Below are 72089 nucleotides of genomic sequence, written 5' to 3'. Positions count from 1 at the left end.
ATTTTAGCGGGAGCATGAAGCCTTGGCTTGATATTGCAATGAATCAATACAAGGAGTTATGGAGCAAGTATGTGGATAATGACATGGAGTTTGTGCAGATGTGCAATTTTGGCCTGTAGATGTTTACAATCCTTCTCTTTCAGAAATAAGGTAACTGGAAAGTGTTATATAGTCAAAGATTCATCTGAGTTACTCGTACATGTCAGTTCTGCTTGCAAGCCCCTCCGATAAGTTTAGTTATGCTAACTCCATTCTTTTTTTCACTCCATATTGGTCTTATATTTTATTTTCTTGATCCCATTCCATCTTCCTTCAGCCACGAAGGTGCTACTGTTGGATGTACTAAAACACCCAGCTTGGGTGGTTTATATACAGATTTACAGAATGTATTTTTTAGAGACACTTTATGTGACTGGATTTATCAATATGTAGACAACATTTTTGATAATTGATCAAGATTACACGCTGTTAGCTCTACTTAGTTTGTATGTATGGTTGACTTGATGTATTGAAGGTGGTTTACAATGGTATTATTTTGGTTGCATTCATCTGTGGCAAAGGAAGTAGTTTACTGTTTGAGTAGCCCATAATTTCCACCTCTTCTGTCCATTGGCTGAGCTAGGAAATCTGCTTGCTTTGACTTCTTTGTAGATAGATCCTAGGTATCTTCCTCTTTCATGTCGGTGCCACAAGCATATTCCATCTTTCTATTTCGTTTTTTTGTTGGTAAAAAAACTCCAAATGCCTGCATGTGTCAGGAGTCCTTCTAGCCTCTGCTCTTGTTTGATTCTGAATCTTATACATTAGCTTAGAAGATTACTTCGTATTAAAAAGCTTAGAAACTTAGATAGCCAAATTGAGGATGAGAGTAGTATGAGGCTTTGGATAACCTGGATAGTCAGTATAGTTCACTGCACTCTATAGTCCAATCTCACTATATTTCACTGACTCTTGGATTGAGTAGCTTTTTTTCTTACTATTGATGTCTTTACAAGTCATTAATTAGCATGATTCCGCTAATGAAAGTTCCTCTGGAGAAAGGATGCATATACTCATATAGGACCCTGCTGTTTGGTTGATTTACTGGGATTTGATTAAACTGAAGGAAAGTGTCAAAAGTAGGGCACCTTGTTTGTAGCTGGAGTAATGATGCTCTGGAGGAGTATAAATCCTAGTGTTTTCTGGGATTTCTTCCTCCTTTTCTCCCATTAAGAGAAGTGATGCGTTCTCCCTTATTGTCTACTTTGGTTATTTTATTTTCCTCGGAGTGTGTTTGGTTTTAAGGATTTAAGAGAAAGGCAGGGAAGAGAATGTGAGGCAGAAAGGAGGGAACACATGTGGGGGCTCATTAACTTGTGTTGAGTAGGCAATATATTATTGGCAATGCAAAGTTTGTCAGCTTATTGCCCCCACATGCATAGTCTTAAGATGGGTTTTCATCTGCCAAACCGCATGCAAGACTCATGATAGTCTTTGATGACATTATTGCCAAAGTCTTGTATGAGACTCTTCTTGAGACTCCGCTTCAGACTTGCGATAAAGACTCCCTAAGCAGTTGCAGTTATATATACGGAGTATTTAGCATTAGTTAATTCATGGGGCTCAAAGTTATATCTTCTCTTCTGCATTCGTATTAACATCTTCTTCATTCATTCTTACCTCAGAATTAGTTAACTCATTCTGAGTCCTTGATATAATTTGGGACATAAGAAGGGTGTTTTGCTAATCATATTATGTTGTACTTGCGTCTTTATCTAAAAGTTCAGTTCAGACTTCAGAATGCTTTTCAACTGATAAATATTTTCAAAAATGACATATAACTCCATAATATAAAAAGGTATTCTATTGAAACAGTTTTGGCACTGGCTGATTACATACGAGTTTTTGCTTCATTAAGCTCATTAATGAGATATTGGGTTAATGAGCTCATTAAGCTTATTAACACAAACTACCCGAGGTGAAGGAGATGTTAAGCTTATTAACCCATATCTCATTGAGAGTGAGGGATAGCTCAGTTGGTTAGAGCTTTCCTCCCGGTTCCAGGGGATCCTAGGATCGATATTCATCATCCGCCCTAGTGGCTCTCTAAACACCAAAAAAAAAAAATTATTCATTAAGCTTATTAACCCGATCTCTAGGTTGCTGAGATGAAGGAGATAAGAGTTAGGGGAAAAACACAAACCCATATCTCCTTCATCCCCGCACCCTCTATCTGCCTCCATTGGTGCTATACAAACACTCCATTAAAGGCAACTACCAGTCTACCACCACCACCACCAGCCGACAACCACCTGGTGTTAAATTAGCCTGCTAAGGCTGGGTTGAGGAAGATTACATAAGCTTAGTAGAGACTCTGTGTTTATTATCTTTTCTAGAGTTCTCTCTGTTATGCTAGTCTGTCATTGTATTTTTCCAGATATATCACCTAAAGAAGATTCCGAAGTTTCTATCTTCTCTAAACTAGTCTCGTTTCGTTCATCGTTCAAGGTTATGCACATCTGATAACAACTTGTCCTCAAACAAAACATCAGAATGGATCTGATTCTTCATTCCTGCATAAGTTCCATGTTGTTGCTGAACCTTCCTTATCAAATGGCATTTAGTTAGTTCTCCATCCTACAAAGTGACTTGCATGTGATTGTTTAAACTAAAGAGGATTGTCATGTTAACTGTACAGAAGAATATGAGAATATACTTGAGGCATTTAAATCATCCTTTTGCTTTATATAAATCTCCGACTATGATTAGTTGTTTGGCATGCAATATAAAAAGTGCACTAAAGGAGCTTGGTGTAAGGCTTCAGAATTAGGGGTTTGAATTGCTAGCATTTTATTTATACTGTTATCATAGTCTAGTGACTACTGACTAGTGAGTAGTGACTTTTTTCAACCTCATTTTCCAAGCGAATTGTATTTGCGTAGGCAGTGAAGTTGCTCATGACTAATAACTTAATAAGAAAATAAAAGACAAGTGACATTCAGTCGAGAAGAACACCAGGGCACCTGCTATTAGAACTGGGTACATGTTAATACATGTATAACTTGGCATGTGTAGGAGTAAGACGTGTGCGCCACAAATACAACTTTTTGTACTTGTGTTTATGTATACTGTTTGATACATAGACGTCATATTATTTATTTTTGAGGGGTATCATCAAATTAAAATACGTAAATAATATAAAAAGTCAAAAAAAAAAAAAAAAAATCAAGGAAGTGCTATGTTTAAGCAACTTGGGTAGTTGGTGGCTTGGTGCATGCTAATTTTGGCTTTTATTCTGCCGCTTCTAACATCCAATACCTTTTCTACTGCAATTTCTGATGCAACTATTTTGGTCATCAAATTGTTTTTTACTGCTATATGAATTTTATATGATTCACAAGTTTAAATTATGCATTAATGCCTAAACTACTTATTTTATTATATATGGAGTGTTTGTGATGTGATAAATCATAAATGTAATGCTAATTAAGTTACTTTATTTATAATACTTGAGATAAGAGAATATCCGTAGCATAATATAAACCTGTGGGAGCCCAATGAATTTTTCCCTGCTTATAAACATTACCACCCACAGATGTCTCCTTTCTTCAACAGTACTCTATTTGTTTCTTCCACCTTTTCCGATTTTCATTTTCGAGTTGCTGCATCCCACTAACATTTAAATTCAATATTTTGGCGATATAAGTCAAAATTACAATAATTTACGAACAGAGTATTAATTGTAACTTATTGTGATCTTTGAGCTATTAAATGCTATTCTCAAATAAATTATGCCACACAAAAATATTCATAAAATGAATAAAAAATTACTCTAATCTTATTAAAATAAGTTATTGTAAATCCGATACATGGCCAACATAAAACTTTGGAGATAATATAAGTTATTAGTAATTGTGCTACTTTTGATAGTTTTTATTTTATTTTTGTCCTTAATTATATTTTACAATAATTGTATGTATGTATATATAATTCAAGGGCTGGCGTTTAGTTTATCATAAGAACCTTTGTCAAAAAAGGAATGACCAGGAATTTCAGTCTAAAGTTACTTAACATGCTCATTGTTTAATATTGCTTTTCAAAATTTCTCTAGAATGATGACACAATGTCGAAGAATTCCACTTAAATTAAATACTTCGTAGCTTTTTTAGTTAAGAGACCATATGTATTATCAGAAAAATAACATGTACGTTGTACAATTTATCACGTCATTTATGATCCTGACTAAATAAGTAATTAAGCAAGTCGGAAATTGACAGATTAATTAAGCAAGGCGGAAATTGACAGATTAATAATAGTTTTTAATAGTATAATCATCTTCCTAAAATAATTCAGGTGTTTTGCTAATCATATTACGTTGTACTTGCGTCTTTATCTAAAAGTTCAGAGTTCATACCGCCTTTTCTTTTTATCTCCCAACAAATATATTTTTTATTCCTTAGATTATTCGTCATTTAGAGCATTTTCTGGATTAGATAAATTGTGTATTCTTGAAAATAGTACGGACAACTTTGTATTGAACAAGTAACGTAACAACTAATTTAGATGACGCGAGTAATTACGTAAGTGTAAAAGTTATGAGCCATATCATTCTAAATCAAGTAGCAAGTAATTTAGTAATGGTTCATAAAAAAACCAAAACTACTATTACATAAATGGATGTTTCACCTAAAAATAATAAAAATTCTAATCTAAAACAACATGAATGTAATTTACTTCTAAGAGCTTAGACCGGAGAATCACATCTACAAATGTGGTTCGAAGAAACAGCTTGTGTTTGTGTTTGTGTTGGTGCAGCTAAAAAGGTAGGCTTCTCATCTCCAGCCATGATCACAACAAATTTCGACTTCATATCGAGTTCGGTGCTTGATTGATTCCCGGCCGTTCCCCATCCAACCGGCTCCCCATCGAACAAGGTCGAGGGGGAGACCGGCCGCTTTCGGTACGAACAAGCAAGCATAAGCAATGCAGTTGCTATTAGGCCCATGAGTAGAACCACGGCACAAAAGAGGTAGGGTGTTGGAGAGTTCCATCTCCACACAGAAGTACTTGTGTTTGTTTCTCTCATTTTATTTGTGTTTGTGTTGTTTTTGTTTGGTGTGTTTTGAGAAGGTTACAAAAGGGTGTGTGTATTTATAGCTGTCAAATATGTTTCAAAAAAATATTTGGTATGGTATTGTGTAATTACTAAAATGACCTTATTGAAGGAAGATACTTTGTTAAGCTTTCTAGATACTTGGTGTATTCTATGGTTTTGGCCTTTTGAGAAAAAGGGGCACTAGAAAAGTGGCCTGTGTTCATTAAATAATGTCAATAGTTAACAACCTATGATTATATAACTAATATAATCACAAATTAATTAAAACTTGAATAGTTTAGCGTAGTATTCCATACACAATGATTCATATCGGAGTATATAGAACAGTAAAATTTGTTCGAATTAATCATCAACTCATTAAATTTGAACAAAAAGAGCATATAAAATGTAGTTACGTCTTTCTAAAATGTTCGTCAAGGTGTGTCTGAAATAGAGTGTGAATATAGATATTAGTATTTATCATGAAAAAGATGTTACTTATCGTTATAAAACTACATGATTTATCATCAGAAAACATGAGCATATATGAAATAAGTACTTCATTTGGGAGCTCAATTTGATGGGGACAATTCAATGTTGCATGATACGTATGGTAATACTAGGTTAGTACTACGCACATTGAAATAGACCTCCCTCCACTTTCTTGCCACATAAAGTTCTTCCTTTGAGAACAAACTATGTTTCAGGTGGAAATTTTATTCCTTCTTAATACTTTGTTATAAAACAACATAAATGGCTAATAGAAAATGATAATAATATCTTACACTTTTGGATTGATTTAATATTAGTGGAAGAGCACAAACCGATTTTTTTTTTTTTTTTATTTTTTTACTTTTATAATTCTATATTATTTTGTATGTGTTTGTGAATTGTGACAAACTTGTATAATTATGGGGAAAGAGGTGATGAGAGGTTTAAGGACAAAAATATGCAGGCTTTGATTTTATGTAATTGTTTAATGAAAGTTGATTAATATTATTCCCTACAACCAAGCTATAAATAGATTTGCCTATTTTAATAGTTTAACAAAGCTTTATTAGTTTCTAAATTTAAAAAAAAAAAAAAAAAAAATAAATAAATAAATAAAAAATTATAAATAATTCGCAGAACAAGTAACCTTATTTGTACAAGTTACCTAAGATGATTATGCCTTACACATTAAGATGTCAAGTGGATATCAAGGGCAAACAATAATTAATTAGCAACGTACATCATCGTCATAAGCTAAGAGATGAATTATCATCCTTATTATGCGTATGAGGTCTAGATCAGATTAAGATGATTTAATGTCTAAAACTTGTCTTCTCCTCTATTCAACTGAATGTGTTCGTCCTAACAATTATTTTTATTCATACAAAATACACACTAATAACTCGACCACAATGATTGTGTGTAAAAATAGGTTGTCCGTACATTTTATTTGTGACACCACAAATTCTCATGCATTAATTTATGGAAAAATTATCGGGAACTACCCACCTAATAGGTCATTTTGTCAACAACTACTCGTTTAAAATTTTATCAAAAATCTACCCAATATTTAATTTTTTTTTACTAGCACTACCATTTTGATCGTCCGACAACAAAATCCGGCAAGTGGGGCTCGCTTTTGTTTTCCCTTCCAAAACTTAAGCACAAAATGATGAATCATACAATTAAAAAGCCAAATAAGTGAATTGAACATCAATTTAGAAACATTACATATCTATTAATTAAAAACCACAATTACTTTCCCCTTCTTCAATTAGCGAAATTTTAAAATTTTTGTGTTTTTAGGTTGTGTAGTTATAAAGAGGATGAGTTTAGATAGGTTTAGGCTTAATTTTGAAGGAAAAATAAAATTCGGCCACTCTTGACGGATTTTGTTGCCGAAAAATCAAAATGGGTAGTGCCACTCAAAATTTTTAAATTTAAGGGGTTGTTTTTTTTATAAAAATTTTAAGCGAGTAGATGTTGATAAAATGACCTATTAGATGGGTAGTTCCTGACAATTTTTCCTTAATTTATCACATTTTTGTCTATACAAATATATGGGGGAAAACTTACAAGGACTATGATTTACCCATATTTGCTCAATACCAAACGAAATAAATTTTGCGAGATGGTGAGCAACAACCCCAACAAGATTGCCCTCCCACTTTACATGGGACTAGAAAATAAAATTAAAATACGGCACATTACACATAACATCCTGTAGAATAGAGTCTAAATCAGTCAAAAATAAATTAAATGTATTTTTATTATTGTCTCCACTAGAAAACAACATCCGTAGTATAGTGGTGTAAAATAAGTGTTTCAAAGGCTACAAAAATATAAGAATAATGTGTCTGTTTGATCAAAGGAAAAATGGTACGGTGTGTCGCTGAATTTGAAAACGAATTCCGGCGATGAATCAAACATGATCTCACATGACTCTTTTACTTTTGTGAGTAAATTTGAAGATTATCTAATACTCCCTCTATCTCAGAATACATGACACAGTCAACATTGCACACATGTCAATGCACTACTTTGACTTTATTTGTATATAATTAAATATTAATGAAAATTATTTTAAAAATTATATTTTGAAACTTTATATATATACCTATTTAACAACATATTTTATGATAAAATATGTTTTTATTATGTTAGTAAAAAATTATGATCAAAACTAATACATGAATAGTGAAAAAAGTCCAACATCTCATATATTTTGGGACGAAGGTAGTATTATGAATAATGTTTAAAATCTAAACATAACCAATAGAAAGAAACGGATGAAGTATTATGAATAGTATTTAAAATCTGATAACAACCAATAAAAAGAAACAGAGGGGTACCCTACAAAATTAATCATCCAAAAGTTTTTGTAAAAAAAAAAAAATCATCCTAAAGTAATTGAAACACTTTAATATACATTTTTGTTGATACATAAAATTATTTTACCTTTAATAATTTTGATTGTATATTTATTATAATTAGTTGATACTATGAAATTTTATACAATGTATCAATTTTTTTGTGCATATTATTTATAGAATTCAAGTCAATCTCCTAAAAAATTATGCCATTAAAGTGATGCGCACTTTAAAAAAATGGAGGGATTACTTTTTTTTTTGCATTAAATGTCTGAATTTATTATAAAATGATTTATTATAATTGTAGTTAAATAAAAATATCTTAATGAATGTTACTTTTTTATAGTACTAATTTATATCAAAGTTATCAAAATCGAGATTCCACTTTGAATTGGAAGGGATTTAGATGTGTATGTGTTACTGATGATAGTAATCGTTTCAGAAGTTTTCCTACAAGTTTTTATTTCTCACATGAGAAGGTTTTTTCTTGTTTTAGGCTTAGAATATTTTAAAATTTTGACAATAATTATTCTTACTAGGAGAATTCGAGTGAGATGATTTTTAGTGGTTGTGACTATTCACCATAATTTTATTTGGTATGTATGCATGTATGAATTTTTTCATACTCGCATAGTATCATATTAGGTATTTTATATACTTTGAAAATTGAAGTGACATCATTATAAGAAGATTATGATTTTTGGATTGTTTGATAAATTCTATTTAATGACTTGTTTACAAATATGATAAGAATTGACAATTTAATTATGACATGATACAAAAAAATTAATGTATGCTTAATTCAATTTTATAAGAAATAACTACATTTATTATTTATGAAACATGATTATTATTTATTACTCACTCATATTTATAGATTGGGACAAGTAAATTTAATACTCTTTCATAGAATGAGTTGAGTCAAAGAAGGATTCCAACGTAGAAGTGTAATTATGCACATTTTGTGTGTGTCATAACAATGTAATAAATTGATTAATCACGAAATTAAGGGGCGAATGCAATAAATTATACATATAAATATTTAAAAATATGATATTTAAAAATATAACATTCTAACGGATAAATCACAAAAGAAATTCGAAAGAGGTGTATGAATATTTAAATGTTTACGTACTTTGAAATGTTAGATTTTGCACTTATTTCTTGTTTTTAGTACAGTACATTGGTTTCTTAATATATGGTTAATGTTAATTTTGTAAATCATCTAAAATGGTTTTGATCATTAAACTGCAGAACTAGCAAAAGTTCACCCGCTGCAAGTGAACGAAATTCGAGGACCCAAAGGAGGTTATCACATGAAGAAGCTGAAAAATGGATATCTACGAATAGACATGTCTGGCGTTAAGTCGGATGATTTTGTAGTCGATACAGACGAAGAACAGGCAGAGATTAGGTTGAGGTGTCATTAAAAGGGTTTTTACTAGAGAATTTTCAAAGAAAGACTCCGAGAGGTCTTATGCTGTTACTGTCAAATTTCATGACGATTGTCATAATTTCAGTAAAATTATGATCGATCATCAATTTAAGGATGGTGTTGGAAGCATAGCCGTTTATAATATTTTGGTGGCCCAGGGCTAAATGATAATACTTTTGTTGAATAAATCATTTGTTTTTATAATTATAAATATTTATGTAATTTGTTATTCATAAATACTTTTATGTAATTTGTTAATTACTTCATCCGTTATTTTAATTGCATTATTTACACTTTTCCAAAGAAATTACAAATACTACTTACCATTAATGTTCAAGATTAATAATAAACTATTTATTGTAGTATTCTTTAGCAATTTACTTTTGCGCCAATTCAATTCTTCAGTTGAAGTAAATATTTACTTCAATTGTATTAACAAGATATAAAGCAATAAATTAATATATAAAACTTACAAGGACTATGATTTACCCATATTTGCTCAACACCAAACGAAATAAATTTTGCGAGATGGTGAGCAACAAGATTGCCCTCCCACTTTACATGGGACAAGAAAATAAAATTTGATATCTACTACCTACAATGATTTAAACAAGTTTCTACATGACTAAGTTATAAAATAAAATAAAATAAAATAAAATCTTTATCCCATACTTCATAGTCAAAGTAATTAAAATAAAAATGGTCCAATTATTGTCTAGAAACGAAGGGAGTTATATTTATGGTAGTTTATTTATTTTAGGAAACTATCCTTAAAAAAAAAATAAAAAAAATAAAAAAAGGAAACTAGTTATATGATTTACCCCGTAATATACTAGTCATAGGTTTGGTTTCCTAATACTCGTACAAGTAGTATTTATCTTGTTATTACAAAATTATATTGGTTTCCTGATGTTTTCGCTATTTAATCAAGTTCAATTGACATAAATTCCAAGTAATTTTCAAAAGTACATAAGATTAAAACTAAAATACAGGGGTTTCCATCAGATTTGAAGTCGAGGAATTTCTTTTTGATTTCAGCATTAATTTAATTGGTCCGGATCGAAGTTTGTATAAAATCGAAAGGCATGGCCGACTCAAGTGTTCTGGGTCATCCTCTATTTCGTAATTTAAAGGTCAGTTTAGCTTTTATTGGTATATTTTAACAACAAAATTGATAGTTTTATGGTTACAATTTTGTGCTTTGAATCTAATTTATCGTATTATGGTTTTATTTTTGTGCTTTGTTAGAAACAAAATCGAGGGTTGCCCCAAAAAAAATCGAGGGTTATGGTTAATTTTGATGCTTTGCAATGTATTCCAATTTAGGGTAACAGTTGTGTGCTTTGCAAATTGCAATACGATTGATGGTGTTATGGTTATAGTTTAATACTTTGCAACAAACAAATGATAGTATTATGATTAAAGTTTTGTTCTTTGCAACAAACAAAACTGATAGTATTATGATTAAATTTTTGTGTTTTGCGACATGATTTATGTTTTTTTTTTCAATTGTGTTTGGAAAATTCAGCGATTCAAAAAAATTGAAGAGAAAGACCGGATTAGTGATTTGCCAGATGAACTCCTGTCAAATATTGTGGCAAGATTAACATTGAAGGAAGCAATAACTACTAGCATCCTTTCAAAGAGATGGGCTGATGTATGGGTATCATACCCTATTCTTGACTTTGGATTTCTTAAGAAAACCTATTATACTGAAATACTTGTGCATAGAGTCAACAAAGTTTTGGAGAAATTTAATGGTGGAAAGTTGCATAAATTCAGGATTGTGCACCCAATGTCTGAGAGATTTAAGTCTCATATCGATGAATGGATTTCCTTTGCAACTCGAAATCGTGTTTCTGAGCTTGAACTCGACTTCGGAGGTTGGCCTAGACATGAAGGTTTTGACGATTATCATGTTCCTCTCCATGTGTTTGCTCGAGAAGAGATGATGATATTAAATCGTTCCTCTCCCAATGTTAGAAGCTTTGTGTCTTTAAGAGATCTCCGACTTAGGTCTGTAAACCTTTCTGACCAAGTATTTGACATAATTTTATACAATTGTTCCTCTCTAGAAAATTTTCATTTGAGATTTAATCGTGGGCTAGTTAATGCTAAGAATACAGCTCCTCACCTAAAGCTGAAATCACTGAAGCTGCACGATTGTTTTGACTTAAATAAATTGGAACTTTTGGCCCCAAATCTTGTGTCATTCATGTATGAAGGAGGTTATAAGGTAAGATTATGTATTAAGGATGCTCCACAGCTTGCATCCCTGTGCCTATCAGTTGAAACTGGTTTAAAATCAGATATGCACCCGATATTTCCTAGAGGAAAAAACTTTATTTTCAACCAGTTCTCCTCTTATCTCCCTAAGCTGGAATCTATGGTTGTCTCAGTTGCTCTTTTTGAGGTAAGCAGAAGCAAATTCATTGAGCGTACTGATTTTTCTTATCTTTTGGCTACTTTTGCTTACATGATGGATGGGTCTGTCATCTGTGCAGGATATGAGTAATTTTATGGAACTTTGTGTGTTTAGCAATCTAAAAACTCTGGCGTTGGATGCAAATTCATCTTCAATACGACTATGTTGCCAAGTAGCGGCTTTTATAATCAGTGCAGCCCCATACTTGGAGCTACTTGAGCTACATGTAAGTATTTCTTTCACATGTCAATCTGAATTCCCCTATTCCTGGTCCTAATTGATTTTATTTTTTCTTTGCGTGGCTTGTAGCTTTCACCAACAAGAGCTTCTCTCAAGGAAATGGAAGCACTAGAATTGCCGTCTATGTCTCCACATAAGAACCTTAAAGAGGTCAAGTTGTCTGGCTTTAGAGCCGATGTATATACCATAGACTTTCTTGCCTATCTTGTTGAATGCACCGATTCTCTCCAGAAGATTAATCTCAGTGCATATGCTACTGATAGGTCTGGAGATGAGTTGTTTGTGCAAAACCGTTTAAAATGGAGGGCAGATGAGGCTGAAAATTGCAAGATATGTGTGCAGGAACTCAGGAAAATATTGTATACAAATGTCCAGCTGATATTTCATGATTAGTAGTGGCTGAATTGTACACTTATTTTTTTATTATTTAACTAAAATATAAAGATACTGTAAATTTAGGCAGTTATTTGTGTTTTCTGCTTATAGAATTATGTAATCAGCCAGTGCCAAAATTGTTTCAATAATTACCTTTTTATATTATGGAGTTATATGCCATTTTCAAAATTATTTATCAGTCGAAAAGCATTCTGAAGTTTGAACTGAAGTTTTAGATAAAGACACAAGGACAACATAATATAATTAGCAAAACACCCTTCTTATGTCCGAAATTATATCAAGGATGCAGAATGAGTTAACTAATTCTATCAGTTAAAACTTGTTTAGAATCAGATATGCATGCAATATTTCCTAGAGGAGAAAACATTTTTTTGAACCAGTTCTCTCCTCTTATCTCCTTAAGTTGGGAGTCTGTACTTGTCACGGTTACTCTCTTTAAGGTAAGCAGAAGCAAATTGATTTTGGCTTCTGAATTTTCTCATCTCTTTATCACATATCTTATGGATGGGTCTGTCATTTTTGCAGGATATGAGTAATCTTATTACTCAACTGTGTATTCAGAAATCTAAAGAAATCTGGTGTTGGATGGATTTCTTGCATCTTCAATGCGACGACTGTGCTGCCAAGTAGCTGCTTTTATAATCACTACTTGGAGGTACTTGAGCTATATGCAAGTATTTATTTCACATTTCAATCTGACCCCTAATCCTGCATTCGGTTTGCATGTGAATGCTGAATGGTATTCTCTTGACTTGATTAGTAGTAAGTGTAGTGGTTTAACAATGAACTTTGCGCTGGAATTGCCTTCCATGTCTATGCTGAAATTTCCAGGTATTGTGTGCTGCAATTCAAGACAGTTTTGCACCATCAATTCTGTGCTAACATAAAAGGCTGTGACCAATTACCTCAATTTTCCAACTTGAAACATTCATTTTAGACGTTATTATTCTTATTATGCTATATTATATTCGTATTTGCTACCTTTAAACATTAACTTCCACTAGTTTCATGTGATTTTTTTTTTTTTTTTTTTTCACATATAGTAAAACGATTATATATTCGTTATAATGAGTTTTGACGATAAATAATAATTTTTTTTTTGATATTATGTCATGAATATAGGCCAAATCAATTCAAGCATTATTGGGGTAAACTTGAAAACATAGATAATACATATACGGCCTAAGTAGGGGATGCTAATCGAGTGAGTCGATTACGAGTTGAGGGGTGCTCGACTCAACTCGATTTTTTTTGGGATTTGTTAAACATCGCCCGCAAATTACTATATAAAGCCCACAAATATGACTTGGTGTGACTTTATTGCCCTTATCATTTTAAAAAAAAAAACTCTCTACTTCTCTCTAAAAAAAAAAAGAAAATCTACCACTCCTAAATACGACAATGTCTAGGCGGCAAGGGAAGGAGGTGGCGGCGGCGACGGGGGAGGAAAGGCGGCGACCTGGTGGCAAGGTAATTATTTAATATTTTTTATTAAAAAAAAATAATAAGAAAACGGTGGCGCGTGGTGGGGCGTCCGGTGTGGCAGCCAACGCCGGTGGCGTGGCGTCTGGCTTGGAAGCCCAGCCACCAGGCCAGGCGTCCAAACCAGAAGCCGGGCCAGTGGCTGTGGCGTCCAGATCTGGCGCCTGGGCCATTGGGTGGGCGTCCATTTCAGGAGCCTGCCCACTGGCTACGGCTGCCAGAACTGGCGCCACCGCCAGTGGGTGGGCGACTTGGCCAGGCGCCCCACCTCCCTTTTTTTTTTTTATTTTTTTTTTGTTTTTATTTGTTTTTGTTATTTTGTTTTTCTTTTTTTTGGTTTTATTTTTTTTTTGATTTTGTTTTGGTTTTTTAATTTTTTTTTTTATTTCGCAAAATCAGAAATTTATTTTTATTTAAAATAATTTTGTGTTATGTCTAATTTTTTTTCGTTAATGTGTTTTATTTTTTTTTTAAATATTTATCAACTTTATGTGTTTTTTTTATAAGTCGTGTATATTTTATTTTTATAAAATCAGTTTTTTTTTTTTTTGTTTATGTTTTTTTTGTTTTATGTTTCATGTTTAAACATTTTTTATGCCTTAATTGATGTAGTATGTGGAAATTGTTTGTGTTAATGTGTAATTGTTTTTTTTTATTTATTTTTTTGTGTGTATTTATGTTTAATTATTTGAAATAATTTTTATTCTTTTTGGAAATCCTAAATTTTGTAATATATTAGGGTATTATGTGTGTATTTGTGTATGCCGTATAATATTTATATATGTTTAATTAGTTGAAATAATTTGAAATTTTTGTAACATTTTTGATTAACAACATGCACTTTATTATGTTAATTTGTTAGTATGTTTTTAGTTTATTTGATTTGGGTAGTGGTAGCTATTTTTCGTATAATTTTTTGTATGTTTATATATTTTACATTTTTGGTGTAGAGTTCACTGGGTCGTCATGGTGCGGGGAAGAATGTAGAGCTTCTTAGTAGAAGCTATTCAGTGGAGAGGTCGGGGCATAGACATGTTAGATCCCGTGGTATTTCGGCCTCAGCTCGTAGAGAACGGATCCACCGTCGGGATGAGGATGACGATGACGATGATGATGCTGAGGAGGGTGACCAGGAGGAGGAGCAGGAGGAGGGCGCAGATGAGGATGAGGATGTGGACGATGGCAGTGGACCGTATGATGATTACGGTCCATTCAGTCACAGGGTTGATGACATGTACGAGACACATATGGTGGAGGTGCGTAAGGGTAGGGGTGGTAGGTTTGTTAGTAGATCTGGCACATCATCTGCGTCCACTGTATCTGGGGCAAGCAGGAAACGGTCGAGGGCCGGTAATGATTCTTGGGTTGTTAGGAGTGAGGTGCCCGGTGGGCCTGTTGACGGGAGTGTGATTCCTAGCTTTCTAGGACACATAGCTGCCCGTATTTGGGAAGACCAGGAGAGGCCTTCAGTTACGGGGTTGTTAAAATGTCATACCCGGGAAAAGACTTGTAGCTTTTTGCGTACATGGGCTGAGGCTTGGCCGGCGGAGAGCGAGATGTTCGTGCGACTGGAGGGCACTGGGGTGAATCACGTTCCTGCCACCATGCACGATAAGATTGACAGTACGCTGATCACGGCTTTCGTTGAGCGATGGCAGCCGGATACAAACTCTTTCCACCTTCCGTTCGGTGAGATGACGATCATGTTACATGACGTCGAGGCCATTCTGGGGATTCGTGTTGAGGGTAAACGACTTTGTGCTGTGGCTGATGCGGATCAGGCAGATTTGCTGGCGGAGTTGTTGGCGGTGGACAGGGCTGCACTGTACACCGAGGCGCTAGGTGTTTGGGAGCACGGAGGTGTGAAGATCGCATCCGTGTTGCAGCGGTGTTTGTACCCCAGTGCACGTAGGACGCACGACGCACAGCTGAGTGCTTATGTTTTTCTACTCCTCGGATGTACCTTGTTTCCGGATAAGAGCGGCGGAAACAAGCTCAGGCCACGCGACATAGTAGAGGCGTGTGACCCCAACAGTGTAGGCCAGTTTTCCTGGGGATCGTCTACGTTGGCGTATTTGTATTGCCAACTAGGATTTGCGAGTCGGGCTGACGCGGCAGGTATCACTGGGTGTCTGACTCTATTGCAGACCTGGATATACGAGTACTTTCCTGCATTGCGACCACATCGTGACCCGGTTCCTATTGATGAGGGGATGCCGCGTGCTTGTGCGTGGAGTCCGCGCTCGGAGAAGAAGTTCGTTGACCGCCTCCGATCGATACGGTTATTGCTGGACAGGCTGTCCCCCTTAGAGGTAACGTTTATAAATTGTTTCTACATTTTATTATTTGCACATATTATATTCATGTTATTAAATTTTAAAACTATGTGCAGGTGAACTGGATGCCTTTCGGCCCGAACCCTAGTGTTAGGGTACCCAGGACCCTGTACACGGGACTCATTCAGTATCGTGAGATCGTCGAGGCGTACATGCCCCAGCATTGTCTTCGCCAGCTTGGATTTGTCCAAGTTGTCCCTCCTCCCCCGGCATGCCCGATGAAGGCGGTCCGACCTGCATCGTCGAGGGACTACGTCGTGCAATGGCCGGATATCATGACCGGGACGTGGGACCAGTTTCCGATGGTGGCCCGCTTATGGACTGCGGAGTTGCAGCGGCCGCCCTCTGGGGTTCCTCCCATGTGTGACCATTACTACATGGAATGGTTCAACCGGTATTCGCACCCGAGGTTGATCGCAGATCTCGACCACAGCGATGATGATTATGTGCCACCGCCTACTGCCATGGAAGCGGTATGTCTCATATTATATTTATCGTTGTCTTTTAATTAAGTTTTATATGTTGTTATTGTATTTCATCTTTTGTTTTTTGTTGTATGCAGTGGATGGGAAAGATAATGCAGGACGTACAGAAACTCTCTCTTGAGAAGGACAACATGAGTGCAACAGGGAGAACTGTTGTTGATAGTCTGGAACAGACCCTTGCGCAGTGGGAGTCGTCGTCGAGGAGGGATTACTGATGTTTTTGTCATTTTATTTATAGAGCACTTTAAATATTATCGTTTTAATTTATTAAATTGGACATTATGTTGTAAGTTTGTAACATTTTAGATTGTTCTTTTAGCTTCCAACTTAAACATATTATCATTGCTGATTTTAAATTTTGATATAACCGTTCGTGGATCCGCGCAACTTACCCATGCAACATATAGAATGCAGTAAGCAATACAATATAAAAGATTAATGTTCTCATTAAAAGAGCAACGTACAAATAAGATTACATAAGAAGAATGTAAACATGAAAAACTAAAATGCAGCTAGGGTGTTCCATTCGTGGATCCAGTCATGATATAGCGCATCCCAACCCTCTACGCTCGCTGTGCGAATGTTGTACCACCGAGGTATTATCGGTGGCACTGGAAAATCGGATGACATGTCTAGTCGGATGAAATGTCTGTATGGCGACCCAAGAAACGCAATAGCTAGCTCTCTGACCGGTGTGGTGACAGTCTCACGCGACCGCCAAGGGAGAACCGTGGTACAAGAATAATAAGCTTGACTATGCACTCCCAGGCCGAAATGCATGACTGCGCATTTGTAAATGTTTGCAACGGCAAACAGATCTAGGGGCGCGTCAAAATAATGATTTTGGCCGCAAGGTCCACCTCCCCACCGGATACGTCGCAGAGCGCCATCCAAGTCATCCTGGTACACATGACGATAAACATTTCGGTTAGAGGCAATTTCGCTGTACATCAACTCACGCACCAAACCGTAGTTCTCTTCGCCCATTTGAAAAACATCAGCCACGACCCGGAATCCGCAGTTACCATCTCCGACTACATCATTCCACCCTTCCAAGTACGGCATGATGATCGCAGGTATCCTTTCCTTGTACGGAAACTGATCAACATCGTTTCTTCCTATTCACCATATAAAAATAGACAGTTAAGAAGGCAGGAGTAACACTTTAAAACTATGTGCAATGTAAACAACCAAAACGTACCAGTTCTCAGGGGCATATTCACAGACGATGAAGATTGACTACGACTAGATGAGGATGTCCGACCACGAGCACGACCACGACCAAGACCACGGATATACTCAAACGCACTCCTGTTCCGCCGTTGTCGACCTCGAGGACGGTCAACTCCTTCGGGTTCTTCATAATCTAAGGTAGACGTGTGGAACATGTCATGAAGTACATGAGTAGCGTCACGAATAATAGAAGGATGGCTGGAGGACACTCGGTCGTACATCGAACGAAACTGCTCCAACTCCTCCTGTTCACGGTCGGCCGTTTGAGTGTCTGCATGCTCACCAATAACAAGCGTCCTCCAGAATGAATGGACCTGATCAACATGTAACGACGCCCTTTCTTCTGTAATAACGCGGTGAATGGTGCATGCGCAAGGTAATCCATGGGTTACTGAAATAGCACACCCACACCGAGCATACACTTCGTCAGCCAAGTCCCTCATCCTGTTCAGCTCAGTGAGAATCAACCCCAAGCAGTAGTGCGACACACGACCATGGAGAATCTTAAATATAAAATGGCTATACATCGTACCATGTCGTCGTCTGGAGTCCTCTAGAGAGTTCCTGATGCCGTTCTTCTGAGTTTCAATTGACTTGTTAAGTCTATCGAACAGTGTATCCAAAACAGCGGTCGATGAATCAATCCAGTCCTTGGTAGCTCTATGAGCGCTCTCAACTCTACATGTTGTAGTGTTCCCGAAATGAAGTACCTGGTTTGTCCAATATTTGACAAACTTTTCCCTGTGAGGGACCCATTGCTGCATCACATAGTCCACCAGTGCCGGACACCACTGGTACGAATCCCTGAAGTTAGCCAATGCTCGCTCATACGCTTCCTCTGTGGTAGCCTGTAGGATCTTCCGCCACTTACCATTCACCAATCTCTCTGCCATTTCCAAATTCTTGTTGAAAAGGTTGTAGGCTTTCACTTTCACGCACTTGTTGATGTGCCATGTGCACAATAAGTGGTTCGATTCTGGAAACAGCTCTGCTATGGGGGCAAAGAGACCTCCCTCACAGTCGCTGACGATGGCTGCTGGATGAACATTAGGCCCGATGTAGTTTCTCAGCTTCTCCAACACCCAATAATAACTTGGAGCCGTCTCATCCTTGATGATTGCATGACCAATCAAAAAGTTCTGGTTCGTTGGAGTCATACCCATGATCTCAACCAGTGGGAACTTGTACTTGTTTGTCTTGTACGTTGAGTCGATCAAAATCACAAATGGCCAAGACTTGATCATATCAGCACAATCAGGATGCACAAGGAAAAGATGAGTCACCTCCGCTGTATCTTCATCAGAATCAAACCAGAACAGGTAACCACGTGATTGTGCCTGGTGTAGCAGCTGTTGTATAGGGTTGCTTCCCTCTGACTGTTCAAACCTGAGTTGATGTCTGACGTTGTAGATGTGTCTTCGGTTTGGATGGTCTTCTGGAAATTTCTCTAACACAGATGCTAATATTTTAGCAGGCTTGACTTGAGCATCACTCATTTCTTTCACAACTAGTTTCGCAGCAGGACTTAAGCCGCTCAGCTGTCGATGACCCTCTTCATATACTATCATCTCATGGTTGTGATACCCCCATTTAGAGTAACCAATCACTTCCCAACCGTCACGACTCCGTAGTTGTCGAACCTTTACTCTGAACTCACACCCACAACCTTTCCGCTTTGTATCAAACCGAGTGGCTGTACGAAAATCTCTTTCTTCTCTTTTCCGATAACGGTCACATCTCAAAATGCGATCCATTCTACCATCCCGTTGAGATTTATGAGTTACTACTACCAAGCAAAATCCAACTGCAATTGCAACCTGTTTTGCCCAATCAACCGCCTGTTGAGCTTCTTCGAATGGACCATCATGTCCAAATATCCCACTGTAATCATTTCTGTCTCCACCATAATCCTGCATCAATTATATATTATAATAAATACGTTTAACGGATAATACATTTAATTTCTATATTTGCACAGAATTAGCACATAATTAAAAACATAATTATGTATAATATTATTCATACACATACACATACAAATTTTAAACACAATCATTTATAAAATTTACATAAACAATTAAATATTTTGATATACATTAACACAAATCTACTCACAACATAAATAAAAACATTAAATTATTAAACTTAATTTAAAAAAAAACCGTTTTCAATTTTCAATTTGAAATAAATTAAAAAATATATATATATATAAAACCATTTCCAATTTTTTTTAATACAATTTCGAATTGTCAAACTTAATTTTACAAAAAACCATTCTCAATTTTCAAACTTAATTTTTTAAAAAACCCATTTCGAATATTCATACTTAATTTAAAAAAAAAAACCATTTCAAATTTTCAAAATTAATTTTAAAAAAACCCATTTCGAATTTTCAAATATAAAACAATTTCGTATTTTTCTAAAAATTCATTTTCGATTTTTCAAATTTAAAAAAAAAAATAAAAATAAAACAACAATAAAAAAAAAAAGAAAAAAAAAAAAAAAAGGTGGCTGGCGTCTGCCAAGGCCGCCACAACCACAGCACTGGCGCCTGGCTAGGACGCCGCAGCCAGTGGACTGGCGCCTGGCCAGGACGCCAGTCTGGTGGTGGTGGCTTCCAAGCTGGACGCCAGTGTGGTGGTTTAGGCGTCTGGCTTGGACGTCCATCCTACGGTTTTGGCGTCCAAACTAGGCGCCGGCGCCACTGCACGACCACCTATTTCAGACGCCGGCACGTAAAACGTGAATTTTAACCGTGAATTACCTCGTTTTCCGTCGACGACGATGTACCTCCGGCGTCCCCCGCATCTCCGGCCTGCCCTCCGGTCTCCCCCGACGACCCAGTACGGCTCCACATTTTTTATTTTTAGAGATTTGTTCAATTTTGGAAAATGGGCATAAATGTCAAACTATGTCATATTTGTGGGCTTTATATAGTAATTTGCGGGCGATGTTTAGCGATTCATTTTTTGTTTACATGGGCTCAACTCGTGTTCGCTACTCGCTAAGCTCATTAGTACTCGTATCGTCTAGTAGCTCGCGATATGCTCATTAAGGTTTTGATCAATGTAAAATTAATAAATTATATCTATGCCTTTATTTTTCTCACTTTATATAAGTTTTCTTTTTATTTATTTATTATTAGAACTTTACTCATTAATTTTTTGATGAAATAAATAAACTCTTATTAAGTGTCAAAGTTTTTTAATCATGAAAACCGTGTTTAAATTTTATATTTCTAAAATATATTATCGAGTTCCTCACGAGCCTATCGAGTCGAGTCAGAACTTGCCTTTTATTCATGCTCGTTAACGTCTCAAGTTGAGCCGAACATGAGTCAGCCAACTGAAGTCAAGTTTTGACCGAATTGAGTTCGAGTTGCTCGCGAGCTACTCAACTCAATTAGCACCCCTAAGCCTGGCCGAAAATCCCAAAAATAATGTCTGACCATCTAGATTCGAGTTAGCCAAATTTGAAATTTCACCCATATAACGTATCAAATATAATTTATCTGAACAACGAGGCCACCCTAATTTCTCATAACCGTTACTCTTTTTTTTTTTTTTTCAAAAAAATGGAACTCAAAACCGCTAATTCATGTTGAGAAACACTATAATTTCTTCTAAACAAGTAAATAACAACAACCACTACCGACATGGTAGATCGATGATCAAAAATAATTTTAAATTTCCGTCAAAAATTCCCCAAACCCAAAACATCTTCTTCACTCTCACTCTCTTTTACACTCAAATACACCTTTTCTCTGATAATTGCAAAAACCCAGATTCTGAATTCGGGTTTGAATCATCCATTGGAAAGGGTATATTGAGATCTCTGAAGAAGTGCAACAATGGCGGTTGCTGAGAGAGGAGGAAGAGGTGGGTCCGGGTCGGGTTTGATGGGTATACGAAGCATAATGTCATACCCGATCTTCTGTCATTTTCTTTCTCCTCTTCTACTCTTCTTCACATCTTCTTCAGATAATCAGATCCCGTATGTTTGCTTTACTCTTGTATTTTGCTCCATTTTAATAATTTATTTATTAATTTAATAATTCATGATGTTTTTATTATCTTAGTATCACTAGTTTTAGCTTACCCAATTGATTTTATATTTTAATAGTTTATGTTATTGAGTTTCTAATTGCTTTTATCTCATTGAATTTGTTGGATTTTGCTCATTTTTTTTTTTTTTTTTTTTTTTTTTTTTTTTAGAATCAGACTTTGTTAATTTAGACAATAGTGAGATTATGTAGGAAAACAGTTAATTTAATTAAATTTAGTTTCTTTTCTTGTAAATAGTGTGTATAATGGATTTTTGTGCAAGCAATTGTGGTATTTTCAATCTTGCTGTAGAATGTGTTTGAGGAAAATTCGGATAGTTTGTTATGGAATGTTAGGGTTTGTTTAATTGTTTTCCTTTTTTAGTTTTGAAGGATTAATGGAGGGAGTGAATTATGATGTGAAAATGGTATGTAGATGTGTATTATAAACTGCAACCTAGCTTGTCTTGTCTCTGTATGTTTTATTATTGCGGCTAGATAAAGTGTGTCTGTGGAATTTGTATAGGTTATGGAAATTGGAATTGTTTTTGCTTATGATTTGGTGGTTGAAACAGGAATTGCAACAACTGGGAATGCATATATTTATAGGTCATTTTTAGCTTTGAAGTTAAATCCATTGAATACTGGCTGGACTTGATTTATAAACAAGCCCATGATCATGTCATGCTTGTTCATGCTATGCACGAAAGCTGGAGCTCGATAATTCACGCAGCTCAAGCTGTATGATGAGTTGGCCAGAATTTTAAAAGCATGTTGTCTAAACCAGCTTACCATGCTGCTTTGTTTGAGACTGAAGCACTGTGGATGAGGATGTCTTGAGGCAATTTGAGAAGGAAATGAAGGATAAAGTGAAGGTTGATGATTGATTACTGAAGCTAAAGAGTCGTATGACAATCAATTAAAGGATACCATATTGTTCATGAGCAGTTTGTTAAAGCAAAAAAGAACGGTGCAATTGCAAGCTACATTGCTGCGAAATCTGTGCCTAAAAGTTTGCAGTCTCTAGCTATGAGGTTTGTTAGAGAGAGAATTGCCAAGTATCAGGATAAAGAGCTAAAACCTGGGTTTGAGGACCCAACTTGTGTAATTATGCAATAGTCTCAGAGAGTTCATTGCTGTATTAGTTCTTGTGAATTCTGTGGTGAAGAATGGAAAAGAGCCATGGAAGCATGTTTTCCATGTGGTGACAACTGACAGATAGGAAGATTGTTGCAGCAATAAAGGTTTGGTTCAAGACCATACTGAATTTTAAATTTCCGTCAAAAATTCCCCAAACCCAAAACCATCTTCTTCACTCTCACTCTCATTTTACACTCAAATACACCTTTTCTCTGATAATTGCAAAAACCCAGATTCTGAAATTCGGGTTTGAATCATCCATTGAAAAGGGTATATTGAGATCTCTGAAGAAGTGCAACAATGGCGGTTGCTGAGAGAGGAGGAAGAGGTGGGTCCGGGTCGGGTTTGATGGGTATACGAAGCATAATGTCATACCCGATCTTCCGTCGTTTTCTCTCTCCTCTTCCTTGCTGCTCTTAAACTCTTCTTCACATCTTCTTCTTATCCATCTTCTCCAGATCCTGTATGTTTTCTTTACTCTTGAAATTTGCTGCCTTTTTTTATTGTTCTTATTGATTTTATGATTTATGATGCTGTTTTTGTTGAATTGCTTGTATGTTGTCTAAACTAGCTTGCTGTGCTGCTTTGTTTGAGACTAAAGGCACTGTGGATGAGGATGTCTTGAGGCAATTTGAGAAGGAAGTGAAGGTTGCAAGGTTGATGATTGATTGCTGAAGTGAAAGAGTCGTATGACAATCAATTAAATTGCACCATAATGTTTATGAGCAGTTTGTAAAAGCGAAAAACGAACGGTGCAATTACAAGCTACGTTGCTGCGAAATCTGTGCCTAAAAGTTGGCATTCTCTTGCTTGAGGTTTGTTGTAGAGAGATTTGCCCAAGTATCAGGATGAAGAGCCGAAACCTGAGTTTGAGGACCCAACCTTGTATCATTATGCGATATACTCAGAGATTGTCATTGCGTATCAGTTGTTATGTATTCAGTGGTGAAGAATGCAAAAGAGCCATGGAAGCATGTTTTCCATGTGGTGATAGATAGGAAGATTGTTGCGGCAATGAAGGTTTGGTTCAAGATGAGACTTTGCACAGGGGGAGCCCATGTTGAAGTGAAACCAATGGAAGACTTTCAGTGTCTGAGGATAAGCATTCACCAACAAGACCAGACAAAGCGAACCCATATTATGGACCATTGCTTAGACTGGTTGAATCAGCAAAGTCACAAACTCATGACTCTGAGAACCAGGCATTAAATGCTACTAAAGATACCAAGAACTTGCCGATGCTCAATAATTTCTGATTTTACTTGCCCCAGATGTATCCTGACCTGCACCATATTGTGCTTTTGGACGGTGATGTTGAGGTTCAGAAAGATTTGACTGATTTATGGAACATTGATCTAGATGGTAAGGTGAATGGTGCTGTTGAGAGTTACTTTGGGTCCTTCCATGGGTACTCATAGTACTTGAACTTCTTTCATAATCTAATTCGGGAGGACTTCCACCCCAAAGCCTGTGCAAGTGTGCATGGGCTTATGGGATGAACATATTTGGTCGGATGCTTAGCTTGGAGGCGTGAGAAATGCACAGAGCAGTACCATTAGTATTACTGGCAGAACTTGGTATGATTATGTCTCCCTTCTGAGCTTTGTGTATTTTACTTCAATATTTCTATTTCTATGCTAATGCTCAAGTGTCTTGAGCTGGATCCTCTTTTGACTTCATTGCTCACATGATGTTTTCTAGAATGAAGACCATATCATGTGACAGCAAGGAACCCTTCCATCTTGCTTGGCTACATTCTACTCGAAAACAAAGTTATTGACAAATCCTGACATGTCCTTGGGATTGGTTATAATCCTAGTGTGAGAATTACTAATGCGGCAGTCATGCATTTTAGTGGGAGCATGAAGCCTTGTCTTGATATTGAAAATGAATCAATAGAAGGAGCTATGGAGCAAGTATGTGGATAATGACATGGAATTCGTGCATATGTGCAATTTTGGCCTGTAAGTGTTTACAATTCCCCTATTTCAGAAACAAGGTAATTAAAAAGTTTTAAATAGTCAAAGGTTCATCCAAGTTACTCGTACATGTTTGTTCTGCTTGCAAACCCCTCAGAAAAGTTTAGTTATGCTAACTCCATTCTTTTATTTCCATACCATAATGGTCTTACCCTGCTTGGATAATTATATATACAGATTTACAGATTGTATATTTGTAAAGACATGTGAGTGGATTTGCAAATATGTATACACCAATTTTTACCAGTGATTATGATTGCCTTGCTGTTAGTTCTTCTTAGTTGTATGTAAATGACTTTACAATAGCATAACAATTTAGATGTAAATGTAAACACCCTGATGTAAATGCATTCTTTATGCTGTGTTGAAGGAATTATCTTACTAATCTCAGTAGCATTAACAATTTCAACTAAGATATATGAACCAAGTAAGTAGATCACATAAAGCTATAGTCTATCATACTTATCTCCGCATCCCACTTTGATAATCACCGCTCCTACACCCTTGGAACATAGAGTATGATCTCCCTCTTCTTTTCTTTGGGCGCATTCTCTTCTTTAGTAGCTTTTGCTTCGTTGGTGGAATTATCTTCCTCTGGTAAATAGCTTTTTACAATAGTTGCAGTCTCTTTACTAGCTGGGATCAGAACATAATCGTACTCCATGTTATTTTTCTCTACAGTTTTTTTGTCATCTTCACTTCGAATCATGCACATTCTGTGGGCTGCTAGAAGTTCCTTTGCTTCAACATAAAATTTTAATGAAGTTTCCATATTTTTCTCAGATGCATAAATGAGCTCCTGAATTATCTCCTCTTTTTCCTGCATAAAAACATTAGTTACCCATAATCAACACACTGATCGACAAGGGCAACATTCAAACACACAATATTTTTGTTGTAACCTGTTAACCTGTTCTTCCATAGTGGTGGCAAGATTTATTACCTGTTCTTCCAGGGTAGAGTCAAGACTTGCTGCATCAGGTATTTCTTCTTGAGATAGTTCCATGGCCATTTTTGCCATGAGCAACTTTGAAGTTACTTGCATTGCAATATTCATTTCTTCAGGAGTGGCCCATCGTAAACTACGCACTATTTTTTCTTCAATTTTAGCATTAATGAGTTCCTGAATTCTCTTCTCTTTTTCCTGCATAAAAACATAAGTTACCCATAATTAACACAATGATCAACAAGGGCAACATTCATACACACTATATTTTTGTTGTAACCTGTTCACCTGTTCTTCCCTAGTGGTGGCAAGACTTATAACCTGTTCTTCCTGGGTAGAGTCAAAACTTGCTGCATCAGGTAGTGCTATTTGCACCGGATCCACATGTAGAATGATACCTGTTAATTCGTTCTCAAGGTTGAGCTTTTGCTTTTTGAAGGGCATGTTTTTTTCAATTCTGATTATTGCTCTCAATACCCCTGCATGATGAAATACTAGTTTGGAGGCTTGACTGAAGGAACAGCACCTTTGATCGCCGAGGTCACAAATCAAATTAATCTGACAACAATAACTCCTCCTTCCTCCAGCGTCATCAAATCGAAACTTGTCATCGATTTCAGACAAATCAGAAGAGTGGCATACAAATTTTAAGGTACGATCATTAGCCAAGTACAGGTTTCTATTTTGTTTTTTTGCAGCCTGGCATGTCAATGCGACTGTATAGGTAATAGTCTCCTGACCCGTCTTCAGCGGGTATGAACTCTGTTTCAAATGCGCTCATCTCAGGATCTATGTACGGGTATATACGACCATCCTCTTCGCTCCAGGGCCCTGCATTGTGCACCACCATTACAGCTTAATTTATTTATTAGGATTAGGATAAATAGATTTATGAAAATTTTAATTTTATTATTATATTAATTATTATTATTATTATTATTATCAACAGCATACCAGTATAAGATCTGAGCTTAGCGATTCCCAAGCAACCACACTTGCAGTCAGGGGTATGCTCATCAGTCTCTGCCCTGATTCCATCTGCATACAACGATTAATATTTAAACATCTGTTATCAAATCTAATTTTTAAAATTAATAAATAAACAATTTATTTTTTAGAAAAAAGTCTTACGTCATACCAATTTTGAAACTATACGGATGATGATTGTACCGAGCAGCTTCAGGTGAACCAGAAACATTTACAACCGTAGGTCTACGACACACAAGTGAAGCACTTTTAACCCCAGCAATCAAAATTCTACATACTCCATCAATTAATTTGTGATCAACTAGTACTTCACTGAAATCAGAGCATTCGTAGATCACTTTTAACCGTAGGTCTTTCTTGGATATAAGGTTGTGTAAAACCCGTTTCGCAAAACCTCGAAAATAGACGACCTTGCGGTGTTGGTTCTTTTCGACTACCAAGTCATTTGCATTAGCCCCCGGCATATCTAGACGAATGTAATACCCATTTCTGATTTTCTTGATAGTGTATGCTCCTTTAGGTCCTTGAAGCTGATTAACTTGCAGTGGGTGAATTTTTTTTGATGTGTCTTCAATGCATTAATCAAAGATTTTAGTTCTTCAATGCATTAATCAAAGATTTTAGTTAATACGGAGTATGCTTAAGAAACATTTTACTTTCAAGAAATTTGTTAGAGTGTGTAAATCTGTGTAGTATTCCTTACAATTCAATTCTTCAGTTTTGTATTAACAAGATAAAAAGCAAAGAATTACTAAACGCAAAGAAAATGAATTCAAACTAAGTATTTGAAAATATGAATCATACCATCGAGTATTATTAAGTCAGCCATTAGTTTTGAGTTTTTGCTTTTCTTCTCCGATAAAATCGCTCTTTCCAACGCACTTTTGTGTTTGTTTTTGTTTTTGATCTTTGTAATTTTAGTTTCTGTTTTTTTCTTTTTATATAGATGAATTGTCAGAAGTAAATATTTATACTGGTTGAGATAGTAGTTTAGTTAGTTGCAAAAAAAAATTAACATAAAATATAATGTTTTTTCGTTTTTTTTAATTGAGTCACTGCACGTCTACACACATAGGAAAGAGAGTAAAAGAGGGATAATAAAATATAATATCAAATGTGAGTAGGGGTAAATTGGACATTTGGTGTGAACAAATGCAAAAGGTGTATGAGAGTGGTGTAATTGATTTGCAACTTCTGTGAAAGGAAAATTGTGCAATTAAAAAATCGGAAGAAGTATGAGAGTGGGTTTTTTTTTTTTTTTTTTTTGGGTGAATTACAAATTATAAAGAAGAGACAACGAGTTCATTATTTATTAAAAGTACAATTATGAACAAAAGTTAGAGAGATGGAGTGGAAAAAAGTACAATGTAAGTGGATAATTCAAGGGTAAATTAGAAAGTTCAATGAATAAAATTTAACAAAATGAGGATAATGGTGTTTATGTACTATCCAAAAATAGAAAGACGTTCAACATTTTTTGAGTCTCTAAAATATGAAAACAAGAATTATAATGTGACTATGTGAGACGGAGGGAGTACTAGTTTAATTAGTTCGCTCTGTGTTCACTGGCCTCACTACATGGGTGTAGGAGTACTAGTTTAGTAAGAAAGTGTAGACGTCAAAGAAAAAAAGGGGGGAGAGGGGAGTGTGTGTCATTAATTTTTAAATAGAAAAAGTACTCGGTTTGGTTAAAAGTTAAACCCATTCGTGTTAACTAATTAATAATTGTACCAATTGGTTGTTGGTATAATGGTGATTGAGGCTGCACTAGGTAGGGATGACCGCGTGTTCGATCCCCCACAGCAACAATTGAGAGGGGACTGAAACCTAACCACTCAGAACTGAGCCCGAATCCGAATTAGCCCAAAGGGTGAAGTGGGTGGAACAACAAAAACAAAAAACTAATTAATAATTGCTATAATGCGTACATATATCATATACAAAGTAGATAGATTTTATGCAGAGCTGTCAATTCGGGTAAACGGATCGGGTTTGGGTTGGGTTAGCGTGAGTCAGGTCAATTCGGGTTAATGTCGTAACCTATGCGGATCGGGTTGGGTCATGGTTGAGTCGGGTCACGTCGGGTCATACATCTTATCGGGTTTGGGTCGGGTTACATTCGGGTCGGGTAAATAATAGGTCGAGTTTAATTCGGGTTTTTAAGGGTTAAAACGAGTTAGGGTCATTCTCGGGTTCGAGTCGGGTTCGGTTCAAGTCCATAATTTGCAGGTTATAATCAGGTCATGTCATTATCGGGTTCGGTTCAAGTCAATAATTTGCGGGGTATAATCAGGTGGGGTTATTTACAACTCGGGTCATGTTCAGGTTCGGGTACATAGAGTAGTTTTAGCCTTACGAAGTTACGACTTTACGAGTAACTTAGAATATATTTAGCATATATTCTCTAATTATTGTATATATCTTTATTTAGCTAGTCAATATCTACAATAATAAAGATGTATACAATATAATTAGAGAATATATGCTAAATATATTCTAACACTTAGAAATGAGGAAATAGCTATAATTAGTCTATGTAAGGAGTCGTATGTATTGAACTATTGACTATTGAACTTCTCATAGTAACTCGTTTGCACAAGCACACAACTACACAAATGACGCACACAAGATGTCATTAATTTCATATAATATAATCTTCTTATTTGCGTAGAAAACATCATATTCTTAGTAGAAATAATTTAGAAATGAGTACGTAACTATATAACTATATATTGATAAGGTGTCTAAATTGAACTTAAGGTGATTTGAAATCGGGTCAGGTCAATAACAGGTTAGATTGAGTTCGAAGTGGGTTAAGAACAATACGAGTTGAATTTGGGTCGAGTCAATAACAAGTCGTATTGATTTCGGGTTGGGTTAGTAACAGACCGGGTTGAATTTCGGGTCAAGTTAATAATAGGTCGGGTTAGTAACAGGTCGGGTTGAATTCGAGTCGGGTTAGTAACTGGTCGGGTTAAATTCGGATTTGACGGGTAAAACGGGTTTGGGGTCGGGTTCGGTTCAGGTCAATAATTTACGGGTTATATTCAGGTCGGGTCATCTTCGGGTCGATTCATGTTCGGGTTCGGGTCTCAAATACTCGGGTCTAGGGTTGGGTTCAAGTCGGGTCATATCGGGTTCGGGTCACCATTTTTTCGGGTTCAAACGGGTCAGTTAATAATCGGCTTCGGGTAAATTTTTTCGGTTCGGGTCAGCTTTTGACAACTCTAATTTTATGGAAATCAAATGTACAATTATGGGAATAATTAAAATAAAAATAACATGTGTTATACACATAACTTTATACCGAGTAGTTTAATTTCTTGAACCTTTTCAGGCATATCAGCTGGTAGACTACATTGTACGAAGTACAAATTAACTCATCATAATTCATTACTCTTGTGTTCGTAAGGTGACCTCCAATTGTATTTTAGGGTCATAAACTTTCCGTATTAGGAATTTTGGATAGTTGATGACAATGAGTCAACTCATTGACAGACACTTCAAGGATTTGATCATGTTGTGGTCCCGAATCCAACTCAATAAGTACGAGTACAAGTATTCAGTACTTCGTACTTTGTAGTTACGAGTAAATGTTAGATAAAGTTCTGACATTTGATGATGTTAGATTGAGTTCAAAAAGGCATGTTGTGGTCCCCTTTTTTAAAAATAATAAAGTAGAAATTGTTAAACCACGCCCACAAGACCACAATATTATTAATATTATTAAATTTATTTTTTTGGGTTTTTCTATATAGTAATCCTGTTAATTTCACTTTTCTACGTTGTGTTCTAACATATATCACTTTCTACACTGTAATCCTAATATACATTTTGTTTTCATACGGTAACCTTGCCGTTATTCAGCAAATTCCGTTAATGAGGTCCACTCGATTTGCGCGTTGGAAAACCTTCCGTTAAGCGTTTTGGAGCCTATTTCAGCCTTTACGGGTACAAAATGAGCTCAGACTTGGCAAAAAATTACTTAAATGCCTCGTTTTGCTTATTAAGAAATGGTTCGATTTACGTGTTCACGTTTTAATACGCACAACGTAGTATTTATGGTAGTTCATTTATTTTAGGAAACTGTCCTTAAAAAAAAAAAAGGGGAAACTAGTTACTTCCTCCGTTAATGGTTATTTGCAACAATTGTACCGGTTGCGGAGGCCTAGGCAAAAGTTTTTAAACATGATTATTGAAATATAAGGGGCATATACTTAGGCACTAATCCAAATATAAAAAAAACCCACAATTAATTAAAACCACTAAACAGCCAAACCCAAAACCCAAAATCACCACCACCGCCGTCGAACCCACCGTAAACCACCACCACCGCCGTAAAACACCACCACCACCGAACCCACTGAAAACCCAGGCACCCACTGGAAACCACCACCAAACCCACTGAAAACTACCGTAAACCACCACCACCACCACCGAACCCACTGAAAACCCAGGCACCCACTGGAAACCACCACCAAACCCACCAAAACCCAACGAAAACAACCACCAAAATCCACCGACAACAACCACCAAAACCCCAAAAGCCCCAATTAAACCACCACGACCACGAATTGATGAATTAATTACAATTAAACCACCACCACCACGAAACCGAACACCACGCCACCCACTACCCTACACAACCCAACACCACGCCACCGACCACCCTCGGAATCAACCACCACAAAACCTAGACCTAAACCCAGACCCACAATCACCGACACCTAGATCCACCCTCGAAACCCACAAAACCTAGATGAAGGAGGAGTGAGATTTTGATGATGAAGGAGGAGATCTAGACCACCACACGCCACCCAGAACCCACGAACCACCATCCACGCCACCCACGAACCCACCGAAAGAAGATGATGAGAGATGAGAGATGATGATGACGATGAACTGAGGGATGATGGTGATGAGAGATGATGATGAACTGGAAGATCGAATTGGAAGAAGATGAGAGATGAAGATGGAGGAGAGAGATGGTGGGGAGATGAAATCTGCCAAGATATCTGATTTGTTTGGAGGAAAAGCTTAGATAATTAAGTTAGATTAGGGTTGTAGATATGTGTAGTATTATGTGCTAATAATTTTTAAGTGAGGGTATTTTGGTCATTTGACAGAAAAATGTTACTAAAATAGAAAAGAAAAAAGTTTGTTGCAAATAATAGTTAGCACTCGTTTTTTATAAATATTGCAGATAACCATTAACGGAGATAGTATATGATTTACTCCGTAATAAACTGGTCATAGGTTTGGTTTCCTTAATACTCGTACAAGTAGTAATTATCTTGTTATTACAAAGTTATATTGGTTCCTGATGTTTTCGCTATTTAATCAAGTTCAATGGACATAAATTCCAAGTAACCTTCAAAAGTACATAAGTTAAAACTAAAATATAGGGGTTTCCATCAGATTTGAAGTCGAGGAATTTCTTTTTGATTTCAGCATTAATTTATTGGTCCGGATCGAAGTTTGTATAAAATCGAAAGGCATGGCCAACTCAAGTGTTCTAGGTCATCCTCTACTTCGTAATTTAAAGGTCAGTTTAGCTTTTATTGGTGTTTTTTAACAACAAAATTGATAGTATTATGGTCACAATTTTGTGCTTTGAATCTAATTTATCGTATTATGGTTTTATTTTTGTGCTTTGTTAGAAACAAAATCGAGGGTTGCCCCCAAAAAAAATAAAAAAATCGAGGGTTATGGTTAATTTTGATGCTTTGCAATATATTCCAATTTGGGGTAACAGTTGTGTGCTTTGCAAATTACAATACGATTGATGGTATTATGGTTATAGTTTAATACTTTGCAACAAACAAATGATAGTATTATGATTAAAGTTTTGTTCTTTGCAACAAACAAAACTGATAGTATTATGATTAAATTTTTGTGCTTTGCAACATGATTTATGTTTTTTTTTTTTCAATTGTGTTTGGAAAATTCAGCGATTCAAAAAAATTGAAGAGAAAGACCGGATTAGTGATTTGCCAGATGAACTCCTGTCAAATATTGTGGCAAGATTAACATTGAAGGAAGCAATAACTACTAGCATCCTTTCAAAGAGATGGGCTGATGTATGGGTATCATACCCTATTCTTGACTTTGGATTTCTTAAGAAAACCTATTATACTGAAGTACTTGTGCATAGAGTCAACAAAGTTTTGGAGAAATTTAATGGTGGAAAGTTGCATAAATTCAGGATTGTGCACCCAATGTCTGAGAGATTTAAGTCTCATATTGATGAATGGATTTCCTTTGCAACTCGAAATCGTGTTTCTGAGCTTGAACTCGACTTCGGTGGTTGGCCTAGACATGAAGGTTTTGACAATTATCATGTTCCTCTCCATGTGTTTGCACGAGAAGAGATGATGTTATTAAATCGTTCCTCTCCCAATGTTAGAAGCTTTGTGTCTTTAAGAGATCTCCGACTTAGGTCTGTAAACCTTTCAGACCAAGTATTTGACATAATTTTATACAATTGTTCCTCTCTAGAAAATTTTCATTTGAGGCATAATTGTGGGCTAGTTAATGCTAAGAATACAGCTCCTCACCTAAAGCTGAAATCACTGAAGCTGCAGTGTTGTTTTGACTTAAATAAAGTGGAACTTTTGGCCCCAAATCTTGTGTCATTCATGTATGTAGGAGATTATAAGATACGATTATGTATTAAGGATGCTCCACAGCTTGCATCCCTGTGCCTATCAGTTGAAACTGGTTTAAAATCAGATATGCACCCGATATTTCCTAGAGGAAAAAACTTTATTTTCAACCAGTTCTCCTCTTATCTCCCTAAGCTGGAATCTATGGTTGTCTCAGTTGCTCTTTTTGAGGTAAGCAGAAGCAAATTCATTGAGCGTACTGATTTTTCTTATCTTTTGGCTACTTATGCTTACATGATGGATGGGTCTGTCATCTGTGCAGGATATGAGTAATTTTATGGAACTTTGTGTGTTGAGCAATCTAAAAACTCTGGCGTTGGATGCAAATTCATCTTCAATACGACTATGTTGCCAAGTAGCGGCTTTTATAATCAGTGCAGCCCCATACTTGGAGCTACTTGAGCTACATGTAAGTATTTCTTTCACATGTCAATCTGAATTCCCCTATTCCTGGTCCTAATTGATTTTATTTTTTCTTTGTGTGGCTTGTAGCTTTCACCAACAAGAGCTTCTCTCAAGGAAATGGAAGCACTAGAATTGCCGTCTATGTCTCCACATAAGAACCTTAAAGAGGTCAAGTTGTCTGGCTTTAGAGCCGATGTATATACCATAGACTTTCTTGCCTATCTTGTTGAATGCACCGATTCTCTCCAGAAGATTAATCTCAGTGCATATGCTACTGATAGGTCTGGAGATGAGTTGTTTGTGCAAAACCGTTTAAAATGGAGGGCAGATGAGGCTGAAAATTGCAAGATATGTGTGCAGGAACTCAGGAAAATATTGTATACAAATGTCCAGCTGATATTTCATGATTAGTAGTGGCTGAATTGTCCACTTATTTTTTTTTATTATTTAACTAAAATATAAAAATACTGTAAATTTAGCATTTATTTGTGTTTTCTGCTTATAGAATTATGTAATCAGCCAGTGCCAAAATTGTTTCAATAATTACCCTTTTATATTATGGAGTTATATGCCATTTTCAAAATTATTTATCAGTTGAAAAGCATTCTGAAGTTTGAACTGAACTTTTAGATAAAGACACAAGGACAACATAATATAATTAGCAAAACACCCTTCTTATGTCCGAAATTATATCAAGGATGCAGAATGAGTTAACTAATTCTATCAGTTAAAACTTGTTTAGAATCAGATATGCATGCAATATTTCCTAGAGGAGAAAACATTTTTTGAACCAGTTCTCTCCTCTTATCTCCTTAAGTTGGGAGTCTGTACTTGTCACGGTTACTCTCTTTAAGGTAAGCAGAAGCAAATTGATTTTGGCTTCTGAATTTTCTCATCTCTTTATCACATATCTTATGGATGGGTCTGTCATTTTTGCAGGATATGAGTAATCTTATTACTCAACTGTGTATTCAGAAATCTACAAAAATCTGGTGTTGGATGGATTTCTTGCATCTTCAATACGACGACTGTGCTGCCAAGTAGCTGCTTTTATAATCACTACTTGGAGGTACTTGAGCTATATGCAAGTATTTATTTCACATTTCAATCTGACCCCTAATCCTGCATTCGGTTTGCATGTGAATGCTGAATGGTATTCTCTTGACTTGATTAGTAGTAAGTGTAGTGGTTTAACAATGAACTATGCACTGGAATTGCCTTCCATGTCTATGCTGAAATTTCCAGGTATTGTGTGCTGCAATTCAAGACAGTTTTGCACCATAAATTATGTGCTAACATAAAAGGCTGTGACCAATTACCTTAATTTTCCAGCTTGAAACATTCATTTTAGACGTTATTATTCTTATTATACTAGATTATATTCGTATTTGCTACCTTTAAACATTAACTTCCACTAGTTTCACATAGAGTAAAACGATTATATATTCGTTATAATGAGTTTTGACAATATTTTTTTATTTTTTTATTTTTTATAATTATGTCATGAATATAGGCCAAATCAATTCAAGCATTTGGGGTAAACTAAAAAACATAGATAATGCATATTCGGCCTAAGTAGGGGGTGCTAATCGAGTGAGTCGATCACGAGTTGAAGGGTGCTCGACTCAACTCGAATTTTTTTTACATGGGCTCTGATTGGGGGATTTTTATCTACCAATCGCCGTCTGACAAATGGACCAACCAGGTTCCTCCACGTGTCCTCCATGTGGGCCAATAGGAGCCTGCCACGTGTCAGTCACAGATATGTCCTCTACGGACCAGTTGAGACACGCCACGTGTCCACCCATGCCAAATGGGAAAACCCGGCCACCAAGGCCCAATCCTGTTATGAGGCCCAGTCAGCCCAAGGTTTACCCTAAACCTAAGACTGGCACGCTTCCCGAGGCTATAAATACCTCCCTTAATCCTCATTAAGAGGGGGGACACACGGAAGTTAACTCGCATAACAGAGATTACTCACATTAAATACTCTCACCTAGAGAGACCTAATCACACTTATTTCCGCATTTATTACTCCTTAATCAGGTACTAACTTGATCGTCGGAGGCGGAGCTCCTACCACAAGGAGTCTTCGTTATTTTGCAGGTACAGGCGTCCGGTTCCAGTCTTGGTGTTGTAACTCTCCCGAAGGACATCAGAAAACCCCGAAACATTTTGGCGCCGTCTGTGGGGAGAGTACTTCTGAGATGGCATCCACGTTTGTACCGACTTTTGAAGAGAGGCGTCCCCTAGACGACCCTCAAGTCCAGTCGGACCATGATACTGACACTGAACTTGAAGTTGAAGCTCACACAGCTCCAGACGGGACCCTAAGGGCCCGAAGTACCCGTCCTACCGAAAGAAGGGAACGGGAACATTTTCAAACTGTTAGTGAGCCAACAGGCGCACAATCCGCTCGGCAGCAGCCGGCTGACGGATCTGCTCCCATTACAAGGAACGAACTCATGACCTTCATGAGGGAATTCAAGGGAGAAATTCAGGAATTAATCACTAAGAAGACGCCTGCTCTGGACAAAGAGCAGTCGGCCAAGAGACCTTCCTCTTCCAAGAAGAGGAAGCCAGTTCAGGGGCGAGAGGCAACCCCTCATCCTAAATCAAGGAAGTGGGAGCCATCTACCCTTAATCTCACCAAATACCATTTTCCTACTCCAGGAAATAGGAAACCCGTTCGTCACATTCAGGCGGATGGGTCGAAGAAAACATACACAGACGCTCGTCTGCTGTTAGAACAGAAGAAGAGTGACCGACTGTCAGAGTCGGCCTCTACTTCAAACTTCCAAGAAAGTTTACAAAACGCCTCAATAAGGCATACTCAGTCGCACCACGAGAGTCAGACAGGCGGTACCTCCCGTCGGTCAGGCTTTCATAGCGACCAGGCGGTACCAAACATTCCGTTTGTACCGCAGCAGCAATATTTCTTGCAGCCACCTCCATTTGGTGGACCTGCAGCAAAAAATGTCCAACCTATGGACTGGCAGCTACGGTTGCTTAGACTTGGTGAACAGCCGTCGGCTTTCTCCAAGGAAATTACTGAAGCCGCTCAGCCGGCCAAGGTAAAAAATGTCTTAGTAGGCACCTATGATGGCACTACTAACCCAGAAGACCACCTAATGGCGTTCACCAACCTAATGTACCTTCAAGGGTTGGACGATCCCACATGGTGCAAGTGTTTCCCAGCAACTCTTAAAGGAATTGCGCAACAATGGTTCGGCAACCTGCCGACTGGTTGTGTAAACAACTTCAGGACGCTTGCTTATCTGTTCACCTCCAATTTCGCTATGAACATCCCTACGAAGAAGACGACCCTTGACTTAGGGACGATTCAGCAGGGAGAGAAGGAGGGGCTTCGTTCTTACATCAGGCGGTTTAACCTGATGAGAATACAGATTCAAGGGTTACCGGATGAGGTAGCTTATATTGACTTTTTTAGGGGTCTCAAGGATGGGTCGACCTTCAAATTTGATCTTGTTCGAAAGAGGGTGGCGACTCTTCAGGAGGCCTTGATTGAAGCAGAAGCTTATATACAAGCAACTGATCTTTGCAATACAAAGCAGTCGGACTGGAAAAAGTCTGACAAAAGAGAAGGACGACAGAAGCAGTCGTCCAACAAGGATGAAAAAAGAAAAGAGGTCTGGGCGACTGATTCCTCTAAACAGCCGGCCCAGAAAAAGAAAAAAGAATTCAAACCATACTCCCCAAAGTATGTGTTTAACAAGGACAGCCAAGCTATCCTAAAAGAGATCAAGGGACGGATCTCAATTGAGAAACCGGTCCCCATGAAAGGTTCTGCAAGCAACAGGAACCAAGAAAAATTCTGTGATTATCATGAAGATGTGGGTCATCATACCAAAGAATGCATCAGTCTCATGCGGTATCTGGACCGCCTGGCTGAGCAAGGTGATCTTGACTCCTATATCAAGAAATCCACGGGAAGCACTTCCTTGAAAAAACAGTCGGCCAAAAAGAATCAACAGGCCGATAGCTCTGATACGGATGATGCAGTCGTCTACACCATTGCAGGCGGCTTCTCAGGAGGCGGTCCCACTATTAGGGGCAACAAAGACAATATCAGGCGGCTAGATGTAAATTCTGTTCACCCAGAACAGCCCTCCAAAAATTCATTTCCTGAGATTGTCATTACTGAAGAAGATCTAGGAGGGGTCAGGGGGCCGCATGACGACCCTATCGTCATTGAATGTAAGGTGGCCAATCAGAGAGTTGGCCGAATCCTCATAGATACCGGAAGCTCTTCAGATCTTATCAGTAGCAAATGTCTGTCAAAATTGAAGTACAAAACTGATTTTATACATCCGGCCTCCCACCCTTTAGTAGGGTTTGGAGGAGGAGTCGTCCATCCTGTAGGACGAGTAGATCTACCCATCCGCCTGGGTGAAAAAGGGGAAGGACGACACATGGTAGTCCGGTTCCTGGTGGTAGAAGAACTCTCGGCCTACAACATAATTCTGGGACGACCGACCCTGAATAACTCCAAGGCTGTGATTATCCCATCTCTTATGTTGCTCAAATTTGAGAGGGACGATGGAACAGTCGGCTCCTTAAGGGGAGATCAGAGGATGGCACGAGAGTGCTATCTCTCGGATGTCAAGCCCACTGTCATGGCCGCTGGGTCCAGTGGAGAAAAGATTGACAATGTCAAAAACAATGCGCCTGAAACAGGCGGCAAGAAAAGAAAAGCATCCCAGATGGGGGCCGCAAGAAAAGATAAAAAATAGCAATCATTGACAGAGGAGCGGTCGGATGAATTCCGCCCTCAGCCGGCTGGTGAGCATACGGACCTTATCTTAGATGACTCTCGTCCTGACCGAACTGTTAAAGTCGGGACGGCTGCTCTAAGAAACTTGGGTGACGATTTTCAAAATCTATTGAGAGAATACAAGGACATCTTCGCATTTGAAGTCCATGAAATGCCAGGCATCAGTCCTGAGCTGGCGGTACATAAACTGGCTGTGGATCCAAAAAAGAAGCCGGTACGGCAGAAGAAGCGGAACCATGGCGAAGAAAGAAGTCAGGCGGCAGCCGCCGAAGTCAAAAAATTACTCGATGCAGGATTCATTCGGCAATGTTATTTCCCAGACTGGGTTGCAAATGTTGTGCTCGTTAAAAAGCCGAATGGTACCTGGCGGATGTGTGTAGACTACACAGACTTGAATAAGGCGTGCCCAAAAGACAGTTACCCTCTGCCTAAAATTGACAACCTGGTCGACTCAACAGCCGGCCATGCTTTGATGAGTTTTATGGACGCCTACTCTGGTTTCCATCAAATACCCTTATGGAAGAAAGATCAGGAGAAGACGGCCTTCGTCACTGATCAAGGGTTATACTGTTACACGGTCATGCCGTTTGGTCTGAAAAATGCCCCGGCCACCTTCCAGCGAATGATAAACACTGTGTTCTTTGATCAAATTGGGAAAAATGTCGAGGCATATATTGATGATATGATTGTCAAATCTAAACTTCAGACAGATCATCTAGCGGACCTCCGAGAAACTTTCGCCACACTCAGGCGGCACCATGTCATGCTCAATCCCAAGAAATGTGTCTTTGGAGTTGAGTCTGGGAAATTTCTCGGATTTCTTATCAATCAGAGAGGAATAGAGGCGAACCCTGATAAGGTACAGGCGGTCATTGACATGCAGTCGCCTCGTACCGTCCGAGAGGTTCAGAAGTTAACAGGTTGTCTGGCGGCCTTGGGAAGGTTTCTAAGCCGATCAGGCGACAAATGCCTATACTTTTTCCAGGCAATAAAGAAAAAGGTAAGGTTTGAATGGGGGCCGGATGCTGAATCGGCCTTCCAGAAATTGAAAGCTCACTTGCATTCCTTGCCGAGGCTAGTCAGCCCTTTGCCCAAGGAAGCACTTTACATGTATCTGGCTGTCTCTGATCATGCGTTAAGCGCTGTTCTTCTTGCTGAAAGAGACGGCTGTCAGCTCCCGGTCTACTTTGTCAGTCACGTACTGAAAAATGCGGAGTTGAGGTATCCCTTAGTGGAGAAATTTGGTCTTGCACTCTTCATGGCTGTTAAAAAATTGAAACCATATTTTTTGGCACATGCAGTCGTCGTGTATACAGATCAACCTATCAAGCGGCCACTGACCACCATGGAGTCGTCAGGCCGAATGATCAAATGGGCCATAGAAATACAGAGCCTCGAAGTTACTTTCGAGCCAAGAAAAGCAGTGAAGGGGCAAGCCTTTGCTGACTTCATTGTTGAGATGACTCGTCCCCCTGACTCTCAGGTTCCAGACCAAGTCTGGAAAGTATATGTGGACGGAAGCTCTACTTCAAACGGTTGTGGAGCAGGCGTCATATGTCAGTCGCCAGAAGGCGACAGGTACGAGTACGCTTTACGCTTCAGTTTTCAGGCTTCAAACAATGAAGCAGAATATGAAGCTTTATTAGCCGGAATCCGCATGTGCAAGGCGGCAGGGGCAAGGAAAATAGACGCCTGTTCCGATTCGCAACTGATAGTGAGTCAATACAACGGCGAATATGAAGCAACCCATCCGGCAATGATCAAGTACTTACAGGCGGTCCGTCAAGCAGTCGGCCCCCTAGAGGATTTCCATCTGACCCAAGTGCCAAGGTCAGAAAATAACCAGGCGGACGCACTTTCAAAATTAGCGTCGTCCGCCTCCTGTGATACTCCTCGAACTGTTTTTTGGGAAGTAATGGAGAGGAGAAGCATTGAAGAAGACCCTATTGGAATCTTAGACAGAAGTTCAACCTGGATGGATCCAATCAGGGCATATCTGGCAAACGGTACCCTGCCGGATGATCATCATCAGGCGGCAGTGCTGAAAAGACGAGCCACCAATTTTGAAATGATAAAGGGAGTACTTCACAAGAGGGGGTACCTACAACCTTTCTTCAAGTGTGTTACTCCAGAAAAGGGACGAGAGATACTAGATGATCTCCACTCTGGTTACTGTGCTTCACATATAGGTGGAAGGACGCTTGCTCAACGGGCAAGGCGCCAGGGCTACTTCTGGCCCACTTTAGAAGCAGATGCTATGGAAATGGTAAAAAAGTGTGACAAGTGTCAAAGGTTTGGCAAGCTAATTCACCGTCCGGCTACTGACCTCACCACCATTCAAAGCCCCCTACCGTTTGCTAAGTGGGGCATGGATATTTTGGGTCCATATACGCCTGCTACAGGCGGAAGAAGATACATACTTGTGGCCGTCGACTACTTCACTAAATGGGTAGAGGCGGAGGCCGTAAAGGGAATCAAGACGAAGGATGTAATTTCATTCATTTGGAGAAATGTCATCACTCGGTTCGGAGTTCCCATGTCTATGGTTTTTGATAATGGTCCCCAATTTGAGACGCCTGTTCTCAAAAAATGGTTGGGTGACCAAGGAATCGCACACTGCTTTGCATCTGTCGGCCGTCCACAAGCAAACGGCCAGGTAGAAGCATTTAATAAAATCATCTCAGACGGTCTCAAGAAAAAGATTGAACGAGCAGGCGGCCTATGGGCGGATGAACTACCACATGTTCTCTGGGCCATTAGGACGACTGAAAAAGGGGCGACTGGTGAAACTCCATTCCTCCTAACTTATGGTGCGGAAGCTGTTCTTCCAATAGAACACTACGAGCCGACTCTTCGAGTAATGCTATACGACGAAGAGGCAAACTGGGAAGCCATGCGCCTGGCATTAGACTCACTTCCTGAAAGAAGGGGCAATGCTGTCTTGCGCCATGAAATTTACCGCCTGAGAATGACTCGATCCTACAACAGAAAAGTGCACAGGCGTCCACTTAAAGTGGGAGACTTTGTACTTAGAAAAATGGAAGCAGTTGGTAGGGCTAACGAGTCTGGCAAGCTAACTCCCAACTGGGAAGGTCCCTACCGAATATATGAAGAGGTTAGAGACGGAACCTACCGTCTGGAAACACTAGACGGCCAGCCGTTACCTCGAACTTGGAACATAGATAATCTTAAGAAGTATTTCTTTTGAAAAAATGTAGTCAAGAACTACTCAACATTGTAATAAGAGGGGCATGCCGACTGTACCTCTACAGTCGGCTACTCTCCATGTTCTAATTGATACTCTCCATTTGAGTGTTTTATTACATATTCAGAGGGGCACGCCAACTGACCTACAGTCGGCTACTCTCCATCTATATTCATTTCTTAAAGAGGGGCATGCCAACTGACCAACAGTCGGCTACTCTCCATTGAGTATTTTGCTCTTATCTTCAAAGGGTCACTCCGCCTGTACCTTAATGGTCGGTAAACCTCACATAATACAGTTCACCAAGAACAATAAAAAAAAAAAAAAAATGATGATCAGACCAGGCGCCTAGCCAACTGATCTAATCTTTGAATTCAATTCGACCTGTCCCAACCTTATAGCAGGCGTCCGACGGCATCCTTCCGGATGAAATTCGTCGCAGAGAGCAGCTCCCTTTTGGGTGGAACATTGTTCTATAAACTACTTACACGGCACCTATACGACTGTCCCCAAGGGCAACCACGTAGCCGTTTCAGAGACAAGGATAACTCTATCACTAACCATTCAGTGGTAGCAGTTGACATCTGAGTCGGATGACTCCCTGTATTACTTGGGATAAATTCAGGGGGTCCCTCTTGGGTTAATAGCCAACAGACATTGGCGAATCAAGGGGATCAGCCGGCCTCCGCCGCCTGATACCTCTACGACTCAAGGAACAGTGACGGCGACTGAGTAAACACCAACGTTAACTCATAGTCACTCCCTCAAACTTGGTATGGAGCCTAAAAAGTTTAAGTAGACCGCCTGTTTTCTGGCAAACAGGGGCACTCGAACCACTACTCCTACTGGGTTACCACTACTTGGGTTAATAGCCAACAAACATTGGCAAATCAAGGGGATCAGCCGGCCTAAACCGCCTGGTACCTCTACTACTCAAGCTAAAAAGTGACGGAGACTGAGTTATTCTCATGCTAACTCATAGTCACTCTCAAACTTAGCATAAAACTTAGAAACTTGTCTACTTAAGACGGCCGCCTGTTTCCAAACAGGCGTACCTATTTTGGTTGGAAGTCCTTTTTAACGCCTGCTACAATGCAGCCGTCAAACCGGACGACCAGCCATCTCTTAACAAAATAAACTAAGTACCAAACTTAGTATATTGAACAGTTGGCTTAGACGGCCTAGTCTCTAGCCGGAAAACATAACAAGGAACCAAGTTCTTATTTGATTGAATAAATGGCCGACTGATTGCCCAGCTTAGAAACAGACAACCAGTCGTCCAGGGGCATAGGTGGACCATCCGTACCTGTTTACAATCGTACCTGTTTACAATCGTACCTGTTTACAATCGGCCATACAAAACAGTCGGTATAGTGTACAATGAAATATCAAATATTCAACACTTAGACAAATTTGATTCAGAGAAAAGGAGATTTCATTAATGAAGAAAATAAATATTCAGAACCCCGGCCCCCTGGCCGGGTAAAGACAAGCAAACGGCACGCAGGCCGTGAAAAATACAAAAAAGCTTAATGGGGCAAGTCCTCAGCATTAGCAGCGTCCGCCTGGTCAGCTTTTCTCTTGCTAGACTCGGCCTTAGCTGCATCCTTTTTCGATGCCTTGTCCCCAAGTGGCACGAGCGCCACTATCGGTTGCTCGTCCCCATCCAAGGTCTCCTCCAATGCTTCGTCCTCAGCAGCCGCCAGGATCTCTTGGTTATAAGTTTCAGAGCACTGGCGGTAAGTTTTCTCCCACGAAGCAAAGTCGGCACTGGGGAAGAGGCGGCTCCAGGTCATACGCTGGATCTGGGAAGAGTCCTCCATCATCTCTCGGACGAGCTCTCTCTTCTCTTGCTCGGCCTTCTCCGAGAGCTCTTTGGTTAGACTCTTCTCCTGGGACACCAGGCGTTCCTTTACGTTAGCCAAGGATTTCTCCATGGCTTCGTATGAGTGCATCTTTTGGCGGAGAGGTTTAAGCTCGGCCTTCAGATTGGAGACGGTCGCCTCCAGCTCGCTGTTCTTCTTCTGGGCCGCCTCTAACTCAGCCTTGAGAGCGGCGGCAGCCTGCGCCTGATAATAAAGAATGTCAATTGTCAGAACTTCATTTTGGGCAATTTGAAACATTGCCTTATCGCAGTTAGAGGCGGCCATAGCTTTCGCAGCCTTTACCTCTTTGTTTTTCCGATCAAGCGGCTTGCGAAGGCCGTTTACTCGGAGCAGGGCCTAAGTAAAGAAAAAACAGGCGTCAGTGTCTAAACAAGATAACAGGCGTCCTGGAAAACAAATACTCAAAGAAAAAATGTTAAGTATACCTCAGCAAGGACTCCTGCAATACCATCAAGGTCAAGGGTGCCGAAACCCCTGACCGCCTCCCTTTCAGATGGAGGAACAGCTTTGATCATAGACTTGGCAACCTCTACCAAGTCTGGCTCCTGAGGGCCGGCTGCATCAAGTGTAAAAATAAACAAGTTAGACTTACTCAAGAAAAAAGCACGGGTTAGAGCTTTTACAAGGAATTTGTCCATACCTCTAGGCGGCCCCGCCGGAGCTTTGGAAGAAGTGGCCGGCTGCTTCTCAGCCGCCACTGTTTTCCTGGAAGAACCAGGAGAGCTAGCAACAGTCGTCCTCCGGGCCTTGGGGTCCGGCTGTTGCGAGGTTGAAGCTCTTGGAGTGCCCGACTATAAAAAAAAAAAGAAAAAGTTAGCATATGTATCAACTACAACTCCAACAAGAGAAAGGTTCAAAGCTCACCAAGGGTGCCCCCTTGTTGGGGGAGTCGGTATAGGACTGCTGCATGACAGAGGCCCGCAACATGGCCGCCGCCGTCTTGGATGCAGTGATCTTACTCATAGCGTCGGCTGCAAAAAATAAACAACAGAGTTAATAAAACTCAGCCTAAGTAATATGTAAAAAGCAGAGTATTTGTCAAGCCGGCTACCTCTAGAGCACCGACTGCTAAGGCCACAGGCGGCCAGGAAGTACTCGTCATAGAGCCACTTGAAGCTCGGGACGCAGTTAAGGGGTACTTGCTCTCGTACCCCTGAAGTAGAGTTCACCCTGGTCTCTACCTTGAAGAGTCCTTTGTCCAGGATCTCTTCTTTAGCCTTTTGGGGAACAGGCGGCATGCTGCGGCCGCCTGCAAGAAGAGGCGGATCCCTGTTCCACTTATTGAATCGTTTGTTCAGCTCCTTGTCTGAACTTTCGATGATCAGGAAGGTGTTCCGCCAATCCTTCCACTTGTTCGCTTTACCTCTCGTCATGAGGTAGCCCCTGTGGCTTGTTAATTGATACCAGCCGGTACCGCCTGACTTTGGGGTCCGGCTGAGGTAATTCATGTGGGCGAAAGCCTCGAAGCTTGGCTCCACCCCATACATTTCGCACCCGGCCACATAGCCGAGTACGTTTACCCAAGAGTTGGGGGCTAACTGCCATAACCCAAGATCGTACCCATCCAAGATCCGCTGAACAGCCGGATGTAATGGGAAGCGCAGTCCAGCTTTGATGGCCGCCACATAGCAGCCAAAGCAGCCGTCATCGTAGCTGGTACCAGCCGGCCAGACGACAGTATCTTCTGGATCCGGCACGAACAATAAAAACCCAGGGCCCATTCTGTGGTTAGCTATAAAACTCTCCACTTTGTCTTTCATCAGTGTGATCCGGCCCCGGGGTACCATACTGTAGTAAGGGGTGTTCTCCTCTCTGTAAGAAGCAGACGGCTCGGCCCAGTCGCTCCCCTTCTCAGCCGCATGAGAGAGTCTCGCCTCTTGTAGGCGGCTGTTTCTCTCTTCTGAGCCTGGAGAGACGTGGTCAGAAGAACTAGAGTCAGACTCGTCCTCTGACGAGTCTGAAGAGGACGACTCCTCCCCTCTCCCAGAGGGGCCCGCCTCCTCTCCCTTAGAAGGAGGAGAAGAAAGGTCAGACATGTCAACGGTAAAATGGGAAGGGACCACTTTGGCCCCTCCCTCAGAACTCACGGCTTGGCAACCGCTTTGTATCCTTTCTACATCTGGCGCCTGGTCAGATGTCTCGCTGATGGGCACCCTTTGTGAGGAGCCGTCTGAATTTGAGATCCTTGCAGTTTGCTTTGTTCTAGCCATCACGTTCTGCATAGACACAGATACGGTCGGACTATGTATAAATGGCGAAGATGGGTCCGGAAAAGGACAGGCGGCACTCCTAGTCCTAGATTCAGCCGTCCCCGGTGACCGGCTGATCACTAACTTAGGTCGTGTCGTGTGCTTCCAGGGTTCCATTTCAAAAAGAAATTAAAAAACAAGAAAATTAAGAGAAAGAGAACCGACGGTTACCTGAACGAGTGTTGGTTGAAGAAATTCTGAAATCCTTTGCAAACGGCTTGTCAGAGCAGGCGGTAGGCAACAAGAGTCCAAATTGTCAGAGCAAGTTCAGGGGTCCGAATGTTCTCGCAAAGTTCTCAAATGTGAAAATGACTGAAGTCAACACTTCCTTATATAGGCAAAGTGAGAAGGCGAAGGGTCGCTTCTAAATTCAAAATTTGGGCGGGAAAATCTCTCGGCCATCCGCAAGGTGACACCTGTAGCAGGCCGTCGCCCGTCACCATGCGACACCTGTCACAGGTGACATGTGACCAGTCACGTGCCACCTGTGAGGGGCAAATGATTGGGGGATTTTTATCTACCAATCGCCGTCTGACAAATGGACCAACCAGGTTCCTCCACGTGTCCTCCATGTGGGCCAATAGGAGCCTGCCACGTGTCAGTCACAGATATGTCCTCTACGGACCAGTTGAGACACGCCACGTGTCCACCCATGCCAAATGGGAAAACCCGGCCACCAAGGCCCAATCCTGTTATGAGGCCCAGTCAGCCCAAGGTTTACCCTAAACCTAAGACTGGCACGCTTCCCGAGGCTATAAATACCTCCCTTAATCCTCATTAAGAGGGGGGACACACGGAAGTTAACTCGCATAACAGAGATTACTCACATTAAATACTCTCACCTAGAGAGACCTAATCACACTTATTTCCGCATTTATTACTCCTTAATCAGGTACTAACTTGATCGTCGGAGGCGGAGCTCCTACCACAAGGAGTCTTCGTTATTTTGCAGGTACAGGCGTCCGGTTCCAGTCTTGGTGTTGTAACTCTCCCGAAGGACATCAGAAAACCCCGAAACAGGCTCAACTCGTGTTCGCTACTCGCTAAGCACATTAGTACTCGTATCGTCTAGTAGCTCGCGATATGCTCATTAAGGTTTTGGTCAATGTAAAATTATATCTATGCCTTTGTTTTTCCCACTTTATATAAGTTTTCTTTTTATTTATCTATTATTAGAACTTTACTCATTAATTTTTTGATGATATAAATAAACTCTTATTAAGTGTCAAATTTTTTTAATCATGAAAACCGTGTTTAAATTTTATATTTCTAAAATATATTATCAAGTTGCTCACGAGCCTATCGAGTCGAGTCAGAGCTTGCCTTTAAATTCATGCTCGTTAACGTCTTGAGTCGAGCTGAACATGAGTCAGCCAACTGAAGTCAAATTTTGACCGAGTTAAGTTCGAGTTGCTCGCGAGCTACTCAACTCAATTAGCACCCCTAGGTCTAGCCGAAAATCCAAAAAATAAGGTCTGACCATCTAGATTCGAGTAAGCCAAATTTGAAATTTCACCCGTATAACGTATCAACATCCTAATTTCTCATAACCGTTACTCTTTTTTTTTTTTCTTCAAAAAAAAGGAACTCAAAACCGCTAATTGATGTTGAGAAACACTATAATTTCTTCTAAATAAGTAAATAACAACAACCACTACCGACATGGTAGATCGAATGATCGATTGAGAAAAATAATTTTAAATTTCCGTCAAAAATTCCCCAAACCCAAAATCATCTTCTTCACTCTCACTCTCATTTTACACTCAAATACACCTTTTCTCTGATAATTGCAAAAACCCAGATTCTGAAATTCGGGTTTGAATCATCCATTGAAAAGGGTATATTGAGATCTCTGAAGAAGTGCAACAATGGCGGTTGCTGAGAGAGGAGGAAGAGGTGGGTCCGGGTCGGGTTTGATGGGTATACGAAGCATAATGTCATACCCGATATTCCGTCATATTCTCTCTCCTCTTCCTTGCTACTCTTAACTCTTCTTCACATCTTCTTATCCATCTTCTTCAGATCCTGTATGTTTTCTTTACTCTTGAAAGTTGCTGCCTTTTTTTATTGTTCTTATTGATTTTATGATTTATGATGCTGTTTTTGTGCTTGTTACATGATTTTATTAGCTCATTGAATTTGTTGGATTTTGTTTTTTTTTTTTAAATTTTTTTTTACTTTTTAGAATCAGATTCTGTTAATTTAGACAGTAGTGAGTGATTATGTAGGGAAAATAATTCATTTAATTGAAATTGAGTTTCTTTTCTTTTAAATAGTGTACATTGAACTGACTATGAAGACTGAGCTTGTTCTCTGTTAATGGGTGGGATTTTGCAGTAGAATGTGTTTGAGGAATATTTGGAAAAAATTGCTGGATAGATTTGTTAAGGGGAATGTTAGGGTTTGTTTAATTGTTTTCTCTCCTATAGTTTAGAATGGATTAATGGAGGGAGTGGAATTTTGATGTGAAAATGGTATGTAGTTTTGTAGGATAAACATGAACCTAGCTTGCTCTCGTCTCCTGTATGTTTTATTATCGCGGCTAGATAAATTGGTGGCTGTTGGAATTTGTACAGATTATGGAGATTGGAATTGGATTTTTTCTTATGATTTGGTGGCTGAAACTGGAATTGCCAACAATTGGATTGCATTTATTCATCGGTCATTTTTAGCTTTGAAGTTAGATCCGCTGAGAACTAGGCTGGACTTGATTTACAAACAAGCCCGTGATCATTTCATGCTTGTTAATTAATGCCTATGCTGCCTATGCACAACAGCTGAAACTCGGGGTAGCTAAAGTTTTTTGATGAGTTAGCCCAGAATTTTTAAAAATACGTTGTCTAAACTAGCTTGCTGTGCTGCTTTGTTTGAGACTAAAGGCACTGTGGATGAGGATGTCTTGAGGCAATTTGAGAAGGAAGTGAAGGTTGCAAGGTTGATGATTGATTGCTGAAGTGAAAGAGTCGTATGACAATCAATTAAATTGCACCACAATGTTTATGAGCAGTTTGTTAAAGCGAAAAACGAACGGTGCAATTACAAGCTACATTGCTGCGAAATCTGTGCCTAAAAGTTAGCATTCTCTTGCTTGAGGTTTGTTGTAGAGAGATTTGCCCAAGTATCAGGATGAAGAGCCGAAACCTGAGTTTGAGGACCCAACCTTGTATCATTATGCGATATACTCAGAGATTGTCATTGCTGTATCAGTTGTTATGTATTCAGTGGTGAAGAATGCAAAAGAGCCATGGAAGCATGTTTTCCATGTGGTGATAGATAGGAAGATTGTTGCGGCAATGAAGGTTTGGTTCAAGATGAGACTTTGCACAGGGGGAGCCCATGTTGAAGTGAAACCAATGGAAGACTTTCAGTGTCTGAGGATAAGCATTCACCAACAAGACCAGCCAAAAAAAAAAAAAAAGACCAGACAAAGCGAACCCATCTTATGGACCATTGCTTAGACTGGTTGAATCAGCAAAGTCACAAACTCATGACTCTGAGAACCAGGCATTAAATGCTACTAAAGATACCAAGTAGTTGCCGATGCTCAATCATTTCTGATTTTACTTGCCCCAGATGTATCCTGACCTGCACCATATTGTGCTTTTGGACGGTGATGTTGAGGTTCAGAAAGATTTGACTGATTTATGGAACATTGATCTAGATGGTAAGGTGAATGGTGCTGTTGAGAGTTACTTTGGGTCCTTCCATGGGTACTCATAGTACTTGAACTTCTTTCATAATCTAATTCGGGAGGACTTCAACCCCAAAGCCTGTGCAAGTGTGCATGGGCTTATGGGATGAACATATTTGGTCGGATGCTTAGCTTGGAGGCGTGAGAAATGCACAGAGCAGTACCATTAGTATTACTGGCAGAACTTGGTATGATTATGTCTCCCTTCTGAGCTTTGTGTATTTTACTTCAATATTTATATTTCTATGCTAATGCTCAAGTGTCTTGAGCTGGATCCTCTTTTGACTTCATTGCTCACATGATGTTTTCTAGAATGAAGACCATATCATGTGACAGCAAGGAACCCTTCCAGCTTGCTTGGCTACATTCTACTCGAAAACAAAGACATTTGACAAATCCTGACATGTCCTTGGGATTGGTTATAATCCTAGTGTGAGAATTACTAATGCAGCAGTCATGCATTTTAGTGGGAGCATGAAGCCTTGGCTTGATATTGAAAATGAATCAATAGAAGGAGCTATGGAGCAAGTATGTGGATAATGACATGGAATTCGTGCAGATGTGCAATTTTGGCCTGTAAGTGTTTACAATTCCCCTATTTCAGAAACAAGGTAATTAAAAAGTTTTAAATAGTCAAAGGTTCATCCAAGTTACTCGTACATGTTTGTTCTGCTTGCAAACCCCTCAGAAAAGTTTAGTTATGCTAACTCCATTCTTTTATTTCCATACCATAATGGTCTTACCCTGCTTGGATAATTATATATACAGATTTACGGATTGTATATTTGTAAAGACATGTGAGTGGATTTGCAAATATGTATACACCAATTTTTACCAGTGATTATGATTGCCTTGCTGTTAGTTCTTCTTAGTTGTATGTAAATGACTTTACAATAGCATAACAATTTAGATGTAAATGTAAACACCCTGATGTAAATGCATTCTTTATGCTGTGTTGAAGGAATTATCTTACTAATCTCAGTAGCATTAACAATTTCAACTAAGATATATGAACCAAGTAAGTAGATCACATAAAGCTATAGTCTATCATACTTATCTCCACATCCCACTTTGATAATCACCGCTCCTACACCCTTGGAACATAGAGTATGATCTCCCTCTTCTTTTCTTTGGGCGCATTCTCTTCTTTAGTAGCTTTTGCTTCGTTGGTGGAATTATCTTCCTCTGGTAAATAGCTTTTTACAATAGTTGCAGTCTCTTTACTAGCTGGGATCAGAACATAATCGTACTCCATGTTATTTTTCTCTACAGTTTTTTTGTCATCTTCACTTCGAATCATGCACATTCTGTGGGCTGCTAGAAGTTCCTTTGCTTCAACATAAAATTTTAATGAAGTTTCCATATTTTTCTGAGATGCATAAATGAGCTCCTGAATTATCTCCTCTTTTTCCTGCATAAAAACATTAGTTACCCATAATCAACACACTGATCGACAAGGGCAACATTCAAACACACAATATTTTTGTTGTAACCTGTTCTTCCATAGTGGTGGCAAGATTTATTACCTGTTCTTCCAGGGTAGAGTCAAGACTTGCTGCATCAGGTATTTCTTCTTGAGATAGTCTCATGGCCTCATTTGCCATGAGCAACTTTGAAGTTACTTGCATTGCAATATTCATTTCTTCAGGAGTGGCCCATCGTAAACTACGCACTATTCCCTCTTTAATATTAGCTTTAATGAGTTCCTGAATTCTCCTCTCTTTTTCCTGCATAAAAACATAAGTTACCCATAATTAACACAATGATCAACAAGGGCAACATTCAAACACACTATATTTTTGTCGTAACCTGTTCACCTGTTCTTCCCTAGTGGTGGCAAGACTTATAACCTGTTCTTCCTGGGTAGAGTCAAAACTTGCTGCATCAGGTAGTGCTATTTGCACCGGATCCACATGTAGAAAGATACCTGTTAAATCGTTCTCAAGGTTGAGCTTTTGCTTTTTGAAGGGCATGTTTTTTTCAATTCTGATTATTGTTCTCAATACCCCTGCATGATGAAATACTAGTTTGGAGGCTTGACTGAAGGAACAGCACCTTTGATCGCCGAGGTCACAAATCAAATTAATCTGACAACAATAACTCCTCCTTCCTCCAGCGTCATCAAATCGAAACTTGTCATCGATTTCAGACAAATCAGAAGAGTGGCATACAAATTTTAAGGTACGATCATTAGCCAAGTACAGGTTTCTATTTTGTTTTTTGCAGCCTGGCATGTCAATGCGACTGTATAGGTAATAGTCTCCTGACCCGTCTTCAGCGGGTATGAACTCTGTTTCAAATGCGCTCTTCTCAGGATCTATGTACGGGTATATACGACCATCCTCTTCGCTCCATGGCCCTGCATTGTGCACCACCATTACAGCTTAATTTATTCATTAGGATTAGGATAAATAGATTTATGAAAATTTTAATTTTATTATTATATTAATTATTATTATTATTATTATTATCAACACCATACCAGTATAAAATCTGAGCTTAGCGATTCCCAAGCAACCACACTTGCAGTCAGGGATATGCTCATCAGTCTCTGCACTGATTCCATCTGCATGCAATGATTAATATTTAAACATCTGTTGTCAAATCTAAATTTTTAAATTAATAAATAAACAATTTATTTTTAAAAAAAAAAGTCTTACGTCATACCAATTTTGAAACTATACGGATGATGATTGTACTGAGCAGCTTCAGGTGAACCAGAAACATTTACAACCTTAGGTCTACGAAACATAACTGAAGCACTTTTAACCCCAACAATCAATATTCTACATACTCCATCAATTAATTTCTGATCAACTAGTACTTCACTGAAATCAGAGCATTCGTAGATCTTAATGGTAACTGCATAATGCCTCTCGAGGTCTTTCTTGGATATGAGGTTGTGTAAAACCCGTTTCGCAATACCTCGAAAATAGACCTCCTTGCGGTGTTGGTTCTTTTCGACTACCAAGTCATTTGCATTAACCCCCGGCATATCTAGACGAATGTAATACCCATTTCTGATTTTCTTGATAGTGTATGCTCCTTTAGGTCCTTGAAGCTGATTAACTTGCAGTGGGTGAAATTCTTTTGATGTGTCTTCAATGCATTAATCAAAGATTTTAGTTAATCAATGCATTAATCAAAGATTTTAGTTAATCAATGCATTAATCAAAGATGTTAGTTAATCAATGCATTAATCAAAGATTTTAGTTAATACGGAGTATGCTTAAGAAACATTTTACTTTCAAGAAATTTGTTAGAGTGTGTAAATCTGTGTAGTATTCTTTACAATTCAATTCTTCAGTTTTGTATTAACAAGATAAAAAGCAAAGAATTACTAAACGCAAAGAAAATGAATTCAAACTAAGTAATCATACCATCGAGTATTATTAAGTCAGCCATTAGTTTTGAGTTTTTGCTTTTCTTCTCCGATAAAATCGCTCTTCCCAACGCACTTTTGTGTTTGTTTTTGCTTTTGATCTTTGTAATTTTAGTTTCTGTTTTTTTCTTTTTATATAGATGAATTGTCAGAAGTAAATATTTATACTGTTTGAGATAGTAGTTTAGTTAGTTACAAAGAAAAATTAACATAAAATATAATGTTTTTTTTGTTTTTTTAATTGAGTCAATGCACGTCTACACACATAGGAAAGAGAGTAAAAGAGGGATAATAAAATATAAATATCAAATGTGAGTAGGGGTAAATTGGACATTTGGTGTGAACAAATGCAAAAGGTGTATGAGAGTGGTGTAATTGATTTGCAACTTCTGTGAAAGGAAGTTAGAGAGATGGAGTGGAAAAAAGTACAATGTAAGTGGATAATTCAAGGGTAAATTAGAAAGTTCAATGAATAAAATTTAAAAAAATGAGGATAATGGTGTTTATGTACTATCCAAAAATAGAAAGAGGCTTAACATTTTTTGAGTCTCTAAAATATGAAAACAAGAATTATAATGTGACTATGTGAGACGGAGGGAGTACTAGTTTAATTAGTTCGCTCTGTGTTCACTGGCCTCACTACATGGCTGTAGGAGTACTAGTTTAGTAAGAAAGTGTAGACGTCAAAGAAAAAAAAGGGGGGAGAGAGGAGTGTGTGTCATTAATTTTTAAATAGAAAAAGTACTCGATTTGGTTAAAAGTTAAACCCATTCGTGTTAACTAATTAATAATTGTACTAATTGGTTGTTGGTGTAATGGTGATTGAGGCTGCACTTGGTAGGGATGACCGCGTGTTCGATCCCTCACAGCAACAATTGGGAGGGGACTGAAACCTAACCACTCAGAACTGAGCCCGAATCCGAATTAGCCCAAAGGGTGAAGTGGGTGGAACAACAAAAACAAAAAACTAATTAATAATTGCTATAATGCGTACATATATCATATACAAAGTAGATAGATTTTATGCAGAGCTGTCAATTCGGGTAAACGGGTCGGGTTTGGGTTGGGTTAGCGTGGGTCAGGTCAATTCGGGTTAATGTCGTAACCTATGCGGGTCGGGTTCGGGTTGGGTCATGGTTGAGTCGGGTCACGTCGGGTCATACATCTTATCGGGTTTGGGTCGGGTTACATTCGGGTCGGGTAAATAATAGGTCGAGTTTAATTCGGGTTTTTAAGGGTTAAAACGAGTTAGGGTCATTCTCGGGTTCGAGTCGGGTTCGGCTCAAGTCAATAATTTGCAGGTTATAATCAGGTCGGGTCATTATCGGGTTCGGTTCAAGCCAATAATTTGCGGGGTATAATCAGGTGGGGTCATTTACAACTCGGGTCATGTTCGGGTTCGGGTACATAGAGTAGTTTTAGCCTTACAAAGTTACGACTTTACGAGTAACTTAGAATATATTTAGCATATATTCTCTAATTATTGTATATATCTTTATTTAGCTAGTCAATATCTACTATAATAAAGATGTATACAATATAATTAGAGAATATATGCTAAATATATTCTAACACTTAGAAATGAGGAAATAGCTATAATTAGTCTATGTAAGGAGTCGTATGTATTGAACTTCTCATAGTAACTCGTTTGCACAAGCACACAACTACACAAATGACACACACAAGATGTCATTAATTTCATTTAATATAATCTTCTTATTTGCGTAGCGAACATCATATTCTTAGTAGAAATAATTTAGAAATGAGTACGTAACTATATAACTATATATTGATATGGTGTCTAAATTGAACTTAAGGTGATTTGAAATCGGGTCAGGTCAATAACAGGTTAGATTGAGTTCGAAATGGGTTAAGAACAATACGAGTTGAATTTGGGTCGAGTCAATAACAAGTCGTATTGATTTCGGGTTGGGTTAGTAACAGACCGGGTTGAATTTTGGGTCAAGTTAATAATAGGTCGGGTTAGTAACAGGTCGGGTTGAATTCGAGTCGGGTTAGTAACTGGTCGGGTTAAATTCGGGTTTAACGGGTTAAAACGGGTTTGGGTCGGGTTCGGTTCAGGTCAATAATTTACGGGTTATATTCAGGTCGGGTCATCTTCGGGTCGGTTCATGTTCGGGTTCGGGTCTCAAATACTCGGGTCTAGGGTTGGGTTCAAGTCGGGTCATATCGGGTTCGGGTCACCATTTTTTCGGGTTCAAACGGGTCAGTTAATAATCGGCTTCGGGTAAATTTTTTCGGTTCGGGTCAGCTTTTGACAACTCTAATTTTATGGAAATCAAATGTACAATTATGGGAATAATTAAAATAAAAATAACATGTGTTATACACATAACTTTATACCGAGTAGTTTAATTTCTTGAACCTTTTCAGGCATATCAGCTGGTAGACTACATTGTACGAAGTACAAATTAACTCATCATAATTCATTACTCTTGTGTTCGTAAGGTGACCTCCAAGGGTCATAAACTTTCCGTATTAGGAATTTTGGATAGTTGATGACAATGAGTCAACTCATTGACAGACACTTCAAGGATTTGATCATGTTGTGGTCCCGAATCCAACTCAATAAGTACGAGTACAAGTATTCAGTACTTCGTACTTTGTAGTTACGAGTAAATGTTAGATAAAGTTCTGACATTTGATGATGTTAGATTGAGTTCAAAAAGGCATGTTGTGGTCCCCTTTTTTTAAAAATAATAAAGTAGAAATTGTTAAACCACGCCCACAAGACCACAATATTATTAATATTATTAAATTTATTTTTTTGGGTTTTTCTATATAGTAATCCTGTTAATTTCACTTTTCTACGTTGTGTTCTAACATATATCACTTTCTACACTGTAATCCTAATATACATTTTGTTTTCATACGGTAACCTTGCCGTTATTCAGCAAATTCCGTTAATGAGGTCCACTCGATTTGCGCGTTGGAAAACCTTCCGTTAAGCGTTTTGGAGCCTATTTCAGCCCTTGTGGGTACAAAATGAGCTCAGACTTGGCAAAAAATTACTTAAATGCCTCGTTTTGCTTATTAAGAAATGTCTCGACTTACGTGTTCACGTTTTAATACGCACAACGTAGTATTTACGGTAGTTCATTTATTTTAGGAAATTGTCCTTAAAAAAAAAAAAGAAAAAAAGGAAACTAGTTACTTCCTCCGTTAATGGTTATTTGCAACAATTGTACCGGTTGCGGAGGCCTAGGCGAAAGTTTTTAAACATGATTATTGAAATATAAGGGGCATATACTTAAGCACTAATCCAAATATAAAAAAAACCCACAATTAATTAAAATCACTAAACAACCAAACCCAGAACCCAGAATCACCACCACCACCGCCGAACCCACCGTAAACCACCACCACGTAAAACACCACCACCACCGAACCCACTGAAAACCCAGGCACCCACTGGAAACCACCACCAAACCCACTGAAAACTACCGTAAACCACCACCACCACCACCGAACCCACTGAAACTCCAGGCACCCACTGGAAACCACCACCAAACCCACTAAAACCCAATGAAAACAACCACCAAAATCCACTGACAACAACCACCAAAACCCCAAAAGCCCCAATTAAACCACCACGACCACGAATTGATGAATTAATTACAATTAAACCACCACCACCACGAAACCGAACACCACGCCACCCACTACCCTACGCAACCCAACACCACGCCACCGACCACCCTCAGAATCAACCACCACAAAACCTAGACCTAAACCCAGACCCACAATCACCGACACCTAGATCCACCCTCGAAACCCACAAAACCTAGATGAAGGAGGAGTGAGATTTTGATGATGAAGGAGGAGATCTAGACCACCACACGCCACCCAGAACCCACGAACCACCATCCACGCCACCCACGAACCCACCGAAAGAAGATGATGAGAGATGATGATGACGATGAACTGAGAAGATGATGGTGATGAGAGATGATGATGACGATGAACTGAGAAGATGATGGTAATGAGAGATGATGACGATGAACTGGAAGATCGAATTGGAAGAAGATGAGAGATGAAGATGGAGGAGAGAGATGAAATCTGCCAAGATATCTGATTTGTTTGGAGGAAAAGCTTAGATAATTAAGTTCGATTAGGGTTGTAGATATGTGTAGTATTATGTGCTAATAATTTTTAAGTGAGGGTATTTTGGTCATTTTGACAGAAAATGTTACTAAATTAGGAAAGAAATAAGTTTGTTGCAATTAATAGTTAGCAACCGTTTTTTATAAATGTTGCAGATAACCGTTAACGCAGGTAGTATATGATTTACCCCGTAATAAACTAGTCATAGGTTTGGTTTCCTAGTAATCGTACAAGTAGTATTTATCTTGTTATTATATTAGTTTCCTGATGTTTTCGCTATTTAATCAAGTTCAATGGACATAAATTCCAAGTAACCTTCAAAAGTACATAAGATTAAAACTAAAATATAGGGGTTTCCATCAGATTTGAAGTCGAGGAATTTCTTTTTGATTTCAGCATTAATTTATTGGTCCGGATCGAAGTTTGTATAAAATCTAAAGGCATGGCCAACTCAAGTGTTCTGGGTCATCCTCTACTTCGTAATTTAAAGGTCAGTTTAGCTTTTATTGGTGTTTTTTAACAACAAAATTGATAGTATTATGGTCACAATTTTGTGCTTTGAATCTAATTTATCGTATTATGGTTTTATTTTTGTGCTTTGTTAGAAACAAAATCGAGGGTTGCCCCAAAAAAAATCGAGGGTTATGGTTAATTTTGATGCTTTGCAATGTATTCCAATTTAGGGTAACAGTTGTGTGCTTTGCAAATTACAATACGATTGATGGTATTATGGTTATAGTTTAATACTTTGCAACAAACAAATGATAGTATTATGATTAAAGTTTTGTTCTTTGCAACAAACAAAACTGATAGTATTATGATTAAATTTTTGTGCTTTGCAACATGATTTATGTTTTTTTTTTTTTCAATTGTGTTTGGAAAATTCAGCGATTCAAAAAAATTGAAGAGAAAGACCGGATTAGTGATTTGCCAGATGAACTCCTGTCAAATATTGTGGCAAGATTAACATTGAAGGAAGCAATAACTACTAGCATCCTTTCAAAGAGATGGGCTGATGTATGGGTATCATACCCTATTCTTGACTTTGGATTTCTTAAGAAAACCTATTATACTGAAGTACTTGTGCATAGAGTCAACAAAGTTTTGGAGAAATTTAATGGTGGAAAGTTGCATAAATTCAGGATTGTGCACCCAATGTCTGAGAGATTTAAGTCTCATATTGATGAATGGATTTCCTTTGCAACTCGAAATCGTGTTTCTGAGCTTGAACTCGACTTCGGTGGTTGGCCTAGACATGAAGGTTTTGACAATTATCATGTTCCTCTCCATGTGTTTGCACGAGAAGAGATGATGTTATTAAATCGTTCCTCTCCCAATGTTAGAAGCTTTGTGTCTTTAAGAGATCTCCGACTTAGGTCTGTAAACCTTTCAGACCAAGTATTTGACATAATTTTATACAATTGTTCCTCTCTAGAAAATTTTCATTTGACGCATAATTGTGGGCTAGTTAATGCTAAGAATACAGCTCCTCACCTAAAGCTGAAATCACTGAAGCTGCAGGGTTGTTATGACTTAAATAAATTGGAACTTTTGGCCCCAAATCTTGTGTCATTCATGTATGAAGGAGGTTATAAGGTAAGATTATGTATTAAGGATGCTCCACAGCTTGCATCCCTGTGCCTATCAGTTGAAACTGGTTTAAAATCAGATATGCACCCGATATTTCCTAGAGGAAAAAACTTTATTTTCAACCAGTTCTCCTCTTATCTCCCTAAGCTGGAATCTATGGTTGTCTCAGTTGCTCTTTTTGAGGTAAGCAGAAGCAAATTCATTGAGCGTACTGATTTTTCTTATCTTTTGGCTACTTATGCTTACATGATGGATGGGTCTGTCATCTGTGCAGGATATGAGTAATTTTATGGAACTTTGTGTGTTTAGCAATCTAAAAACTCTGGCGTTGGATGCAAATTCATCTTCAATACGACTATGTTGCCAAGTAGCGGCTTTTATAATCAGTGCAGCCCCATACTTGGAGCTACTTGAGCTACATGTAAGTATTTCTTTCACATGTCAATCTGAATTCCCCTATTCCTGGTCCTAATTGATTTTATTTTTTCTTTGCGTGGCTTGTAGCTTTCACCAACAAGAGCTTCTCTCAAGGAAATGGAAGCACTAGAATTGCCGTCTATGTCTCCACATAAGAACCTTAAAGAGGTCAAGTTGTCTGGCTTTAGAGCCGATGTATATACCATAGACTTTCTTGCCTATCTTGTTGAATGCACCGATTCTCTCCAGAAGATTAATCTCAGTGCATATGCTACTGATAGGTCTGGAGATGAGTTGTTTGTGCAAAACCGTTTAAAATGGAGGGCAGATGAGGCTGAAAATTGCAAGATATGTGTGCAGGAACTCAGGAAAATATTGTATACAAATGTCCAGCTGATATTTCATGATTAGTAGTGGCTGAATTGTCCACTTATTTTTTTTTATTATTTAACTAAAATATAAAAATACTGTAAATTTAGCATTTATTTGTGTTTTCTGCTTATAGAATTATGTAATCAGCCAGTGCCAAAATTGTTTCAATAATTACCCTTTTATATTATGGAGTTATATGCCATTTTCAAAATTATTTATCAGTTGAAAAGCATTCTGAAGTTTGAACTGAACTTTTAGATAAAGACACAAGGACAACATAATATAATTAGCAAAACACCCTTCTTATGTCCGAAATTATATCAAGGATGCAGAATGAGTTAACTAATTCTATCAGTTAAAACTTGTTTAGAATCAGATATGCATGCAATATTTCCTAGAGGAGAAAACATTTTTTGAACCAGTTCTCTCCTCTTATCTCCTTAAGTTGGGAGTCTGTACTTGTCACGGTTACTCTCTTTAAGGTAAGCAGAAGCAAATTGATTTTGGCTTCTGAATTTTCTCATCTCTTTATCACATATCTTATGGATGGGTCTGTCATTTTTGCAGGATATGAGTAATCTTATTACTCAACTGTGTATTCAGAAATCTACAAAAATCTGGTGTTGGATGGATTTCTTGCATCTTCAATACGACGACTGTGCTGCCAAGTAGCTGCTTTTATAATCACTACTTGGAGGTACTTGAGCTATATGCAAGTATTTATTTCACATTTCAATCTGACCCCTAATCCTGCATTCGGTTTGCATGTGAATGCTGAATGGTATTCTCTTGACTTGATTAGTAGTAAGTGTAGTGGTTTAACAATGAACTATGCACTGGAATTGCCTTCCATGTCTATGCTGAAATTTCCAGGTATTGTGTGCTGCAATTCAAGACAGTTTTGCACCATAAATTATGTGCTAACATAAAAGGCTGTGACCAATTACCTTAATTTTCCAGCTTGAAACATTCATTTTAGACGTTATTATTCTTATTATACTAGATTATATTCGTATTTGCTACCTTTAAACATTAACTTCCACTAGTTTCACATAGAGTAAAACGATTATATATTCGTTATAATGAGTTTTGACAATAATTTTTTTTTTTTTTTATTTTTTATAATTATGTCATGAATATAGGCCAAATCAATTCAAGCATTTGGGGTAAACTAAAAAACATAGATAATGCATATTCGGCCTAAGTAGGGGGTGCTAATCGAGTGAGTCGATCACGAGTTGAAGGGTGCTCGACTCAACTCGAATTTTTTTTACATGGGCTCAACTCGTGTTCGCTACTCGCTAAGCACATTAGTACTCGTATCGTCTAGTAGCTCGCGATATGCTCATTAAGGTTTTGGTCAATGTAAAATTATATCTATGCCTTTGTTTTTCCCACTTTATATAAGTTTTCTTTTTATTTATCTATTATTAGAACTTTACTCATTAATTTTTTGATGATATAAATAAACTCTTATTAAGTGTCAAATTTTTTTAATCATGAAAACCGTGTTTAAATTTTATATTTCTAAAATATATTATCAAGTTGCTCACGAGCCTATCGAGTCGAGTCAGAGCTTGCCTTTAAATTCATGCTCGTTAACGTCTTGAGTCGAGCTGAACATGAGTCAGCCAACTGAAGTCAAATTTTGACCGAGTTAAGTTCGAGTTGCTCGCGAGCTACTCAACTCAATTAGCACCCCTAGGCCTAGCCGAAAATCCAAAAAATAAGGTCTGACCATCTAGATTCGAGTAAGCCAAATTTGAAATTTCACCCGTATAACGTATCAACATCCTAATTTCTCATAACCGTTACTCTTTTTTTTTTTTTTTTTTTTTTTCAAAAAAAGGGAACTCAAAACCGCTAATTCATGTTGAGAAACACTATAAGGGTGTGTTTGGTTGGGGGTCTTCAAGAAAGGAAAAGGTAATCAACTACCTTGAATCCTTTTGATGCTGTTTGTTTGACAAAATCAATCATTCCCTTTACCCCTCTCATTCCCCAACTTTCCTCTACTCTCATTCCCCACCTAATGGAATCTAAAAAGCACGAATGAAGCTGCCTGTTCTTATAAAAAAACAGGCGGCATTCGGCCACTGTTCCAATTTAACTACACCCTAGCAAAAGTTGATTACAAATTTCCAGATTGGCGCCTGTTTTATACAAGCACCAAACAGACGGACAATTTAAAATCAATAAAATAAACTAAGTACCAACTTAGTATATTGCGATTCAATATATGGCCGAGAGCCGAGTAATGCAAGGTTTTTGCCTAATTACTGGCCGAGAGCCGAGTGATGCTGATGTTCGCCTGGTTCTTGGCCGACTGGACACCTGGTTTGGGGCAATCACCATAGTGATTGATTGACCCAGAATTAGTCATACTTTTAAGTATAAAAAATTCTAAGTCAATCAAACTCACCTTTGAAAACCAGGCGCCAGTCACCCAGGGGCAAGAACAGTCGGTATATTAAACATTCATGAAGAAGCTATATACCCTTAGCAAAAAATTTCACACTTAAAAAATTCAGAGAAAATCCGGCAAAACTGCCGGATGCTTGATATTAACAGTCGGCCTTATGGCCGACAGAAGTGCTGGAATAAATATTGTTGATAAACCCCGACCCTTTGGTCGGTTAAAGATACAAAACATGCGGCACGCAGGCCGAAGAGAGTTGACAAAAACATTCAAATTTAAGCAGTTGGAGGGCGTTCATTGTTCGCAGCCGCCTGGTTTGGTTCTGGCACCGGCGCCTGCTCTTTCTCATTGTTCCCCTCCTCCTGCTGCGGCTCTGCCCCGCCATTCGCCTCTTCCTCGTCCGAATCCTCGAAAGTGGGGTCGGACGTCTCATCCTAGGCACCCCCTTCGCCGTCCGCCTGCCCCATGATCTGGTTGTTGTATTAATCAGAACAGACGGCGAACTGACTCTCCCATTTATCATAGCCGGATTCAGGAAAGAGGGCCGCCCAGGACATCTTCATAATGGCACTGCAGTCGTCCATCATGTCTTGAACCAGGGCCACTTTCTCTTCCTCGGCCTTCTCGTTAAGCTTTTGGGTGAGGTCTGCCTCTTGAGTCTGCAGGCGGCCCCTTAGCTTTTGAACCCGAGCGCGGAGTCCCTCGGCCTCTTGGTCCGCCTCCTTTAAAGGCGCCATCTCAGCTTTGAGGTCCTTATCAGACTTCTCCAGCTCCAAGATCATCTTCTTGGCCGCCTCCAAGTCCTTCTTGACCTGCAAAGGGGCTGACGCCTGGTAATACAGAATGTCAGTTGTCAGGATCTCATTTTGAGCTATTTGAAACATAGCTTTATCAGAATCAGAGACGGCCATGGCTTTCGCAGCCTTTACCTCTTTGTTCTTCTCATTGATGGGTTTGCGGAGACCATACACTCGCAGCATAGACTGTAGTCGGCCAAAAAATAATCGTTAGTAAAACAGGCTACCAGATAAATATTTAAACAAAAGAAGAAAGGAATTTTTGCCAAGTATACCTCGGTAAGGAGAGCCAGGATGGCTTCGAGGTTAAGGGTGCCGACTCCCTTAACAATCTTCCTGTCCTCAACAGGGATAACCTTCAACATAGACTTGGCCATTTGAACCAAGTCCGGCTCTTCAGAGGCGCCTGCAAAAATAAACCTTGGTTAGCGAAACGCAACAAAGGGAAAACTAGCCGCTTGATTTCTAAAAAGGCGGCCACGTGATGAAAGTCAGGGAAATTGAAGAGTTATACCTCTCGCCGCCTCTTTCTCCCTAGGAGGACGACTGCTCCCAGGGGTAGTCGGGGTCCTTCCCCCACTTTGGGGGGTCCTCCCTTGCCTCTCGGCAGCAGGTCGCATGGCATTGCCAGGAGTCAAAACATCACCAGCCGCCTAATTCCTGATTTTTGGATCCGACTGGGATGAGGAGGAGGGTCTGGCAACGTTGCCCTGCAACACATCATTTAAACTATTAGCCACAAACAGGCGACAGACATTAAAGGGTTGTGTTGAATTAATAAGAAACTCACCCTAGGCGCCTGTTTGGTAGGCGACTCTTCAGCAGACCGCTTGCTCAGAATGGCTGCGCGGATAAGGGCGACTGCTTTCTTGGATGTCGAGATCTTTTCCATAGCTTTATCTGCAAAAGATGAACAAAAATGTTCAGGACACGGAATCAGCCTAAGTCTACTAAGACACTTAAAACAAGCGGTCCGCTACCTCTCGGCATCTCCTCGCTTAGGCCACAGGCAGCCAGGTATGTCCCATCGTATAACCATTTATACTTTGGGATGTAGTATTTTGGGATGAACTCCCTCAACCCAGTCTCTGGGTTCGCCTGTATAAAGTCCTTGAAGAGCCCTCGATCAAGGATCTCTTCTTTGGCCTTTCGAGGAACAGGCGGCAGGTCAGAGCTGCCTGTTAAGTAAGGTGGATCTCTGTTCCACCTATTAAATTTCTTATTCTTGACCTTGTCAGGGCAGGAGACTATGTAGAAGGTGTTCCTCCAATCCTTCCACTTGTTCTCCTTCCCCATTGTCATCATATGCCTTTGTGGCTGGAGATCTGGTACCAGCCGGTACCGCTTGTCTTTGGGGTCCGGCTCAAATAGTTCATATGAGAGAACGCCTCAAAGCTTGGGTCCACCTCATACATCTCGCAGGCGGCCACATAGCCCAGGATGTTGAACCATGAATTTAAGCCTAACTACCAGAGACTAGCTGGTACCCGTCCAAAATCCTCTCTACAGCCGGATGTAGAGGAAATCTTAAACCAGCTTTGATAGCCGCCTCATAGCAGCCAAAGCACTCGTCCCCATAGCTGGACCTTTCTGGCCAGACTACCGTATCCTCAGCATTCAGCACTGTGTCATGGCCCATTATATGTTCAGCCCTGAAGCTCCCAATCCTCTCAGACATGGCCTTGCGACTGCCTTTGGGAACATGGCAGAAATAGGCGGTATACATCTCCCTTTATGAAGCAGCCGGCTCTGCTCACCCTTCCCCTTTCTCAACTGCATGGCTTTCTCTCGCATCATGTAGCCGAGAGTGCCTTTCCTCGGAGTCGTCAGAATGCCGACTGGAGGTGTTGGGCTTAGAGTCATCGCTCGAGCTCTCGGGCAAGGCAGCCGCCTGCCCGGATAAGTAAATGATTATAGGCTCATTCTGTACCTCCTCCCTTGATTCTACTAAGATGGAATCACTTGGGATGCTAGGGGCGCCTGGTGGCACATCCGAGAAATCGCTCCGGGGTACATAGAATGAGGAGCCGTCTGAATTTGTTACTCTTGTAGTTCTTTTAACTCTGGCCATGGTGTCCTGCACAGACACATAGACATTCGCACTCCTAGTTCGCAAATGGTGGTCCAGCAAGGGGCAGTCGGCACTCCTAATTCTAGATTCAGCCATCCCCGGTGACCGGCTGATCGCTAACCTAGGTCGTGCCGTGTGCTTTGGGGCTACCATTTTCAGAAAAAAGAAAAACAAAGAAAAAAGTACAAGGGAACAGGCGGTTACCTTTGAAATGAATTCTAAGCTTGTGAAAGTCTGGGTGACTAAAGATGTTGGCGGTCTGCAAAACAGGCGGTCTGTAAAACAGTCGGCAGTCGTCCAAAATGTTAGAGCAAGCGTCGTTTTTTCTGTCTGAAAAGTTTCTGGATTTTTCCAATGATTTGGACATCCTCTATTTATAGTGGGGTGAATTCCAAGAGACAATAATAAAAAAAAAACGGTAAAAACCGTTAGCCAATCATGGCGTGACATCTGTCACAGGCGCCACGTGGCACGCCACGTCACCCCTGTGAGAGGCAAATGATTAGGGGATTTTTCCCCGCCACGTGTCATCCATGTGGACCAATCAGAGTCCGCCACGTGTCACCTCGTAAGAGGTCCAAGGTGGACCAATCAGGCCACGACACGTGGCAGAAAAGATAGCCAGTCAGGAAAGCAGCCTCCAATGGCCCAAATTCCTAGGCAAAAGCCCAGTCAGTCCGATCCTAGGTTTACTAAAACCTAGTACTGGGCACGTTTCTCAATGCTATATAAGAGATGTTTCTCTCAAAGAAACATCTATTCACAATCTATTCAGAAATTATTTTACCAACACATTTACTCACATTAACTCTCAAGCAGAGAAAAATCAGTCATCTGACACCTCAAACTGAGCAATTCTACATTGAAGATCCTCTCTTGGAATCCGAGAGAGACCCTTTACTTTCCGCACTTAACTCCTCATACACGTTCTAACTTGATCGTCGGAGGCGGAGCTCCCACCGACCGGAGTCTCCGTTGTTTTGCAGGTACAGGCGTCCAGAAGTCAGTCTTGGAATTGTAATTCTCCCGCATGACATCAAAAAAACCCCGAAACAATCTCTATATAAGTCTGAGTACATACAACTTATTTACAATAATCTAGAAGCATCTACAAAGATCTAGCCTCTAAAGTATGTGCAAGTTATCCCTAGAGTGTTCTAGAGACTTTCGGGTGCATCTTGAGCTCTCCTGTACATTCTGGATAGTTGTGGGCCCCATCTTCCAAATCTGATTGCACCATCATTCTCATTGGGCCCAAAAATGGTGGGCTACCAAGTTTGGGCTCATTTGGAGCCCATTTGGCCCAACCCATGACCCATTATTGCGTTACTGTCACTTGGGTGTTCACTCATTATATTGACAGCCTGCTATATAAAGCTCTACAGGGAAAGGTGTTCTGGCCCAGCCAGCCATGCACCGAGGGCAATCCCCTAGGCCACAATTATGGCTTGCTGCCTTGTGACCCTAGTGAGGGGTGGGGATGTGTGGGTCGTGACAATATGCTCTTTTAACCAATCAAATATCTTGAATGACATTTTCCAAAAGAAAGAAATATTAATTAATTAATTAATTTTTTGAGTTTTTCATTTTCCAATATCTTTTGTTTACAATCATTACGTGTATGAAGATGCTAATCAAAAGAACTATACATACACTTAATTTTTTATTTTTATTTTTAATTTTATAAGTCTAAATACAATGCTTGGTGTTATTAGTTTGCATTATTATGTGAATTCAAGGGTTTAAATGTATATTGATGAGCACACCAAGTCTGAGCCCGACCCAATCGGGCCGTGTTTGTGTATCATTTGCACCCATTTCTTTAACAACAACTACACATTCTTATAGTATATTCAAAGAAAAAAAAAGTGAGGAATTCTACTAAAAAGAAAGATATATACAGAGATTATCAAATAATATATATATATATATATATATGTAATATTAACTTGAAAATCAAAATCATCCAATTAGCTTATTGATTTTTTAAAATTACATTGTAGATAGTTTATAATTTTTACAAATTAAAGGGAGGTAAACATAAATTAAATAATCAACTTAATTAGCTCATCAAAATTTCGAAACTCATAATAAATATCAAGAGTTACATTTCATGGACGTATCCATGAAACAAAATATGTTAGATATCACAAAATCGTTTAATTATATGGCTATTCTATATCTAAAAGTCTAAACCACTCCTATATATTATCAAAAGAAATCTACCGTTTTCATCCAAGAACATGTATGTATATGCTCTTCAATATACATATCTCATCAAAATTGTAGGCCAACAAAGGACGACCAATAAAACAAACCCAAAAATACAAAAATAAAAGAAAATTCAAAGGACAAAATTTTGTTGCTACCATATGCGTTGGTAGCACATACATATGACTAGTCGACTAGACTTGTGTATCAGCAGCCGCGGCTGGAGGAGGAGGAAGAGGATGATTTATGGAATCGTCGTGACAGGGCAAGGCAACGTTGATAGGCATGGCTATATAAGTTGGCTTCTCGTCTCCAGCCATGATCACGACGAATTTTGGCGTATCATCTAGGATTGTCACGTTGTTTGTGGTCACGGGTTTTCCCGTAGTGTCGTCAAAGGACGAAGAGGGTAGATGTTTCTTTTTGTAAATGTAAGAGCAAGCTAATATTGCTAGTGCTATAGCAATAACCCCTAGTATAAGAGCCAACCCACCAAATAAATATGGGATTGGTGAATTCCATCTCATAATTTGTGATGAAGAAGAAGTTGTGTTTGTCATTGATGACATTTTTCTTTAATTTCTCTCTAATTCTTGCTTTTAATTTTGATTGTGTAGTGGTTTGTAAAAATGAAATGAAGTTTGAGAAATGCAACAGAAATCAGGAGTATTTATAGTATTAATTAATACAACTGGTAAGTTATTTAATAGTAGTCCTATGTATAATTGCACTAACAACAGTGTATAATGATCTCATAAAGATATGGTGGAAAGTGGAATGAACTTTTAAATGTTTATATATCTTGGGTAATTATTTTATAAACCACAATAAATATGCTGTATAATGCTTTTGATTTTAGTGTATGATGATGCATGTTTTTGGGATCATCTCAATTAACTATATTTAAGGGTTGTGATTTAATTTGTTTGAGAAATTGGCCTGGGTGTTACCTATAATTTGTTTTCATTTGACTTCTGTACTATTCATTTAAACTACATTAATTTTTACTATTTTTCCATCTCTAAGTTTTCATATTTTGTTAAATTTCACCCACTAAACAACAAGAATTTTTGGAGAGAGTGGAGTTATTATTACAAAAATATCTTTTGTGCATTATGAGAGATATTTGTAGCCAAATTAAATTTGTACTCGTATATTAGTAAATGTGTCATTGTTGCATTTATCTTGGACAAAGTGACGTGTTGGTTGAGACCTTTTGTGTGTAACCTTTGTGGGTTATTGACTACCTTCAAAAGTTATTAGGTGTACCCATTTATCAACTTATATGAACGAACCACGATGATCTCATGCTAGATAGTGTCTTAATTCTTACATTTCTTCATGCATGATTAATCAATTGGAGTATTAATATTGTCTCCTAACTAGGCCTTTTTTTACATAGGACGGAAAGCATTTAGAAGCCTTAGCTTTATGATGCTTCTAGGAAAACAATGTCTAATACTTGTGTATAATGCATCAGAAAAAAATGGACTCAAGTCAAATATATTTTTTTTTATTAGTGAACTGATTTTACCAAAGAAAAAAAAACCTAATCAGATTGAAGAGATTGAACTTGTCTTAATTTAGAGTATAAAATATGTTTTTTTTTTTTTTTTTTTTTTTTGTACATCACTTTAACAGTATAATATATGTTACTGTATCAGACTTTATATACGGATCGGATTAAGAAAATATTGTTCAGGGGACATATGCATAGTGCTAATAGATTTTAAAGATGTGAATATGTTTGATTGTGTTGTCAAAATGGCAAGCTACATTATTTATCATGAGAAAATAGTGCCTCCAACATATAAAAAAAAAATTGGTCATATAGAAATCAAGTGTTTTCCCAATAAATTAAAGACAAAGTGTAATAATTTGATGTTGTCAGCACCCATAAATAATCAATAATGCATGCACCAGATATTCCACAAAACAAAAGTTAAACCCAATTGTCAAAAACATTCTACTCATAACATCGAATACAAGGGACTCCTTTCTCACAATTGGATGCTTTTACTTTTGCGTAATCGAGCCGTCGCGTCCAATAATTTGTCCACTTCTATGATTTTTTTTTTTTTAACTTTTTAATTTTTTTTTAGTTCTGTTAAAATGTTAAATCAATCCTAATCTTGGGATTATAAATAGTGTTAATCAGCTAGCCGTATTAGCAATCATGAACCATAATTTAGTGCTATGTACACATCTAATGTCTTCACCTTGTGTATAAAAATAAAATAACAAAAGTCTTCATCTTATTTATGCAAATTTTGAAGGTGGGTGTTAAAAGGTAGAGTATGTGTAAGTAGTTAAGTATTTTTAAAAAACAAAGTTATACTAGTATTATTTCAAGAGTCATAATATGCATATATGTTCTATATGTACTACCTCTGTTTTTTTTAGTTGACTCATTTCTCTTTCACGCTTACCAATGCATTATTTTAACACTTAATATATCTAAATCTCGACATTGTAAAATTATAAGAAGTAGATACTAATAAAATATACATTGAGACGATTCTAACAAGATCCCACTTGATTATGTTTTATCATAGCTATAAATCACAAAAACTAGTCAAAGTGTAGTTAGTAAATAGTGTAAAAGTCAAATGGTGTCAACTAAAAAAAACGAAGGAAGTATGATACCTGAGAATATGACTATACGTACGTGAAAAATAAGTCAAATTGATAGAGAATATCCATAGAATATTCTCATCCTAGGTTTAGGATATATTTTGTATAAGAATGTTTTTATGATATATTTACATATCTTGTTAGTTACCCAATATGATTAAGACTCTCATTGTAACCCTATAAATATTGATCAATGGAAATCAATCTAATCAAGGGGTTTTATATTATCTGACATGGTATCACAGCTTAGGTGAGATCTTGGGATCATATACAAAAATTCTCACCCTGCCGGTGGGTTGGATGAATAAACCCACCGGCGGGATATAGACAATTTTTTTTATGCTTCCACAATTAAACACACACATATAGATTTTTTTTTTTTTTTTTTTTTATTCCTTTCTCAAAGTTTTTTTTTTTTTTAAATCTGTATGTAACCTTGCGCCTCCCACCAACAGTAGCAACCGCGATAGCCTCCTCCATCATTGGTGGCAACCGCATACACCGCCTCCCCACTACTGGCAGCAACCATATCTGCCTACCTACTCCATGTGCCGCACTCTGTTTCCACCTCCTCATGACCAACAATGACTCTAAAGTCTGCCTTCCACCCTTGAAAGAGTGCGTAATAGCTCACTGATCTTTTACAATTAGTAAACTATATTTCTTGTCACCCGAATTTTCCAACAAAATCGCTTTATTGAAACTATGATCATATGCAAATGCATAAATATATTCCTGAAAGATAAGTGGATAGAAAAAGTTATGTTTCCAAGACTTATCTAGTTGTCTATGTCCTTGGAATTCTTCCATCTCAATTGATCCCGAAAACAAAAGTAAAAATAGCAGGTTTCTTGGGTTATCAAATAATACATAGTGCGATACAGTCAAAACAAGATATTTTATTATGAAATAATAGATACCTCGGAGATGGGTAAATTTATCAGCAGACTCTCTATTTTTGTTGCATCTAATTGGTTTTTTTTTTTGTTATAAGAAAAAAAAAAATTAGATGGTTAGAAATCCTTTATTTTTTAAACCTAATCGCTCTTTTGATTTTGGAATTTAGACTAAAGTTTTTATCAATATACTCTTTCTTCTACACATTTCTCGCTATCCCCTTATGTATAATGGATAATCGAATAATTAGGATTCGCTATAAAAAACAAAGCATCCACTCGTGGGAGAATCCTTTCCCGCATCAGCAATTCTTACATTGTCCCATTGGTTTTTCTACACATAATCACGTAGATTTAGTTAGGTGGTGGTGATTAGGGGATTTTCCCCCGCCACGGGGATCACTCGCGTCCTGCCACGTGTCATCCACGTGGACCAACCACAGTCCGCCACGTGTCACCTCGTGAGAGGTCCAAGGTGGACTAATCAGGCCATGACACGTGGCAGACAGATAGTCCATCAGGAAAATGGCCTTCTACGGCCCAAATTCCTAGGTAAAGCCCAGTCAGCCCTAGGTTTACTAAAACCTAGTACAAGACACATTTTCCAACACCCTATAAAAGGGAGATGCTTCCCTTTGAGGAACATCATTCAGAAACATTTAATTCACATTAACTCTCAATCGGAGAAAGTCAGACACCTGACACCTCGAACTGAGCAATTTCACATTGCAAATAACTCTCTTGGAATCCAAAAGAGACCCTTTACTTTCCGCACTTTACTCCTCATACACGTTCTAACTTGATCGTCGGAGGCGGAACTCCCACCCACCGGAGTCTCCGTTGTTTTGCAGGTACAAGCGTCTAGAGGTCAATCTTGGAATTGTAACTCTCCCGCAGGACATCAAAAAACCCCAAAACATTTGGCGCCGTCTGTGGGGAGAGTACTTTTGAGATGACTTCACAAGAACCTGTACCGCCTCAAAATGAGAAACGGTCTATGGCCGATGTCCAGGTCTACTCAGACCAGGATACAGATGACAACTATGAAGTCGCCACCCACACGGCCCCTGACGGGTCCCTGAGAACACGATGCATCCTTCCCACCGAAAGGAGGGAACGGAACCCCGACCAGGCAAAGCCTAGCGAAACAGTCAGCCAGCCGGCTGGTTAGCTCCAGGTGGCCGAAGGATCCACCCCCATCACTAGAAACAAGCTCAT

The 72089-nt window shown here is 38.6% G+C and overlaps 4 protein-coding genes and 2 pseudogenes across 4 annotated transcripts in view; all 6 read left to right on the top strand.

Moving 5' to 3' along the window:
• The window catches only part of LOC110703170 (probable galacturonosyltransferase 9), a 3209-nt gene extending 2665 nt beyond the window's left edge, over positions 1 to 544 (top strand). The window contains exon 3 of the mRNA XM_021880914.1: positions 1 to 544. This exon is cut by the window's left edge and continues 157 nt beyond it. Within this exon, the coding sequence (XP_021736606.1) occupies positions 1 to 119 (119 nt within the window). The 3' untranslated portion in view covers positions 120 to 544.
• A 9188-nt stretch (positions 545 to 9732) lies between these two features.
• On the top strand, positions 9733 to 12583 carry LOC110703159 (F-box/FBD/LRR-repeat protein At1g13570-like). Its single transcript, XM_021880905.1, has 4 exons — positions 9733 to 10503; positions 10899 to 11783; positions 11875 to 12021; positions 12105 to 12583. Exons 1-4 carry the CDS (start codon positions 10456 to 10458, stop codon positions 12426 to 12428), a joined length of 1404 nt encoding a protein of 467 aa, XP_021736597.1. The 5' UTR covers positions 9733 to 10455; the 3' UTR covers positions 12429 to 12583.
• Positions 12584 to 21526: 8943 nt separating this feature from the next.
• Positions 21527 to 26098, top strand: LOC110703147 (annotated as a pseudogene).
• A 6296-nt stretch (positions 26099 to 32394) lies between these two features.
• Positions 32395 to 34690, top strand: LOC110703138 (F-box/FBD/LRR-repeat protein At1g13570-like). Its single transcript, XM_021880889.1, has 4 exons — positions 32395 to 32606; positions 33013 to 33897; positions 33989 to 34135; positions 34219 to 34690. Exons 1-4 carry the CDS (start codon positions 32559 to 32561, stop codon positions 34540 to 34542), a joined length of 1404 nt encoding a protein of 467 aa, XP_021736581.1. The 5' UTR covers positions 32395 to 32558; the 3' UTR covers positions 34543 to 34690.
• Positions 34691 to 47848: 13158 nt separating this feature from the next.
• Positions 47849 to 51328, top strand: LOC110703130 (annotated as a pseudogene).
• Positions 51329 to 57418: 6090 nt separating this feature from the next.
• LOC110703120 (F-box/FBD/LRR-repeat protein At1g13570-like) lies at positions 57419 to 60030 on the top strand. Its single transcript, XM_021880874.1, has 4 exons — positions 57419 to 57954; positions 58353 to 59237; positions 59329 to 59475; positions 59559 to 60030. The coding sequence occupies exons 1-4, from the start codon at positions 57907 to 57909 to the stop codon at positions 59880 to 59882; spliced, it is 1404 nt and encodes a 467-aa protein (XP_021736566.1). The 5' UTR covers positions 57419 to 57906; the 3' UTR covers positions 59883 to 60030.
• Positions 60031 to 72089: the final 12059 nt, after the last annotated feature.

This window comes from Chenopodium quinoa, unplaced genomic scaffold (assembly GCF_001683475.1).
Source record: "Chenopodium quinoa cultivar QQ74 unplaced genomic scaffold, ASM168347v1, whole genome shotgun sequence".
Taxonomy (NCBI): Eukaryota; Viridiplantae; Streptophyta; class Magnoliopsida; order Caryophyllales; family Amaranthaceae; genus Chenopodium; species Chenopodium quinoa.
The sequence above is the reverse complement of the archived record's forward strand: the minus strand, read 5'-3'. Positions and strand labels throughout refer to the sequence as shown.

Excerpts from the sequence above, each read along its gene's own strand:
- LOC110703159 (XM_021880905.1), top strand. The coding sequence starts at position 10,456 with ATGGCCGACTCAAGTGTTCTGGGTCATCCTCTATTTCGTAATTTAAAG. Across the intron at positions 10,504-10,898 it reads CTCTATTTCGTAATTTAAAG|CGATTCAAAAAAATTGAAGA; the intron begins GTCAGTTTAGCT and ends TGGAAAATTCAG. Across the intron at positions 11,784-11,874 it reads TCTCAGTTGCTCTTTTTGAG|GATATGAGTAATTTTATGGA; the intron begins GTAAGCAGAAGC and ends TCATCTGTGCAG.
- LOC110703138 (XM_021880889.1), top strand. The coding sequence starts at position 32,559 with ATGGCCAACTCAAGTGTTCTAGGTCATCCTCTACTTCGTAATTTAAAG. Across the intron at positions 32,607-33,012 it reads CTCTACTTCGTAATTTAAAG|CGATTCAAAAAAATTGAAGA; the intron begins GTCAGTTTAGCT and ends TGGAAAATTCAG. Across the intron at positions 34,136-34,218 it reads TGGAGCTACTTGAGCTACAT|CTTTCACCAACAAGAGCTTC; the intron begins GTAAGTATTTCT and ends TGTGGCTTGTAG.
- LOC110703120 (XM_021880874.1), top strand. The coding sequence starts at position 57,907 with ATGGCCAACTCAAGTGTTCTGGGTCATCCTCTACTTCGTAATTTAAAG. Across the intron at positions 59,238-59,328 it reads TCTCAGTTGCTCTTTTTGAG|GATATGAGTAATTTTATGGA; the intron begins GTAAGCAGAAGC and ends TCATCTGTGCAG. Across the intron at positions 59,476-59,558 it reads TGGAGCTACTTGAGCTACAT|CTTTCACCAACAAGAGCTTC; the intron begins GTAAGTATTTCT and ends CGTGGCTTGTAG.